This window comes from Strix uralensis, chromosome 18 (genome assembly GCF_047716275.1).
Source record: "Strix uralensis isolate ZFMK-TIS-50842 chromosome 18, bStrUra1, whole genome shotgun sequence".
NCBI classification, from domain to species: Eukaryota; Metazoa; Chordata; class Aves; order Strigiformes; family Strigidae; genus Strix; species Strix uralensis.
The window spans coordinates 7,510,891-7,582,979 of record NC_133989.1 but is presented as its reverse complement, the minus strand read 5'-3'; the positions used below and the strand labels follow the sequence as shown (position 1 = coordinate 7,582,979).

General features: G+C 40.8%; 1 protein-coding gene across 6 annotated transcripts; it reads left to right on the top strand.

Annotated features, from left to right (window-relative positions):
• Positions 1 to 22,882: 22,882 nt before the first annotated feature.
• On the top strand, positions 22,883 to 66,552 carry DOK5 (docking protein 5). 6 transcript variants are annotated; one of them, XM_074888054.1, is made up of 9 exons: positions 22,883 to 23,059; positions 43,592 to 43,699; positions 54,224 to 54,338; positions 54,439 to 54,558; positions 55,310 to 55,499; positions 56,834 to 56,969; positions 63,382 to 63,444; positions 63,653 to 63,773; positions 65,883 to 66,552. In XM_074888054.1, exons 1-9 carry the CDS (start codon positions 22,994 to 22,996, stop codon positions 65,948 to 65,950), a joined length of 987 nt encoding a protein of 328 aa, XP_074744155.1. In that variant the 5' UTR covers positions 22,883 to 22,993; the 3' UTR covers positions 65,951 to 66,552. The 6 variants fall into 6 exon arrangements, with proteins under 6 accessions (XP_074744155.1, XP_074744156.1, XP_074744154.1 ...); XM_074888055.1 differs by having other exon boundaries at positions 54,418 to 54,558; positions 65,935 to 66,552; XM_074888053.1 differs by having other exon boundaries at positions 54,418 to 54,558.
• Positions 66,553 to 72,089: the final 5,537 nt, after the last annotated feature.

Here is a 72,089-nt window from a genome sequence, read left to right as displayed (position 1 = left end):
ATTCTGCATGTATGATGTCCAACTGCAGTGAAATGGTGACTGTTTGATCACCACCTTTGTGCCTCTAGACAGAAGTGGCCAATTCAGGTTTTTTGTTTTCAGTGTCTTGTTCATGCTCCTGTCTTGCCAGTCAACAGCTGTGCCTTAGGCTACAAAACTACTTGTTTCTTGGTGTATGTCATTCACTACTGCATTCGTTATTTGTGCATTTCCCTCAGTGAAAAGAAATATTTTCTTTCCACGCATTCCATTAGCTGTAGATACTTGAGAGTTTCTTATTTACGTTTTAGAAGCCATGAAGTCCAACACCTAGCAGGTCAGCAAGCACTGTCTACTCACTTTGAAGAGTGTTTTCAGTGTTCACATGCTAGCTGGCCTTCACAAATGAATCTGTACAACCCCCCAAAGGCACATCTGAATAAAGACATTACAATACCATTTGAACGTGCAATCGTGACATGCACAACAAACCCAACACAGTTTCCCTATACAGATATAGTAAACATATTTGTGTTGATCTTTCAGCTGTCATTTACATTCATGTCTTCACTTGATAGTTTTGGAAATCAATATTCAGGTCTCAATTTGACAGTTTTAGAAATCAGTAGGCAAAAGTCTTTGCCTTGAGTTCAGTTTCCCTTTGAGCCAGACATTGCTCACATTTATGTAGGAGATACTGCTGCGTAGTTTTGATGACCGTATGAGTCTGACCTGGCACACTTGTAGCTGGAAGTAGCTAGACTAGAAAAGAAGAAAACTCCTTGTCCTCCCACTTCTCAGTGCACTGAGAAAAGCAAAACTGTCCATGGTTTTTCTCAGCCCTAATTCAAGTTTTCTGATAAGTTGTTGCTTTGTAATAGTTCATCATGACTACAACTATATCTTTATCAGTGTCAAATGTGAAAGGCTGTTAGAAAAAGCCGGTATTATCCAGCTAATGATACGAGCCATGTGGCATTGAGTAAGAAATGACAAATGGATGCCCTTAAGTTTGAATGTCTGCTATCTGCACAAATGGGGCTTGCTTGAATGAAATCCCTGTAATGAAAGAAAATGAAATGAGCTGTTTACTCTTAAGTGGATTTTCTTGCTATAGGAAAAACTGCTGGGATGTTTTCATGTAGTCTAGGAAATAGTATTAAAACTTTTTGCTTGAGAGGTGGTGGTGTTAGGCTTAATTTAAAGGAAATCTTAACTCTTGTTTCTATAAAGTATAGACATAGTCATCCTGAGTCTTATATTAATATAGTGATAGAGGAGGACAACATGCAAACCACCTTTACCTGTTTGACCTGCTTCAAAGTTCAGTGAGATCAAAGGAAGATGTCTCAGTGACTTCAGGCGAGGTTAAGCACTTAAAAACAAAGGCAGCCCTTGTGCAAGGTTTTAAATATTTCTAGCAGAAATTTCTAGGTAGGAATGTCAGAAGCTTAGCTTCATCTTTACCTTTTTTCTTATTCTTTTGTTTCCTATGATCACCAAAGCTCTGCAATCTCTTACACCCAGGTCAGATTCTGCATTGCATCTGCAAATATCACATCTGCTACTAAAAGATGCCAGCACTTCTAACCCACAGACAGACTGTCGCAAAACTTTTCTGTGCCCTAGTATTGTGACATTCTCATTTGAGTATGATGTTCTAGCTTCTTTGCTGTTTGTCTGGGATCTAGTTAAGTTCCCTGGTTTTCATTTTGTGTTGTATTTTTCTGGGCAAGTTTTCCAGACTGTAGGTCTCACACGTCTTAATGAGCAATCTATTGCCACTTTGTTGAGATGAATTTTGTAACCTGTTAATGTCATTGGGCAAGGTACCAGTCAGCTCAACCTGGAGTTTTTTTAGTACAAGACACATACAGTTCTTCCTCCCTGCGACATTTTATCTTAGTGCACCATCAGTCCAAGCATCAGTCCTTTCGGATGCAGAGATCATGTAAAAGTCTCTTGCTCTGTGGATCTTTATAATGATGACTCTGTGGATGCACTTTTTCTTACCTTCTTATTTGCATTTGATGCTGTAGCCCTGTTTTGGTGCTCTTAAGTGAACCTAAAGTTGTTACATAATAATTCTTTCTGCAAGTTCAGGGAAAAAAAATTATACCTAGTGAAGTAATGACAGAAGTAACAGATTGTCCTTCTTTAGAACTAAACAAATGTGATTATTTTCTTCATAACTGTATCTACTGTTGATGTAAGATGATTTTTTTTTTGAAAAGTGGAAAAAATACAAGCCCATTCTATACCAAGTTTTAAAACGTATCTGTCATCCATTGAATAAAAAAACGGAACAATAAACACCCGTATTTCTACGTTATACAGCTTCAGTAAGTTCATATAATGTATTACATAGAGCTTCTCTATGAATTGATCTCTGAAATTGTACATTAGTACATAGGTAAGCTGGAAGATAAAGCAAAATCATGCTTCATTGAAAGAAATTTAATTTGCATGCAGATTTATTGAAAGATGGATTCAAGAGGGAAAAAAAAATCTAGATATGAGACAAAAAGAATTTATACCTGGTGTTAATAATGTACAGTGTCCCCTAATGTTAGAGCAGAGAACAGGTGCACTTCCTCTCTATATGGATGAACTATTTTAATAATAATAATGATTTCATACAAGTGAAAACTGTAATTGATCTAATTTACATTAGCAAGTAAATTATTCATTAGTGAACTCCATAGAATAAAATTAGACTAGCCAGTGAAAAGACTTATTATTTATCTCTGTGTGTTTCTGCCCTCAGTGTGTGATATTTGCTGTACAGCTGGCAAATTCTTAAATGATATATAATTTCAGCAAAGAACATCTATGCAGATGAAACACATGAAAACAACTATCCAAAATGTCAGTAGACACTTTTAAAATATACTTTATAGTTTAAAAAGAGATATAACCAAAGTTTTTTGCTTTTAGTTTTCTTATACTTTATTTTTATTTCATGCTTTTTCTAATTCCTATACAGAAACTTGAATTTAATCCCTCTTTAAACCTATTACCCCTCATATGCCTTTCACTTAACAAACATTTAATTTTGCTCTTTTTCCAATGGAATGGCAGTGAGACTGGATTCATATTTAGGTATTAGTCATTTGTCCTCTCAGAAGAAGCCATGTTTGCCACACCATCTTTCTAACTTGTTCTCAGGAAGGGACATAGAGGCAGTCTGGGTACATGTATGACTAACACTCCATTTCTTATATTCCTTTATTTATTTCACTAATGATTCTGTCCCATGGGAAGATCGTCTGTTCAAATCAGTGACAACTGAATGTCATTAGCAGGCCTTCAGTGATAGTTTGCATCCATTTGGATCAGCCCTTCTGCTCACCAGGGAAGGTGTATGGACTCCCAGGGCTGTATTTGTCCCCTGTGATCCTTTGGCAGAGATTTGGGGCAGTGAAAACCAGCAGGGTACCTCTGGGTCATAGCTCCTAAGGGATATTATCAAAAGAGACATTTTTAAAAATGATGTTTTCTCCAGAGACCTTCATACTGCATCCAACTTGCTGACATGTTAGAAAACAAACAATAACACAGTGCTTTTCTACTGAGTTTTTCTTCAGAAATCTCAAAGGGTTTTGCATAACATTCGTATGCACTAAAAGCCTACCGAGATAATTTCTTCTATCGCTAAGTACAGCTAACTGAGGAGTGGGCTGCAACAACTCTTTCATAGTGACAAGATTACCGAATGGCTTTGGGAAGAGAATGCAGAAGAATATCATATCCAACTGAAATTGTGAGGGTACTTACCCTGAATGTAATTATGTGTGATACAGTTTGCCCAGAGCACCAAGAGTAACTACAGATGCCTCCTGAAACCCATCATCACTACAAGAAGTGATGCTGTGAGGCTGCAGCTGCAGTGGGGTATGTTTTATGGAGGATTCAGTTCAATGACCAAACAAAAGCTTAACACACTGTCTGCGAGGAAAGCTATCAAAACAGGGATTAGAGAGACTAAGTGGGCCTTGTGCACAAGTCCGTGAATGTCAGAAGTGTTCTAAATTAATCGCATTAAATTTTTATAAATGGGCATTTTTTCCAGGAAAGCTAATGAAATTAAATAGATTTAGGTGGTGTCTCATGGGATTCAAGAGTGTCAGACTGTACTAATGAGAAAACATCTTGGTTTACACTTCTGATTTTTACAGAAGTGTGTCAGTAAACTTGATCAAGTTTTAACTGGAAAATCCCACTGGCTAAACTTTCAACTTAAGTCTTAATGTGTCTTGGGAAGGGCATCCATAAACTAACAGGAAGGATATGTGGGTGTTGCTTTTTAGGTGATATTAACTAAAACTCTACAACGAGAGATAAAAAATCCAGCAGATAACACGTGGGGATGTGTGATGAAACAGAAAAGAGCTACTTGCAGTCAATGCTGAAAATAACCATCAAATTCAGTACGGTCATTTCAGCTACAGTTATAAATAATAGGATGGAATTTCCTTCCTCTTTATTCCAGAAATGACTTGTAGAGTGCGAAGTGAACTATTACGATTTTTCTGAATGCTGTTGTGCTTCCTTTCATTGAGGAAATCTTGGAAAGAAGAGTGGCTGCACATATGTTAAAGCCACACACTTTAGGGAGATTTACTGCGTGTACAGTGTAAAGTACTTGTGAGTACCAGGCAGCCTGCTTGGAGTTACTGGAGCCTCCAAATCTCTATTGGGTAGAAAAAGGTTCTTGACAGAAGAGGAGGATCTAGGGAAACCTTTGTGTCAAATATCCCCAAAGACCGTTTGTCCTTCAGCTCTTTGAGCAAGTTCCCAGCCACCTCTGTCACCCATGGTTTCTTCAGAAGTTTGGAGCTGAACTTCTGCTTCAGCGTGCTCTGCCAAGCGCCTCCAGTTGTGCTTGCTCAGAGTGTCCCTGGCCAGTTCAGCCAATAGCATTTTCTGATCAAAACCTTGAACTTCTTCTGTGGTTTGGGATTTTTTTTTTGCATTCAGGACAATTTACTACAGGTAGACTGAGCGACTGGGCTCAGTTTACTCTTAGCCTCTTCTCCAGTTGTTCCAAGCAGCGTAGAATGAAACATAAATTCAAATATAAAATTATTTCCATTCCGTTGCTACTTTGGTAAATTGTCTGTCATTTAAATTCAGAATTTGCAGTGGGCCAAATACCGTTGCAGTAATGCAGTGCAACTGCACCAAACAGTGCAACTGTTCCTACAATAACTTTTCTGGTCTTGTAAAGCAACCAAGAGCAGAGTTTGATCCAGTTTCCCTGTTGTTAATCACCATAATGGTAAACAAAACCTAATGTTATGAATGCATTAAAAGTAAATGAAAAACAGCATTGCAAAGTAAAGTGGTGGGTAGACGCATTTGCACATTATATACTAAATAACCCAAGTGGTTAACGCCTTGGCTGGCTAATTGCTTTGCTTTCTATTTTAGACCAGACAAAGTCATATTTGAATATAAATTGGGGTGCCATGTTTGTCATGTACCATTTTTTACGACTAATTAACTTTCTTTTGCATTTAAACCACTAAAGCAAATTGAACTTCAGACTCACAAGCACCATTCTCTCCATTTGGGAACACAGTTAAAATTCCAGCAAGGGATCGCGGACGATCTGAAATTCATCACTGGCTGTTACACCAATACTTCAGATCACTAGAAGAACGAAGTGCTACTGCAAAGATTATTTGTTGTGCAATCAGTTTCAGAGCTCTCTGAGATTTGCAGAGAAACCTAATGAAATATGGACATGTTTACGAATGATTGTTCATGAGAGATCATTTCAAGCACTCTAGCTAAATCTTTCTATTTGGTACATTAATTTCTCTTTTACAATAACAGTGGGGGTTGTAAAATAATAGTTTTGTTATTGAAGATTCATGTTCAGATTGGAGGGATTTTTTACTTTTTTTTTTTCCCCTGTAAATATCCATGAAGGTAAGTTGAATTACTGCAGATGGTTTAGCCTGGGGGAAAGTATGTATTTTTAACAAATTGTAATTGCAAAACACATTTCCATGACAGAGAGCTCTTGCACCGTTCATCTCTTGAACATACTTTCTTATTTAATATTTTGATAATTATCTTTTGCAGCTATAAATGCATAACGTTGAAAATACTTTCAAATATGATAATAGCAAATTCTCTCCCACACGTGATGCCTGAGTTTTGTCACTAGTGAGTTTTATTAACTGAATGGAGAATTTTTGCACAAGGAGGGTCTCCCTCTCCAGCAGCAGTGGTGTCTGGGGGTCAGCAGAGTCATCTGGGGGTCAGCAGCTGGTCTGGCACAGGTTCCTTTTATTATTGAGCAAATCAGTCTCTCTGCTCCAAGTCACTATCTGATAAATAATAAGGAAAGCTGAGGTGCCTTGTGTGTGCTCTGTGTTTGCACTTATTTAAAACCCAGAATATAGGCCAGTGTAGCGTTTTCTGAACTGGCCTGCCAGTTTTATTTTTTCTGGCTCTCCTTGGGAAATGGGGGACATGGTGGGAAAAGCAAACTTCTTTTGTTCTGGCTAGTTCAGTCGTAGCTAAATTCCAAGATAATTCCTGCTAGATATTTCCAGAGAATCTGGATCCTCATGCAGGACTCACCAACCTGTCTTGGTGTGCAGATGTTACGGTGACTGCATGCCAACTTACTGAAATGTTTTCTTTCTCGGACTGGGTTTCTAAGACAACAGCTCCACTCGATTCTTCAAAGCAAATTCATTATTTGAATGAACATAACAAGTCCTTCTGCCACTCCTTGCATTTCTCCAGTCATTTTTAGCTCTCACATTGCCTCAGGGTAGTTGCAGGGTGCTGACTTGTTAATTATACAGTCTTTCTATTCTCTGAAACTCCTAAGAATATGATGGCAGATGCTGCTGTACTAGTTCTCATTTAGAACTGGTATAGGATGCTGGTGTAGGACAACTGCATGATGATCATCTTTGGCCCAAAAGGCAAGTGCTGGGTTTCTGGTACATATTCATGTACAAATTCATCAAAAGAATGTAGCAGCGTATTGTGGTTTCAAACCATTGTGATTCAATTCATTGCAGCATGCCGATCCTTGTAACATGCACTGGACTGAGAATCAAACAATGGGATGAGAAGAAATAGATTTGTCTTGAGAAATATTTATTTGTGTCCTAAAAAAATATACATTAATGGTCCTTGAGTAATCTAAGAATGTAGATCAGATGCAGCATTACAGAAATTGAGCATTACTACAATGTTGTCAGTGGTCTGTGCGATGTATCAGAGGTGTGGCATGGATTGATTTAAAATTAGTACTTCAACACTTCTAAGACTGAGCAGTGAAATAATTTTGTTGTCTTTATTCCTTAATTTGAGGCACTTTTCAAAAAAAGTGCTGAACATTAACTTCCTAGAGATTTGACTATTGCTATAAATTTTGCATTGAGGGTGCTCCAGTATAATGAAGATGGTTGGTGGTAGAAAACCTGAAGACAGGGAGAGAGGTTAGATGAAGAAAATGTCCTAATCACATAAATCATTACTCCAGGGAAAAAATGTAATGAGCATTTTTTAAAACATGAGCTGTCTTCACTGTGACATCCATTTAACATCGTACCATCATGCCACACCAATAATTTGTTAACTTTAATGAAATCCTCCTCCCCCTTCACATCAGCCATGCTTTTGATTAGTCTGAAGGTATCACAACAACGCTCAGTATTGATTTCCCTATAAGGATGGCTTCTTGGTCCCCATGGATAAATGTGGGAGCAAGTGACACTTGTGACCGTGTGGATTTCAAATTAATGGGCTACTCTAGTATGACTAAAAGAAATGATAGGTACCTTGAGGTATTAATCATTTTGTGACCGTCCGTCCTAATTGCACCATTTTTAAACCTCTATAGAAAATTCAGCTTTCAGGGTTAAATCATCTTATTGCATATCATCCATCCTCAGTGACGTCCATGTTTTCAGTACAAAATGTTGAATAAAATTGGTGTAGAAGAGCAGATGCTATGCTGAGGCATTTCCAGGGTTTGTATCACCTTTGACTTCTCAGCAGACATAAACAAGCTCCCATACAGAACGTGGTGATAGAAATGTCTTTGCAGTCACAGGTGAAAATCTGGAGCAAAACTAAAGAAACATTTTTATTCAGTAATGGCTTAATTTGAAAGAATGATTGCAAGAGAGGGATCCATCTGAGAGGCCATATTTATCCACTTGATGCATATGTGTGTTTACTTACATTTACATAGGAAAAAAAGTCTGACACGTTCAGCTTTTACTTCCCCATAGGGGAAATGCAAATAACCATTTAGCTAAATAAAATATGGCCATCTTTGTGATTGCTAACATCTTTTCCTCCTGCTCTCTCATTTATAATGCGCTCTTCAATACCAGGGATGTTGATCACTGGAATCTTGTTAATTCCCCTGTGGGAAATGGGGCTTTTACTGACTTCCAGCCTTATCAGCAAGGAGACAAATGAAGCACTTTGTCTTATTGTTTTCTCTTTTATTCAACGAATTACAGGTTTGATGCAAATCCCATTAAACTCTCAGTGTGTGTTGGATCATTTTCCTATTGCAAAGCTGCTCTACTTTTTCCTTCTGTTAGCTGTTAGGAAGAGGTGAGAGCCTCCACCAGCTGCTGTCTGGGCTTGGTGTCACGCTCCTAATGCTCCTTGCCTGCTAGCCAACGACATTTGCAGAACTGTGATAATGCCAACATAGTGAAATTGTACTAAAAAAGTGACTTAACACTTTGCCTGCATTTCAGTTCCTGTAAATTGGAAAAAAACAACAAACAAAAATCACAAACCCCAAGCACCCCACAATCCAAAACTCCAGCAATGTACCTACATGGCAGAGGTATTATGGGGCTTCACAGAATGGTGCAAAGGATATGATAACTGCTGTGCAGATACGTATGTACACATGTACACAGGCAGGCATTTCCCAGTACAAATGGTGCTTTTAACTGTCTTGTACTCTTTATCTGGCAATGATTCATGCAAGATGTTTCTTGTAATCAAACATGCTCTGAAGCATAAAATAGACATGTTTCCCTCATGAGACATTACCATCGGGACCTCACAGCGTGCTGGAGGAAGGAAGGGCACATTCTTTTTCCCCTGTGCAAACTCTGAATCACCAATAAGCTTGTTTGCACTGTGGCTATGTGGTGGCAGATCCCATATGTTACCTTTCTTTCTGGCTCTTGCTTTCAAACTAGGTGCTGCACTGAAACCAGAAGAGGCTTTTTTAGACCACAAAAGCGCCACATCATTTTTGCTGGAATTTGTACCAGTTTTAACATGGTGAGGCAGGACAAGAACCCAGATTCCACAGCTTAATGATAAAAAAAATAATGCTATTAGGGTGACTCTGTTTAAAGGAAAGATGGTGGGCTTTATCTATCAAGAAATGAAGTGGAGACAGAGACAGTTCAGCTCCTGAAAATCCTATTAAGTTTTCTCTGGAATACTGGAGATGGTGGTGGGTCTTCTCACAGCTCTTCTAACCCCACACACACTTAGGAGGAGCTGGCAGTGTAGCTGTGGGACTGTGAGAATGCTGCTACCAGCCATAACCTCCTCAGCAGCTCAGATATTGCCTACAGGGGCAAAAGGGGCCTTCCTGGAATCAGGGTAAGAAGAATGGTTGGCATTCAAAACCAGCAAGTCCCTACACTGGCAGAGCAGGTGGGGGAAGTCTGGACACACGTCATGGATGGGGAGAGCAGTTGTGTGTCCCCATGCTCCCCACCACAAACTGGGTGACAGTGGTGGATGTGAATGGCAGAGCTGGGGGAGGGTGCTTGTGCTCACTGCTACGGGGTGTCGATGGGAAACCAATAAAGCAAAGTGGCCTTACGTGATAGCTGCCGATTTGCTCCTGCCACAGACTGAGTCAGTCTCATTAGCATGCCACTTCATTAAGTTTTTTTTTTTTAATTGCTTCATTGGGTTAAGCTTCAGTAAGCATCTAAGAATATTTTTCCATTCAGCAATAGAGAAAGAAGATGTACAATATGTGAGGTTGTTTATGGGTTGTCACTGGCATAGAGATGGGAACATTTTTACTTTCGCACAGCAGATTCTGGTATTTTTCTTCCTATTTATAATTAAAAGAGCAAACATCGGTCGCAGGCGTGACAATGAATGAGAGTTACAGCGGATGAATGTGAAGCACAAATATGATTTTTTTACTTTTTTTAAATTCTTAATTTTACCAAAGGCCATGAAGAGTGATCAGATCCATAATGCCAGGGGATCTAACTGTTCCATTGAAACTGCAGTGGCTGTGGCTACATCTTCAAAAAATACTACTTTTGTCTAATATTTTTTAAAAAAAGTAATTTCTGACTGATTTGAAAACTCTTGTAATTGAGAGACTTAGGAGATGTAAGCAGTAGTGTAATATTTTCTCTAATCTGCCTGTCATATACATTCTCATGTGCTTTGAGTTAATTTGTCACATATTTTGTAATTACCATTAACCATATGAAATCTCTAAATGAAATGCACTGCCGACATGGTCATTTGCAGTTATTCAGTTTCAATTAAGCAGATCTTTTTAATAAACCTGAAACACCCCTTTGATCTTATTAGTAGTTTCAGGAGCTGCCTTCTAGCTTCATCATACTAGATTTTGGGTTCTAGTTCATTAGTTTTGAGCAACCTTTCTGCCCAAATATCCTTAGAAATATTGCAAAGTTCACATGGGTCAATTTAATTTATATTTTTTGTATGTGTTAGATGACATTCTTGAACTATTACTTTTTCCCTCTCCTTTCCTATATTTATGAGTAAAAGTATTTCCCAACTCAATTCATTCTTTACACCAAGTTACAAGGAACTATTTAGTTTCCATATGTGCATGCACACACAAGGTATAGTATGACATTCTTGCATGGAAGTTGGTTGTGTTGGACGAAGAGCTTTTTATGTGTAGTGTGGCTGTTCACATGTAGATACCTTTGGGAAATGCAAGGCAGCAGGTTTTCCTGGCTTTATGGATTTCTTTTATCTGTACACAAGACTGTTGCAATGGCTTTTCACCATCCTAAGCAGGTAAAAATTACTGTCCTTGTAGCTGAGGTCTCAGACAGTATTGCCCCTGTCCTGCCCCTCTGTTCATATGACAGAGGAGGCAGAGAAGGGGATGGATGTCTGGACTGCTAGTCCCAGTGAGAGCTCTCAAAGCACCATTTCCTTCTTTCTGTCCTGGACCATGTCTCATTTCTGTTCATTGTCAAGTTAAGCTTGTTGCATTGACTGTTTGTGCTGGTGTCTGGTCTGTGAAGGCAAGCCTGGGTAGGGGGTACCTCCCAGGGCCTGCACTGGAGAGGAGCTGGATATTTGAGTCACATCAGCCTCAGGAATGGCTCTGTGTGCTCCTGGTTCTTTCAAAATACTTTATTTCTGATAAACTTTCTCAGAGACAAATTATATTTTGTTTAATATTGATTTTTTTAATGCAGATGCAGTTTCCATGCAACTGTATGGTTTGTGCTTCCTTAAAGGCTGGACTGTATTTTACACCAGCTCAGTTATTAAAGGCTAAAAAAGTGCACACAGAGTTTAGTGCTGTGCCTTCCAATTATGAAGTACAATTGTTTATAGTTTGGAACATTTGGGAAATCTTTCACTGGCAGATAAGGTAACATCGAAGTCTTCATAGTTTATTTTACTAATAGTGTATAAATTTTTTTACTAATCATTTATATATTTTGGAGTCTTTCTAATCTTCTTACATGATTGCTTATCTTCTCCACTGCAACTTGTTGAATGAAAGGATAATCTTCCTTTTGGGTTAGTTTAGGAATTTTAGACCAGAAAGTCCACAGTGTTTTATATATGAGAGTATTTTATTGTTACTCATGGTGCTTCTGCTGAAGTTCAATGTTACTAAGTACACACTAGACCAGTTTTTCATTCTGCTTAGCTGGTAGCATTAACTGAGAGTCCTTTAAAAGAGTCAGTAAGTGAAATTAACATAAATATATATAATAAATTCTCTGCCTTTCTTATAGAAATCAATGTATGAGCAAAAAATGTCCAGAAATTACAGTGAATCAGTTGCATAATGTTTTCTGGGATTACTGAGATTGTCTGGGCTGAGATATCCATTAAGAAATGTGTAGAACTGTGTGAAAACCTAAATCAAAACTCCAATTATACATATTCTGACTACAGTAACTAAAAGATGGTTCAAACCAAGCTGTTATTCAGGGTCATGTTATTACTCTGAAATTAAAATGTCTAGAAATGTAATTAAAAAAAACTGAAACCAAACCAAAAAACCAAACAACCCCCCCCCCAAACCTAGTAGTGATATTAAACAAGGGGCTGGGGCTTTAAAAACCTTAAAAATTTCACATTTGCAGTCCTGTCTTCAGAGGTGGCAACAATACCTGAACATATCTAAAATGGATTTGCAGATTCCACTAGGTATATATTTTATTCTACCAGTGTTTTCAAGGAACTGCTAACAATGCACTGTAGTCAAGTTCCTTAATTTAAGATGGATACATACAGAAAAAAAGCTCATGGGGAAAAGCCACTAAAGAATTCTATTCAACAAAATCACCAATTGCTTATACTTTTAAAGCTAGAAATCTCACAACTGGACCTTTAAAACTCATAATTGTAGGTATGTGTTTTGCTCATGAAAATAACCAATTGGCAAGCACATTCATAAAGACAATATGTGCAATTAGATTCGCAATTATACATTTTGTTTATTGGCAAACATTCCTTCTCCAGTTTGAAACAAAGAAGAAAATGTGATGAGTAGCTTTCAGATGACACTAAATATTACACATAAATGCTTTTTAGCAAATCTACCCCAAGCAAGTCTAATAGAAACCACTGATTTTCATAAAGGGAAATAACATTTGGTTAAAGTTTAATGTTAAGGAAATGAACTGTCACAAAGTATAAGGCTTGAACAGACTGAGAAGGGATGACAGCAACGCCTGTTTCAGACCCAAATGCTGCTAAAATGCCATGGTAACACTCATGCATTATTTATTTCCATGACTAAATATAAGCACTACTTTTGCTATCCCGAACTGAACCACAGCTGGGAATTAGTTTTCTTTCAATAAAGCTCATCAGTCTTACCAATCTATCAGTCTTACCAGGCAGGCTTTTCAATTAACAAAGTGGTTGTTCGATCCACTCACACCAGCACAGCCACGCCAGGCCGCGTGATGTGGGATACAAACTGCCCCCAGGAGCTCGCACCAGCCACACACTGATCCACAGCTTACATGGGATAAATCGCCCATATTTTCATCAAGTGACAAAGGCACTATTGGCCTATGTGTAGCTGCAGGACGTTCAGAAAAGAGGGACCAAGCTGCCAGGAAAATATATTAGTTGGTGACGCATATCCAGATCTAAGGGATTGCTCGACAGGAAAGCTGGCAGAAAATATGTTGATGGCCACATGAATTGCCGTGTAATTATTGGTGCCCCCACCTTCTGTATTAAAATTTTAGACCTTATGTGAACTCCTGCAGTAAATGATTAATTGTGGACAATTATTTGACATCTGCAGTTTGCAGAAGGTGTTGGGATTGGAGACCGCGAGGAATGCTCCCAAGGCAAAAGATAAAGACCGACGGGTCTGCTAGTGCAAACTGGCAACATTCAGCTGAAGGGAATGAAATTCTGCTAGTTTAGATTTACTGAGACTCCAACTAAAAGCTCATAATAAAGTTACAATGAGCAGACACCAGTTTCTCCAGAAAAAAACCCTCAAAACTGATGTTATTGATAGAGAGTGAAACAGAGGCCTCAGAATTACTCATCTGTCATTCAAGGAATGAGGCCCTGGAACAGCCATTGCCAGAGTACATCACAAACGTTATTACATGAGTAAGACCATTAATTTATAACGTCACTATGGAACTGCTTTAGATTAGGTTCACAGTTAAGGCTCTTGATGAGTCAGGGCTGTAGCATTTTAGTGCTCATGGTCAAAAATTACTGAGAAGAGATTTGCAGGAGAGAAATGAACCCTTCCCCACATCTAACCCAAGTGAAGGCCAAACTCCCCAGAGGGAGGCAGGGAAAAGGTGAGGGGACGGCGGCACCTACTTTAAGGACAATTAAGCTTCCTGGTAGGCGTGTGCCTTCACTACTGCCAGGAGCCCCAGAGATGTACACATCTCTGGAGCAGGTTTGCTTCTTGCCCTGTTGATTGCGCCTTATGGCCCTGCCTAAAACCTCCCAAGTCCAGAGTGGAATGGGAAAATTTTGAATGCTCCTCATGTACGTTGCAAAAGCCTCCTTCAAAATGCAATAAACAGGCTCTCAGAGGAACCTGACAGACGTAGGCATCCAAACCCCACTGAAAATTCATTAAGAGTTGGGCTTCCTTAAGCTCTTCTGAAAAGCCCAATGCACACAAGTGATTTCTGAAGCATGAAAGTGGTGCCCAGAAGTTCTGCAGTAGGGCCAAGAGAAGGGCATACTGCCAGTTTTTCACTCCTGCTTCAAGCACTGGCAATCAAAAAGGGACAGGTAATATTGTTACAGCGAGATTAGTTACAATTTTAAAAATACTTTCCCCCCATTCTTTTGGCCATAGTTTGTTTTGAAAGAGAAGGCTCTTTGAGCTTGAGTGTATAAATTCATGAAGACTCACCCCAAGTGACCACAATTTGAATTTCAGTACTTCAGGACTTCAGTTTGTTCATAAATTGTACATGGAGTCCTTCTATCCAATTTCCTGTTGTTTGCTAAAATGCATGGGAAAAGATCAATGCAAAGCTGAGTAGATAATTATCAGGATGGCTGGTCACTGGCTGAGGCACAAAATAGCAGGGAACTGCATGCACCCAAACGACCCGTGCTGTATAGCAATTCACATTAGTTAATCTTTCAAAGAAAAAATCTGTATAACCTATTTAAAGGAAAATTGTGGTTTGGATTTGTACATATGTCAAAGAATGATCAAAACTAAAAAAGTAGCATGAAGTGCACAGACGACATACTCATATTCAGATACTTACTGTGCGAAGGAACTGGGCTGGATGCGCCTTGGGCTGCTGTTCCTCACCATCTCGCCACCAAAGGTTTCTGTTCTGGCACGTGAGAGCTGGAGGGGTCGTGACACTGCGTGGTAGTGTGTTTTGAAGGGTCATCTGAGTTAGCTTAAGTAACACATAAGAGTCCCATATATAAAGATATTATAAAGTTTTAATACAACGATGGAAGTTTCAGCAAAAGGTTTGTTAGGGGCTATAGAGTACACGGGTTGTGCATTGTGTTAGTAATTCTTCAGCACTACGTTTTATAACTTATACCTTTTTAGCTTAGTGCTTTTTACCACCCAAATTCACATATTATTAATATTCATTTAACATTTTAAATGTGTTGTAAACTACGTATTGAAAGAATGTTAACATAAAGTGAGATAGATGTGTCTGGCCACAAATAATGACAAAGTTAAATTTGAATTAATCTAACATTTAAATATCAGTAAGGAAACAAAGGCACTGCTGACAAGACTTGTTAATGTTGGGCAGTGCATGTTTCTCAAGTTGTCTGTTGGTTTTGTTTATGAATGAGTGCTCTTTGTATATTTATGCTTGTGCTTTTCTCCCCCTCTCTGTTCCTGCTAATCAGTGTGTGTATCCACCATTTAGGACAACTGATGAGTCCCCAGAGCCAGCTGAGCCTTGGCAAGCAAAGTCACCTGTGTTAATGAATACTCATTTGAAATAATTTACATGAGAGATGCAATTTACAATATTTTCTGTGTAAATTGCATGAAAATCAAGGATAATTGGGCATTAAGTCATTCTTCTCAGTTCCTCAGGGAAGTAGCTGCATGAGAAAGGTCTGTAAATTCCACCCAATACAGCCAGATGTTCAGTTGTTAGAAAACTTGTCAAACTTTGGGTAATAGTAAACAAACATTTTTACTGATACATTCTGCAGTCAAAAACCCTGACTCTTTTGGCATTGCTTTTGAGGGACCTGACATGAAATTGAACTGGGCAAACTTTTCCTGCTTTAGACAATCTAGGCCTGTGCAGGAATCTGTATCTCAAAATATTGAACAACAGCAATATTTACAGCCCTTGGGAGGTGTAAACACGTGGAATGAATTCTCATGCTATTTCTGACCATGACTCTGGGAAATCTGAGAAATCATTTAGCCTTCGAGAGTCCTTTCCCATTGGTATACCAGACTTGCTGATTAGCAAGAGACTAGGAAGCACTGTGGCTGAACCCAAACAAGTCCCCTTAAATCTTCCGTAAGACTTCATTGTCAATGCAAATACGATTAATAAATGGTGTCTCACAAAGAAAGGTCACAAGTGACTCAATTTAAGGTACCTGCAGTTTCTGGGCAGTTAGCAGAAGTTTACAAAATTTATATTCTACAGAGCTTTTTGCTACATGTTGTTATGGCGTCATGCAACTAGTTCTGATCACTTCTTGAGCAGAGTGCTTACCTCTCTGAAAGTGTTCCAAATATTTTTAGTTCAATGCTGAAATACAAATTCCAGATTTGTTTGCATGCCATAAAGAGAATGACTTGCTGTCCTGGTGTCTGCCTTATTTGAGTCAGTCTTTGTTTTATAATGGCTGTTTTGAATTTTCACCTTCAAAGTTAGCAAAGAACATCTGTAAATTTGGGCTGCCTTTTCAAAAAAGTGACATGCAGGTTTTCACACAGGAACCAAATGTTTCCAATTGCACGTGCAGGGGGGTGATTGATGCAGTCTTTTGTTTCAGCTCTAGCTAAGGAGAGTCAGAAAGTACATCTTTTCAGTTAGCTATCTTTTCTGAGAGTTTGGAGTGAACATACTATGATTCAGTCATCATTCTTTCCTAGTAATTTGTCTTGCTTCTAAAGGAAAATAACTTGCTTTAGCCTTTTAGTTGCATTACAAAGCACAACTCTTTGTGCACCACCTCCATACAAAGGGATTGATATGTTGGGAGAGTGACATGGAGAGCAAAATCCACCCTTCGTGCCTTCCCTGTTCAATAGCTCCAGGGTGCAGGGCGTTGTGAGAGCTTCTGCTTTTCCTCTGCAAGTCATGCTGCTATGGGGAATGGTGTTCGTTTTCATATTCATTCGTTTTATTCAGCTGCCCAGTTCTGGTAAATGCTCATGCAAATTTAACCTTGCAACTGCACAATGAAATGTTAAAATCCAGGCCCCAAATCTACTGATTATATAAGGCAGCACATAATACCAAACTCTGCATTGTAAACTGACACTATTTGATATCTTTTCCAAATGCCATTTGCAAATACTATAATTAAAATACATACTTTTTTCTAACTCATTTAACAGCAACAAAAAGATCAAAAAACTTTCAGGCGTAAATTTTCAGTAGACATGCAGCAATAAATGCTTAAATATGCACTGAGTCAAGATAAGAATTTGCCTTGTAGACACATTGTTAACACAGACATCAAATTAGCTTGACAGTGCCCCAGTAATGAGTATTTAGGGCAAAACAGCAGAAAATAAATTTCACTGGAATCAATCAGTATTGGAATATTTATAAATATATGCATTGAAGTCTAATCTAGAAACAACTTCTTATGTTTTAAATTGTGATGTAATGTAAAGAAGCTTCTATCTGAATTTTCAAGTGAAACCCTTAATATTTGGGTTTCAATTGAAACTTAGCTGATGCTTTTTTGCAGCGTAATAATAGTAAAATATTTATTTAAACACATTGTAATAGCAACCAGCATCCTGTTACAGCAGTGATGAGGCATAGTGCAGCCTGAATGCTAGTAGTAACCCCAAACCCTCTTCCTAGACAACGTTACCAGAGACAAAGTTTCTGTTCTTACAGAATGTCCTTCTTAAAAAATTCAGATACAATTAAATATAGGCCCTGGCTTAAATATTTCCCTGGGTATCATTAATATTTTCCCAGTCAAGTTCCTTTGTGAGCATACAATAGGCAAAACATCCATTTATGGTATGAGTCCTACAACTTTGTCTGCTAAATCTCACAGCTCGATGTTGACAATTCGAGTCTCCAGATACCCTTTAGCAGGCTTGTCTTCACTGCCTTGGAGAATGCTGCCTTATCCTGGAAGATACTGATTTTATCATCAGTGGTGGTAGGTCCTGGTTTGAAGGATATCTTGGAGGAATTATTCAGTGTGCTGGAGGGTTTAGCTGGGCCAGACCCAGTGACAACCACGTATGTGGTGCAGTGAAATCCACCTATGCAAGCAGCACAGTTAAGTCCAAGCATGCAGACAAATGTGAATGAGTCTCTCATATGCACACGGCGTAATCCAAATTCAACTGTTGCTGCGATCTGAGTCTTTGGCACTGCTGCATTGCCTACTCACGGCTTGATAAAGACTACAGTCACATATTTTGGGACCTACTCTGGGATTAATGTTCTTGTGCTCTCTCAGACGGGAAATATCAAACAGGCTGTCAGGGAGGCTGCAATTGCACAGGCTATATCACTTCAGCTCTGCCATAGCCAAAGATCAGAGCGAGCTGCCGGTCTCAGAGCTGCACTTTGATACACTGCAGACTCTGATAAATTACCTATAGGAAAAGGGAGGATGGATGGTGACCTTGTGACCCACCACTCAGTCCTGCTTAATCCCTCCAGCCATGTTCTGCGGATGCAGAAAGGTCCCTTGATGTATGTCTTCAGGAGAGCGAGGATGAAAAAGTTGCTTAAATGCTTGTAACTGTCACAGAAATACAAAGCAAGCAAAACGAATGTTGAGTTTTTCAATAGCTAATGTTACCCTGGATTCACTTTGCTTGCAGATTCAGTCAGCATATATTTATTTCTATCTTAACATCCACTGTGTTGACAGTAATTTTGTTAGGGACAAAATATTACAATCAGAACCAGAGTTTCCAGTAAAAAGATGCATTTCATTTGCTCCTTCTCCCCCCTCCACTATCTTCTCTGCCTCTCACCACCTTTGTCTACATGGAGCAAAAGTATTTGAATGAATCGTGCAGTGGCAAGGTAATTTCAGTGCCTGATATTGCAATATTACTCTGCAAAACGACATGTTAGCCTGGTTAATAGATTATTTATTTTCATTAAATATTGATTACCAGTGGCTTATGCTGGCAGGCACTTTCCTGTTTACTGTGCAAGTAGCTATATGCCTACATTCTGTTATGGTAGGGTTTTTTTTTTAAGTTAACTGTTCAGTCTCATGAATTTTCATGTTTTGGCACTGACTGCCATCTGCATAGTAATTCTGCCAATAAGTTATGTGTGCATTTCACTAATGCAGCTTTATACCTAATGTATTCAAAAATCCCTGGAGCAAATGAGGATGTTTTAATCAAGGGTCCTGCCCTCACTTCACCAGGAAAGCTACCTCAAAAGGCCAGCCCAAATTTTATGAAGGTTTTCTAAATTCTGTGACCCAGCACACTACTCCTCTGCCTGAAGCTTGGCAGTGATAGCCATTGCACAGGCAGTCTTCCTGGCATATTAGAAACAAAGACACAGAAGAAGATTTAACAGCAGAGAAAAGTATCTGAGAAATCTTAATTTCTGCAGAATTCATTCATTCAAAATCAGTTAGCACAATGATACATAAATGGTGAAGGAAGAGAATTTCTGAGTGGTTTTGTACTGTGGATCCAGTGTATGGTTTTGCATTAGCACCAGTGGTAGAACAAGTCACAATTATAAGGCAAAACTAGACAAATCTCTGCATTGTGAAAGAAGTAAGTTCAGAATAAACTACTTCTTTTTCCAAAATTAAATATGGCTGGCCTAATGATCCAAGGCAGCACTACAAGTTTGGCTTTGCAAAAGGAGAATAAGGGATTTCAAGGTTTGTAACAGCATAGGAAAAAACACCACTTTTTTTAGGAATGACACTCTTTTATTTGCTCATTATCTGTTGCATTTCCTTGCAGCTAGAGCTAGTCCAAATTCAGAATTTCTATTGCAAAAATCAGAATGAAATGTCAAAAATTTATCTCACACCAAAAGAAAATTAGGCGTAGGAATGCCAAAAAGCTTTTCATGGAGATACTGTGTTTGAAATATTGCATTCCAGTAACCTCAAAGTACTTGGTAAGGTCAGAACACTTCGTTGTGACATTAACATTTCCAAGCTACTCTGAAAAATCAAAACAGTAGTGGAAAAATGTTGGTATCTTGAACTTATGGAGACAAAATGTTATGGGAGCTTTTCATAAAAAAATATTGATGCATGTTATACATTTCCAGAAAATCATTTCAGGGTGATCAAATGAGAAACTTTTTTGTCAGGAAATGCTTGACTAGTACCAGCTCCATCTGTTCAAGGAAATAACTTCCACAGAAAATATTGCTTCCTTAAAATGGCCTCCACAGTGTTCTTATTCTTTAACTTGGTAAGTCTCAGAGATGTTTGTCAAATTTCACCTGTAGTTTGTGATGAAATAATATCATGGACACAGGGGATGACATGCTGCAAGTACAAGGTGAATGTAACTTCTTTTTAAAATGTCAGTATGGCATTTTAAAAAAACCTGATACCTTCATTTTCAGTTAAAATGCATAACAGTGATTTCTGTTTCCAGAGCCCTAAAAGCAAATGAGCTCATTGTAGGGCAATACAATGGTAGTTATTATGAGATTAGAATATAACAATAATCCACTTAAATTATTAACAGCAGGCTAGTACTTCAAAGTGACCCTTGACTCTTATCTTCATAAGAAATAATAGCAATAACATTGTCATTAAAAGGAAAAGAATTTGAGTTTCAATGAAAGCTTATTAAAAAGGTTTCGTACAGTTTTGAATATAGATAAACATGTGCAGCATTTCCTTATAGGAGTGCAAATGGTCAATAGACCCCTAGGGAAAGGAAAGAAGGACTCCTGTCAAAACAATGAGAGCACACATTTGCATCAGTATTGAGCACCTGGTAAACAAGTTTTTTTCTAGTGATAGTATTGGGCTGAAAACCTGAACAATGAGATTTTCTGGCACATTCTTGGAACATATTGCACACATGGGAATTAAAATGCATTTTCTCTTTGAACCATAGCAAGTGTAAGGGATTTATGTTGTTCAAAGTCAAAATGTAAGTGGACGCTAATATCCTAATTCATCAAAGAATAAGCACAGGCTTAAATCCACCTTTACTTAGCAAAGCTCTTAGGAATGTGTTTACCTGCAAGAATATGCTGGTGGGTAATGAAATCAGCAGTATGTGTTTACAGATACTGGAAGGGATTAGAAGAAACGTCTAAACTTGTTGAAAAGACATCTAAAGTGGCTCTGTAATTTGTTTCCTGCTACAAATGTCTTTGAAACCAAAATAAGCGCGCTCTGTTTTTTTTTCTGGGTTTAGAATATACTTGATGCTTCCAGCATTAGTATTTTTATGGTGCTTGAGATTGTGAAATATGTTTCTGTGCTGAATGCACACTTCTATACAAGATGAAGCAGGCTGGGTGTCTTAACTTTTCTAGATTTCGACCAGCAATGAAATCTAACAAATGGTACTATGGAACTGGTGTTAACAGTGTTGTCGGGCCTCTACAATATATTTAACAAAAACACCTTACTTGGCAATTTTGCAGAGGAACCAATGCTTTGTAATATGCACCTTCTGTGTTGATTTAGGGTCATATTATCCCAGTGGATGGACTTGTCTCAGAATATTTGTCTTATTTCTGGGGTATTCTGGTGCATGAGTGTGGAAGATTTTGTTGTTTCTAGCTGAAGCTGTTCTATTTTATGTATTCTGTAAAATAGCTCATTGAAAAGGAGAGGGAAGTGTAAAATAATAAAGTAGAATCTGAGGCAAGGGCTGCAGACTTGTCTCCTTCATCCTAAGTGAATTAGCCCTTCAGCTAGAGAGTCTTACACTCTATCTCTGTAATCCACTCCATCAATTAATATTTTGTAAAGCCTTGCAAAGCATAATCACCTCTTCAAGCAGGAACTGAAAGCACCACGCTGTTACCACAGCAGAGAAACCAGCATCATTTCTGGCTGCTCCTAAAATGATGGAGCTACATATTTAAACCAGAAAGGGGTCAGTTTTTGTCATAGGTGAGCTTCTGCAGTCATTGAATAACTAAATAAAGATGGGCATCACTTCCACATCGCCCTGCGCTCGGCACAGCTGCCAGGCGCTCTCCCTTTCATGCTCCTTGGTGATTCGCTGTTCTGCCTTCCTCCTTGCTGCCCCGTTTGTAATTTCCATGGCGTGATAATTCTCAAAGTCAAAGTCATCTATCTGGCTGACGTCCTCAGACTGCCTGTATTTCTAATGCTATTAAAAGATGTTATGAAGAGATGAACAGTCCCCCTTTCCAGGACACGGTATTTATAGCGTCCCACTCACAGGTAACCCGTGTAGAGCAAGCGGAGTGGCTGGAGCCCCTCTCCTGGGCTCGCTGGCGTGCTTGGCACCGCTTGCACGCTCTTGGAAAGGGAGAACTCAGGGGATGCAGAAGGCAACCCCGGGGCCCAGCGCCAGGCAAAGTCTTTCCTTGCTGCAACCGTACATTGCCTAGAAAATGCAGCATATGCTCGTGTGACATTTCCACGACACGAAGTGCACCGGAGGACAACAGCTCAGGTTACCAGCCTTTAGAAGGAGGTGCTGGAGCTGCGCCACTTGGCAGGCGTTCAGGCATCTGAAAGACTTTCTGGGAAACCCACTTTCCTGGGGAAAACCACAGGTCTGAGCCACGTCGCCTCAGCACGAGGGCGCAGAGCTGATTATTTATTCCCTGCCGACCCACCTGCGGCTGGGGCAGGCGGGGCGCAGCGCGGGGTGCGCAGCCGTGCCGGGGGGGGCTGGGGGCACCTCGCAGCGTTTGACGCCTCACAACTGACTTTGGGGAGCGAGGGCCGCAACCGCCCGGGGGGTGCGAGGGGGCGGGCGCTGCCGCAGCCCTTCCCCCGGCCCGGCCCGCCGCGGGGCCCGGGCGCTGCGCGGGGCGGTGCGGAGCGGGGCGCGGCTGCCGAGGCTGCTGCGCGCCATGCGGGCGGGCTGAGCGGCGCCGGCCGCCGCCAACTTTCCCGGGGAAGGATGGCCTCCAATTTCAACGACATCGTGAAGCAGGGCTACGTGCGCATCCGGAGCAGGCGGCTGGGGGTGAGTGCTGAGCCCCTCCCGGGCTCCCCGAGGGGCACCTGCCTCTGGGCTTTTTATGGTTTTATTTATTATTTTTTTTTCCTTCCACTCCTTTGTCTTCCTCTTTTTGCAAACTGAGCTCAGTGGGTGTCTCCGCTGGGGAGACACGAAACAAAAAAATTGGGAGGAGGGGGAGAAGAAGAATAAAGGCACCCAAATGCGCATATATCTATTCATTACATATATACATATATATATAGAAACCTCTTTTCTCTCTCCGGGGGGGAGATGGGGATGCTGCCTGCCCGGAAGGCTGCGCTGCCTCCCCCTCCGGCTCTGCCCTTCCTGCTGAGCTCCGGGAGCGCCCGGGGCCGGGCAGCCGCCGCCAACTTTGGGCCGGAGCTACCGCGGAAGGGAGCGCGGGGGGCGCTGGCTACCGGCGAGGAGGACGGGAGCTGGGGGTGCCTGTGCCCCCGGGACTGAGGGTCGGGGGGTGCGGGGGAGCTCCGGGCAGCGGGGAGGGCTGAGAGCGGTCGGCAGCTGCTGAAGACCTGGGGTTCCTGGGAGGGGGCTGCTTCAAATCAGGGCTTTAAGGTCTTGTGTGGGACAGGTGAAGACCTTGTGATATCTTTAGGGCTTTTAAGTTCATGGAGTTGCACAAAATGACAATCCAAGAAGCCCCCTTTAGCTCCTTACTTAATTTTAAACTTATTTTAAGGCTGTTCTTTTACTACCATGGCGTGTGCCTAGTTTCGGTTGTAGGTACTAGATAGGCAGTGGTGGCAGGCCAGTTCCCCACTGTACCTGGTTTGGCATATTCTCCCTTAAATCATGGTCTGTTCCTGCGGTTCAGGGGCTGCTGGTGCTGCTCCCCTGAGCAAGCTACAGAGCCGCTCCAGGGATGGGACCCGTGTGCTCCACAGCTCCTGCCTCCCTTGGGCAGCCAGCGTGGCTTAAGGGGGATGCAAACTGGAGGGAGGCTTCGGGTATATAAAATGTTTTAATTGATACATCTGCCTCTCAGGACAGGAAAGGAACTCATTTCTGGTGTTTACTGAAAACTGATGGGTTGGCAATTCTGAATTGTTCATAGCGTGAGTTTTGCATCAAGATTTATTATGGGGGTGTATGTGCAGTCATCTGAAAGCTTTTGCTGTCTCATTACAATTACAGTTTCATTCTCTTGCTGTATCCATGTTCAATGGCTTCTCTACAGTTTTGGTGACTCGCATCTCCCTGAGTTGTTTGGAACCTGGAAAGCATTTTAAACTATTCCAGCAGGCTATTTTTCTTGTACCTGGACTTGCAGGCATAGTTCATTCTTGAAGAACCGCATGATTCTGTGACAGATGGAGATAACGTCATTATGAGAGAACTTGTAGTAAATTTGGCAGAATTAGTGTATCATAATTATCCTTTCATTACTGGATGTGTATTAGTATTCAGTTTGCTCCAGCATAAATGAAGAGTAGGATTAAACTTTGACACATCTTTTCATACTGTAACAGTGAAACCCAATGGGCACGTTAATAAAGGCGCATCTAACTCTGAGATAGATGTAAATTCTGTTAATGCCTCTGCCTTGCCTTTATTAAGGCTTTCCAAAACACTTTGAGGGTGGTGGTGGGGAGGAAGTGTTCAGTGCCCTCTCAGTAGAAGTGCCTTTGACAGCTTCATGCAGAAACAGAGGGAGAAATGGAGAACGACACTGAGTCCATGGAAATGGAACAAATGTTATTTGATCTCATTCTTTCTAATTCCAAAGATTTGTATCCTTATCAACAGCTGAAAGTGTGAAAGGGGTGATGGACAGTGCTTTTCTGAATAAGTCCAAGCAAAGTCCCAGAGGGTTCCCATGGCCATAGATTTGTTAAAATGAAGAGCCCCAAGTTTGTTGCCCTAAGCTGCCCTTGGCTCTGGGCGTGCTGTCCCGACGGCTTTCCCGTGCTGCGGAGGACGTTAGGAGGGAAGGTAGTAGCTGCTGTGATCTGGCTGTCACTGCTCTAGGTCTGGTGGCGGAGGCCTGTGCTATGAGGGAGAGGCGACCTATTCAAATCTTGATGCTCCATTCGTTTGGAAATAAGTAGTTTCATCAGCAGTAATGCTTTTCCCTCCTTCTAGTTTTCAGTTTAGAGTATTGGCCCACGACTTAAAAACAGACGGTTGAATCATGACTGCAGATTTCTTCCCGTAACTGGCATTTTCTATAAGCTGCTTAAAAGCCCAGTGCCCGGATTCACAACACCCAAGTAGAAATGGATAATTATGATTAACCCGGGTTCTTTAAATGCAGGACAAGCTTGTGTGGCTTGCGATAGCAGGGCAACTGTCAGCACCCACTTCTCAGCATGCAGCCCTTGCTGAAACGTGTCCTTTCTCCTTTGTGCATTTTCCTCCTTGCTGCAGGTGTGTAAGTGCACGGCTGGTACTGAAGCTGGCTGAGCACCTGGGGCTGCTGCCTGGCTTTAACAAGAGCTTGAATCCAGTCTTACTCGGTGGCTAATATGAGCTTGGCTTCTTCAGAGGGGAAGGAATGATGCAAACAGCTTGTTTTCAGGTAGCTGTGTTGGAGAGGGCTGTTGGACACACAGGAGCTGGAGGTGGGAAGGGAAAAAAATACTTTAGACCTTAAAATAACTAACTTTCAAAGAACTTTCCCATACTGTGAAAACATTAGGAAGGACAAGCCTACTCCAGCCCCATGTAGGACTCCTGTTTAATTGAGAAGGATTTCAGTACTCTGTGTGTGCTGAGATGTTAGTGGGAGTTATTAAAATACATTCCAATATTATGGTGGCACAGCTGTAATCAGTGCATTGTCTTTTTAGACTGAATTCAGCTCCTGGGTTTTTCTCTGTACTGCTATGGTAATTCCATCACCAAGGGAACTAGGAGCAGAGCTTGTATCTACAAATTATCTCAAGGAATTACTTTTCTGAATAACTGGGGTGCAGGTGCTACATTTGGAAAGAAAGGGGTGCAGAGAAGCACCTTGCTCAAAACCAACCTCTTTTTTTAAAAAAAAGACAATTCTGGTAGGCCCTAGTTTGTAATTTCAAGATTGAATTTAGGCTAATTAGTTTTGTACCTGGACTGTTTTTGCGCACTTTAAGTATGTAAATTTAATTTAATATTATTTAATAGAATAGTTTCCATAGCAACATTTGTATCACATGTGTCTTCCGCAGAGCCAAATATATTCAGAAGAAAGCGTACTCTTCCCGATTCTTTCCATCCTTATAGGGAGAAAAATAATTCCCTCAGCCAATGGTCTCCCTCTGTTATGTCATTAGCAGTGACACGGAGGAGGTTGTGTGTAGAAAACTGCTGACAGTGTAAAAGCACAACCTCCCAGAGTGCCTTAAAACAAAAAAAATCAGCTTTGCTCTGTGAGCAATGCTTCCATCAGTGACCACTAGTGACCACTGGACCTGTGTTTTGGGAAAGAAGATACTCTGTTGCACTGAGTGCTTTCACTTGCAGTCACCTTTCATCTGTTTGTTTTATATCTATGTATGAAACTGGGGAGTTGTTTTATGGCCTCTGTACCTAAAAAGGGGACTTTGTGCTTATGATTTTCAAGTGATGTCTTGTTCTGTGATGCAGTTGTGGCCTTTCTGAGTGGGAATGTATTAGGGAGATGTTTCCTCTCCTTAATGAAAAGGCTGGTTCTTGAGTTTTTATTTTAAGGATGGGTGGATGTGCACTGCTTGTGAACATGCTTGAGCTTTCATTTTAGGTTGGACTGGTTCAACTGAGTGTTCAAATAACAAAAATCAAAACAGGAACAAATCTTTGAAATAGAGGGCCTCTGTTATGCTGTGGTGAGCCTGAAGAGCTTTAAAAGGAAAGGGACACTTGATCGTCTTCTTTAAGGTGCAGCCAGCCCACCTCTCCTTGTGGAGTGGGACGCTCCCAGCAGTATGTGTTGGTTGCAGACTAACACTTTTATTGAACTCCCTGCTGTGACGGCTTAGCTTACCCTTCCTGTGTTCACACCTAACCTCAGGTTTGCTGGAAGCCACGTTTCAATTTGAGCAAGGATTATGGAGCACAGAAGCTGCTCTAAGGATACCCTCTACTGCCATTGTCAAGGTGGAGGCAGAAGTAAGTGCTGGAGGCTCAAGGTGAAGGCAGGTGATGTTCCTGTACCCCCAGGGGTACAGGCAGCAGTGCTGGGAGTGTTCCTGTACACCCAGGGGTACAGGCAGCAGTCTTGGGAGCGCTGATGGTGTGGCACCGGGAGGGTGCTGGCTGCCCTCCTGCGCGCAGGGCTTTGGGGGTGATGCTGTTGCCCTCGGAATACCCTCAGAATACCCTGTAGAGTTTGCAGGCATCTGGTCTGTCCCTGCCTCTTGATGTATGGGAGACTGCTGGAGCAAGATGCCATGGGGTTAGCTGTCAGCCCCTAGTTTCTGGTATGCCAGTAACACGTTTGGAGTGTCTTGTTGCATTAAGTGATGAAGTACTGTTAGTGTCAGAGGGAAACAATCTCTTCGATGAACAGCAACTGCCTTGAGCTGTCTGCAGCTAAAAGCGAAATAGTGCTGATCAAACAGAAGTGCCTCAAAGGACCAGCTGAGATGTGCTGGTGGTGAGCAGAGATGTCTCTGTTAAGGAGTTGTACATATTCATAGCTATGCAAAGCCTCGTAGAGTCTGGTTTGGCTCTGCGCAATACTTGATTGACTAGAAAATACTGGCTTCCAAAAACATTCTCTCTGGCTTGGTTGGAAACGAGGTGTCTTCTTGCTGATAAGAGGGTTTGGCTGGGGTGGCTCACATGTTACTGCTTCCCAGGAGGGGTCGAATACTTTTCTGAGCATACTTTGAGATGATACAAATACGACTGTACTCTTTCTCCCAAGCTTTGTCTACTGTGAACACAGAATCACAGAATCATCTGGGTTGGAAAAGACCTTGAAGATCATCTAGTCCAACCATTAAAAACTTCTGGCTTGTGTGCAGGTATTTCCATTGTATCCCCATTTCTCAGATAGGATTGCTTTTAAACTCATTAATTGATATCACAGGTCTATCAAAATGTGAGCTTCCTTCTGTGTACTGTGATGCTTGACCTGCTGTGGTACAAGGTGGATCAAAGCTCTGCCTACGCAATGTGAGGAGACTGTGTTACTGAACAATCTTCCAGGAAAAATCCAACAGCAAGGATGGACAGCATCTTTTAAATTTTTAAGGCTTAAAAATAGATGTGGAGCCATCTACAGTAGTTTGTGCTCTCATGTGCTCTTCCCTCTTCTCGCCAGCTTTCCAGTACTGAAGCAGTCTTTATCTAGCTTGCTAATAAAACTCTTAAAGTGCCTTTATTCTGAAGACTTTTATTATGAGGTCTATGCCATAGTCCAATATAAATAAATATGGAATTAATTATGGCTAAAAAATTGAATGTACAGTTGTTCGCATAGTTTTGTCTTTCATTATGAAGCAAAAAAAAGTGTTAAAAAAAAAGGATTCTGGAAAACACTAAAGATCAGATATATCTAAAAGCAGAATCGGAAGTGCTGAAATAATTTGTATATGAAAATTAAGGTGACCTGTATTCTAGAAGAGGATGAAGTTTTTTCTTTTATAAAAGGCAGGGTTATTAAAATCAGAAAAGTGTGGGACAGCATATGCTGCTGAATTAATATACACAGATCACTGCTTCTGCATGACAGAAGTACTTAAAACAAATAGTCCTGGCAGTTTGTTGTTAGAAAAGCCTTACAAAGTATTTATCTTTCTAGAGCGTATACTATTGCTAACTAGATACAGTGGATGTTTACAACCCAGAAAAACAATCTGAACACTAAAAATAATGTGCAGAACTCTCAAAATTGGACATTATTAACAGGCAGCCTGATTTATTTTATTATTGCCATGATTTTATGAAGGTATTTCCTGCATGTGGAGGTCTGGGACTCTGCTCCACAAGTTTGTATTACTATCAAATTATTACAGGCTATTAAAAACACTCATTTGGGAGGATCCATTGACTTTAATGGAGCTGTGCTAACAGCTAAGTGTCTGTTCCTAAAAATGCAGGTCTCTTCAGAGAGTTCTATATCTGTTTGCCAGATAATAAACCTCACGGAGAGGAGGAGAGGGGTAAAGTGGAATTTTTTTACCTAGCAATCTGTTTCTTGTACCTCTGTCTGGCAAAGGAAACGCTGCTAACAGATTTTTGCAGAATCCTGTCTCATGAGGTATCTTCCACTTTGCACTTATGAGGCGAGGCACAGAACCGTTCTTGCAGTCGTATCTGTTTAACAACACTTCTAATTAAATCCGCAGTCTGCACAGCCTGCTCTTGGGGTTGTCTGTAACCCCATCTGTTGGAGGCACCTCCTTGTTATGCAAGGAATGATCAGCCTCATCTGTCTATTAGAGTGGGTCCTCCACGGAAATTTGGGCTGCATCCAAGGAGAAGATTTGAGCACCCAATGTGAGGGCTAGTGGGGTTTTAGCAGCTGAAGCCCAAAAGTGCAATTCTTATACCACTTGTGTCTGCCCATGGGAGTTTCCTAAGGACACAGAGATCAGCAGTTGTCCTCCAGGGTTTCAGACATGGCCAAGCACTGGGTTGTCCAGCATCTGGCATGTCCCTGCCGTCCTGCCTGGGGGGTTTCTGTTCTTATCTTCTGATGGGGCCAGATCTTCTGGGATCAAATATGTAGAATGGAGTTTTACATTATGGCTTTCACCACCTGTCTTAAAGATGGAGAAACATCTGCCCATACGTCTAGTAACCAGGTTATTCAAAGAGCTACAGATAAACTAAGCTTAGCCCGGACCTCTTCCTTCCAACTCCAACTGCTCCTTTTGCAGGGCATTTCCCTGGCTGTGCTGGGGGCAGTGTGGGTTGGGATTCAACCTTTTCTCCTCTGTGTCCTTGCCCTCACTGATGAGGCAGTATAATTTGGGTTTTTTTTTTTTGCAGATTCCCAAATCAACTTGGGCATGATTGAGTAATTTCTCATTACAAGGGTGGCCTTATGCAAGTGCTGAATGTTACTGGAACATAGGGCCTGACTTCTTGGAGTGGAGGGAAGGAGAAAAATCAGAAGTTGTACTTCTGAAAGCCGCTGCATTGATGCCATCAATCTCACTGGCATACAGTAGAAGAGGTTTGTGTGGGTGCTGCTGTTCTGAACACTGTTTAACACTGATTTGAACCAGGTTAACCAAATTTGGTGAAGTCCTGATCACAGTGAAGTTGGGGAAGTAAAAATTAATAGGTAACAGTAACTGGGTCTCTTCTGAAAGATGTGACTGCTGAAACTACAACAGTAGACTTGTTGTTCCCTCTTTAGTATTAACCTTGTTGAGGACAGAAATTAGATCTGTGCGTGTCAATTTGCTTTGCTTGATGGGTCTGACTAGCCCAGAAACTCTTAAACACATCAGCGTGAAAGAATGTGTGTAAGTGGTGTCCTCCAGCGCAGAACTAGGGCTCTCCTGGCCAACCTTTTAGTAGGAATTTGTGATAGTTTAGTCTTCAGTTTGTGGGAGAGGAGGGAGCTGACTTCTTCACAGCTTTGTAACTGGTTGCATGTTTCTAGGAAATGCTTGCTTAAGTGGAGTAATGTGAACATTACTCAAATATTTCTGGATTTAAAAACTCAATGAAAAAATCATTCTTAGGTTTCTGGAGTGCCTGCTTCTTACTTTGATTAATGCTTTACCATAATATTAAACATTCACCTAAAATTAGGAGGATGTTAATCTCTTGTGTATTTGAGTATTGCCTGAGAATTTACATGTTGGACAGTGGCCATCTGCTAGGTTTAAGTGGGAAAATACAACAGTTTTGTTCTATAGCCTGTTCCTCAGTATGGCATTAACACTGCATACACTTGTTTTAAGACTGGATGGGAAAACTTCTGATTCATGCTTAGAAGTTTGGAAAAACTTTGTATAAAGTTTTGGACTTGTCTACTTCAGCTTTTTTTTTTTTTTTTTAAACCTTGGGAAATTTTTGATTGTCAAAAGCTGAAAAGAAATGAACCTTTCAGGGTTTTCTGTTCTTGATTTTAATTAAACTGACTCCTGTAGAAACTTCATTGAGAAGATTGGTGTTGAACATTTAAAATGACATGTACTTTTACAAGTTTTGCATAGCACTGTTTCTGTGAAACCCTGTGGGAGGAGAGGTAAAATGGGGGAGAGACAATCTGCAGGACTAGAACCATATGGTTAAAGAGATTGGTGCTTGAATAAGCGTGCCAGAAAGTTAATATGGGGATTTTAGAGTATGAGCTGTGAAAACTGGAAACAAGAATGATGTAATGGTGGGGGGGAGGGAGAGGAGAAGGAAAAGTTGTCTGCTTATATCTAAATTTGAAGCAGCTTTATTAATAAAACTCTTGTGTTCACCTATACAGCTCCTTTCAGTCTGGAAGCATTGAGACAGAAAAACTGAACAGATTTCTTATGTACCAACTTCAACCTGCAAGATAATAAGTCCATTGGATATTCATATTTTTAGAAAACTGTTAGATAACATGTTGGAACATATTCACAGATATTAAGATTTCTTACTGCTTGGAACTTGTCAGTGGCAGCAGGGATAGGATCCAGGACATTGCTTAGAAAGTTTGAGCTTTTATCCTGGAGCTGATAAGGGGAGGAATACCAGCACATGTTGTTCAAGACCTAACACGGCTCCATCTGGCTGCTGGCGTTGGGTCTATCGGCCCAGGAGCAAGTCCCCTTTGGATTTCCTCTGGCACAAAGTTAATGGGATTTGAGGCCAAGTCAGCAGGTGTCTTGATGGGGTTACCTCTGGAATTGAAGCAAAGATCCTCGAAGCAAAGGAGTTGGAGGGAAGTGAGCAGTGCTTGTCACTCCGGAGCTGCTCACTTCTAGTGGTCTATGTGTTAGAGCACCAGGGTGCTTAGCACTTTATTCAAGAGTTAAAAGGAGGTTTTGCAACTCACATGGTGGAATTACATTTTGTTTCTTCTCTTAAGGTATCTTAATTTTTGCCTTGTGAAAACAGGATGGAGGAGCAAAGGTCTGATATCTTTCCTTTGTTCCCCCAGTTTTCATCACACTGGTTTTCCTATCTGAGTTTCGTTTTGTGGCAGCATCTCAGTTTGTTTTGGGTATCACTCATAGCCCAAACTATGATTCTAAACTGAGCTGGGAAATCTGGAGGTTTGTGTATCTTAAAAATAAGCAAACCACACCTTTAGGATTGTGTGCAGAGAAACAAAAGAGAGCCTAATTTGGTTCCAAAAACCCCCACCAAAATCCCTCAAAACAAGCCTAAGAACTGTTTCAGTTTTTATTCAAGAGATAGAAGATGGGAGATTATGCAGATTGTGATTTGGAGTATGAAATTCCTGTTTTGATGGTGGCCCTTTTTATGAGCAGGAACAGCTTTTCTTGTGCTTTCCAGCATATGTTTTCTGGTAAATTACCTTCCACATTCTTTGGAAGATGGGCTTAGTTTGTGAAGCAAAACAATGAGATTCCAAATTTGCCTTTTTTCATAAACTGGGTTAACTAGTAAACAAGTGGTTCTTACCCATTTGATATCTTGTTCTGAAAACTGAGTTTTCATTTTAACAAGTATAATGCAAACCTGACCAGAACACCCTTTTTCTTCTGCTTTTATCTCAGACACTTCCCTCATCTTCTGCCAGTTGTGGTCCCAGTTCTGCATTTTCACTATTAGCTCTTCCATTGTTAGACAAAGGTCTGTGTGGTTTCTGGAGGCGCCTTCACTAGCTGCTCTGCATATGAAAGGGTATGCCAGAAATGATTGTAAAGGCAGTGAAAGGAAAAGAAAACCCAATTATGAACAGGTGAAATTTAGTCTTTTGTGATTTTGATGCCTTTTCATCATCAGTTCGTTACACAGTGTGAAGGTAATTCTCCTGCTGGTGTATATGGGCATTGCCCTGCAGTTAGATCAGTGATAAATTAACATTTTTCAGTGTTTGTGGAAACACTTGAAAGAAAATAACAGTCTGCACCTGAGACTGACATCTTAATTTGATGTTTGTGTAGTTTTAGGTATACCATGGAAGTTGATGGACTGTTCCTATTATCTTCTTGTCTGACTTCATCAAGTGCTGTCGGAAATACCAGTGAAAGTTCAAGCTATTGGAATGAATAGTGGCTTGTTTTTTTTCTCCTTTGCTGAAAATAACGTAACTTGTTTCAATTCAGAATATCAATACAGTAAAACCAGTGGTATTTCTCCCCAGTAACGTTAATGTAGGAGATTAAATTGTCCCTTTACTTACTAAGTAATATTTATCTGGGGAACTATCAATGCCCTATGGTCAGCAAAGGAAAAATTCCTCTTAATGCTCTCACTAACATCTCCATACCAGTGAGGATGGATGTAAGCTGATTGTACTGAATTAACTGCATACTATTGAGTGGCATTCTCTTGGCACAGTGCTTATGGTAAAATACAAGTGGCTATTCTCTGTTAAATGAAGTGGTGCAAATTAAGACAGTATTCAGCTAAGATTTCAGAGACATTTTTTATGCAGCAGTCATACTTTCTTGAGGATGGAGTCTACCTAAATGTGAATGAACTCTTGAACTATTTCTTTAATTAGTACTACACAGCTGGGACATGAGAAATTAACAGAAGCTGAGTTTGTCCATTTGAACTAACATGTACATTAGCCCGAGCAAATGCAAGAGGACTGCAGCAGTGGAAAGCTGAAGTCTACTAGGAAAATATTGGCTTTGAAATCCTCATTTTAATCTGTGTTTCTTTAAGTCAGTATTAGTCCATCCCCCCCAACCCAAAACAAAAGAAAAAAAACCACCAATAAACAAACAAAACCTTCCCCCCAGCCTCAGTTACACCTTTACTAAAAAAATAACCAAATGAATTTTGTTTTTAAAATATTGGACAAACTGGTGACATGTTTCATCTGTTCAGTAGCTTTAAAAATTCTGGCAGAGCAACAGAGCTCTTGCGTGCAGGAAGATCAGTTTATACCGAGGATGGAGCCCATCTACTGATCACAGGCCCCATGGGCTCTCTGCTCTGACTTGGATGCTTTTGTGCACATGCCTTCGGTAATTCAGGATACACGGCGGGTTATCACTCTGAAGCCAGTGCACCAAAGTGCTTGGGAAGGGAAATGCATTTTGACTGCTGTGGACTTCTCCCTGCAGCAGCTTTGAACAGAGCATCAGTCCATCTAGCAATCTAGGCAAATGACTTCAGTTATTTGCTGCAATCCTGTAAGGCCATGCTGAAGTGCTTGTTACTATGATTTAATGGGCTGTAATTCTGTCACTCTTAACTAAGCACTGTATTTTGGTGAAGTCCAGCTCGCAGTGACTCACTTGGTAGCATTATTTGTTCTTTCATGCAGATTCACTTTGATTTTAAAACTGATCCAAGCCCCAGACAGACTAGGAGAATGACTTACAACTGCATAACTTTGATGTCAGGATTGAAAGAAAAATGTGGAAGGAATAAGAAAAGTTTACCTTGTGTTGGGACAGTATAATGAACTAAGAGACTTACTTGAGGTGTCTGTAGGGTATCTGTAGGGATGGGAGATAATGTACTTGTTACAGGAAACCTGTGATGCTTTCTGAAGCTTGTGGTTAAATTAATTGGTGAATGTCAAAGAATGACAGCAGGCCAGAAATGGGCAGTTATACCCATCTGCTAGTTATGGGCTTGCAGGGCATTTGTCATCCTTGGCTCTCCAAGCAGCACATAACAAGCATCATTAACTGAATTTAACAGGTGGGCAAGTGACTACAGGTACCGCTGAATTGTTCAAGTCATAGACTGAAGACTGAGAAAGCCCTTCTCCCATGTCTGGCTTTAGATGCTGGCAGCTTACTGCTGAAGAATTTCCTGAGATAAAGGCCTAATTCATGTGCACTTTCTGCCCTTTTTTTTTGTCTCATTATATGTAGTCTTAAAATTACAAGTTCAACTCTGAAATACAACTCTTAGAAATGGTTGTATGTTTGGCGGGGCTGAAACAAAGCCTGTTGCTGGAAGTTTGTGAGCAAGTACAGTTCATCTCCAAACGTGGAGCAAGTCCCATCTGTGCCTTCTGACGGCTGAGTTCAGAAGAGCATTGCCATGCTTTAGCAGGTGAGCTTGTGTTCTTGTTGGAGCCGGGAGCGACTGTTTCCCAGGGTTAGTTCATGTGTGCTCTGCAGTCTCTTTGCATCTGATGTACTAATTAGTGAGCTCTGTGAACTGTTAATGAGCTGTATCAATGCCATTTTCCCCCTATAGCCCATGTAATTAAAGTAACCAAATCAGATACTTAGTGACAAAAAAGAATAATTTCAAATCATAATTCATCACAGTCATTTTAAATTATTCAGCAGTTATGTGAATCTAACACAGTACTAAATTGTGTTAATTCAGTGGACCGCACTAATGGCCTGACCCAGCAGGACAGCACATCCAACTGCACTCTGTAGAGCTCAGCCAGCATGAGCTGGCTGCACAGAGTCAGTTTTTAGTGGGCATTGAAGCCTTTACTATTTTTTCTTTCAGTAGTTAGAGTCCTAGGCTGATTTTCTCCTATCCAGTTTCATGCCTAGAATTAACTGTGCCCATATATAAAGCTTAGCAGATGTTCAAAGAACCAAATCAGATACTTAGCTCCAGTCTGATTTTTTTTTTTTTTTTTTAAACTGTCACTAGCAAGGGAGGGTTTCTGCTCTAAATGCTTCTTGGCACTTGGAGGCACTCTCCTCTAATGGCCTTACGCAGCCCAGAATTATAAATTTATCTGTGTGTGATTTTAAGAAACGCCAACAAACCAGCAACCCTGTGCTTTGAAGGATGTGAGTCCATAAAGAAGAGCCTGAAAGTGGGAGGCTGTTTCTGGTAATGCTCTCTTTCTAATGATACTGCATCCAACTCGTCATTTTTGTAGGGAGAGTAGACTGGAGGTTGAAGTCTTGTTTTTAATGTCTTTTAGGTCCTGAAATTCTAAACAGTCATTAGAGAAACTAAAAAATGGAGTCAAGTTCTGTATTGCCCTCTATTCCATCAAACAGCATGACTGCTTATCCCTTACATCTCCTGTGTAGTTTATTACACAACAGAATTTATTTACACATTAGTTCATCCAACAAGTCTCCTGTGAGTTGCATGTAAGGAGCACCTGCCAACGCAAGTTCAAGGCACCATGCACTGACTAGGGAAGGGGCAGGAATGACTCCTTTGCAGAACATTTGTGGTACTCATGTGGGATAAGCAAGTCCTAAATCCCAGCCTGGTCGTCTTAATGAGATTTGGCATTAGGAGCTGTCACTGTTCTGTTCCAGGTGCCAACCTCCTGGGTGTCCTGCCTTCCTGGAGCCCTTTCCCTCCCCCTTGAGGTCCAGAATTCAGTTTTAGGTGTCACCCCAAGTCTGGTGGCTTCTCTGCCCTATCTGGACTGAACCATAGTGTCCTTCCAAAGCCATCAAAATATTGTTTGTCAGAGAGATTTCACTGGTAATGTGCTTCATCATATGGCCAGGAACTGTAATTAAGATACCTCTGAACTTTAGACTTCCAGCTGCTGAGTGCATCAAGAATTTGAAGGGGTACATTGCTTCTAAACTACTTTATTGATGGTTGCAGTGATTTACTGTAAAGGGCTCTGATAAGCTCCTGGATGTCCCTTTAAAAAAAAAAAAAAAAAATCTACCAGGTTGGAATGTATCAACAAATCCCTTTTTGTCTTTCAATGAGCCCATTCCATCCTGAAATCTGCCAGAGGTGACCTGTGCCAGCAGCATTTTTGTTGAACATTTTTATTTCTTTGCCTGAACCAATGACTAATATATACCAGTTACAAGCAAAACCTGTAAAATGCTGTGTTTCCCTGTCAATGTCCATTGTCACAGAGCATAGTATAGACATGAAATAAAACAAAGGCTCCATTACTAAATTGTTAGGTAATCTTGGGTGAGCCATTTTACTGTCTGTGCTTAGACTATTTTCCTCACCACCCTTCCATGATCAGACAGTGTGCCCTAGGTCACAGCAAGCAGACTTTCAGTTGCTGAGGATGTTTGGGCAGTAAGTAAATCTTGTCTGTGGAATGAATCCTATGTAATCATGAAGGACCAAACGAAAATATAATATTTAGAACAAAGTTGCCTTTTACCTAGTGTGCCAAGTAGAAATGCATCTGTAGGCTCCAGCTGTTTGGTGTTTTAAACTAAGGATGGAGGAATGGCTTTGAGTTCTGAGCCTGAAGCATTAACAAAAATCCCACTTCTGGTTGATGCAATTCCAGTTGGGAGGGAAGGGGTAGAAAGAAAAGAGTTTTTGAAGAGGAAAGACTAATTAAAATGCCTCGTATTTTAGAGCAGTAGGCATCTGTTGTGACTTGCATTGGTAAGTGTAAGAGTAAAAGAAGGTGTATAGATTCGTAAGGATCTGCTGAGCATCTTTTTGTGCACTGGTCTTATAGCAAGTTGTGGCCAGTGCCAAAGCTGGATTTTGTAACTTGATGAAAAAACTTTGCAATACTGAGCAATATTGTGCATTCTGAACAGACACAGAGACAAGATTACAGATTCATTCCCTATTAGCAGCTGTGGATGACTTCTTAGTGTAAAATATTGTTTCTGAAGATGTATACGGAATGAGAGGAAGGAGCGAGGTTTATCTCTCCACAAATGTGTTTCTCAGGGGAAGGAGAAATCTAGATTATTTTCTTTAGTCCCCCAGAGAAGAAGATCGCTTGATGTAAACCAACTTTGATTTATGTAGTCATTATAACCTCATCACAATGAATAATGCAATATCGCTTACTCATAACACACTCACATTAAATGGGTATTCTGGGAAAGTGAAATTGTCTTGTTGCCAAGTGCAGCGATATCTGTACAGACAATGTGTGGACAACTTTGCTGCTTATTTTACAAAGCCAGTGAACCAGTCTACATTTCTATGCACCATTTAAGTCATGCTCAACACATTTCAGTGCAAGTTAGATATATTTACAGCTATGTTGTTCTTTCTAGTAATCCATCTATTTGTAATTGTTTTATACTTAGATTGTGTTTTTTCAGAATGAAATAAGAGCTGAACACAGTTGCCAGTATGAGGGTGAAGGGACAAGGGGCAAAGCTGGGCTGGAAAAGTAGAGGCAAGTCATAACCTTATGAAAGAAATATGTTCAAACTAAGTACCTCCATTTTGTGGAGTCACAGAACGATTGTGGGGTCTTCACTAGAGTCACACAGTTCCATTCAACATGATACATAAGGCATCATCATACCTGCTGATACCCAGACCTCTTTACTAGAAAGCAGTTCTCCAGTTTTTCATGAAGAAACAGCTACAGAATGGAGATCTACTGCTTCAGACATGTCTGAGAAGTGAATATAATTAAATGAATGGGCTGCAGTCTGCCTTTGGCAATATTTCATTTTTCTAGATGCAAAGCAAAATTCTAGATCAGTCTCCTCACAAATTCCCTTCAGGCTAAGAATTCCATTTCAGGGGTCTTAACCACCTTTTGAATCAGAAGTGACTTATTAAGGCATTTTTTAAAACAGAAGAATTAAGATACAAACACTGAGCACTAGATGGTTAATTCCCTGTGTGAACAACTCCCCGTTGGAAGGGACCCTGTACCGGGAACTCCAGTCCACTGGAGACTCCCTGGCAAAGTTCAGCAAAAATGCTGAAATAATTTTCCATATGCAACTGAGGTGCTTCAGCGAGTGGGCTATCTACCAGCCTTGGATAAAGTGGCAGCATTTTATTCCTACCAAAAAAAAGTTCAGAACATACTGTGAAAAATTTCTTGTGGTATTGTGCTGCGCCTTTACTAGATTATCTGGTTCTAGAGGCTATCACAGTCACAAAGGGCAAGTTCCCAGAAACAGCTCAGGCTTTCTGGTAATCATCCCAAGCTGCATGATAGTACTTTCAGCTACTGCTTTTAAAAAAGCAAAGTTTGTGTTTATTTGACAGCGAGTTCAGTGTCCCTGTAAATACAGCTCATTGGAATCTTTGTTTTAGGGCAGAGAGCAGAAAAACACAACACAGGAATAAAATAGGATGGCTTTCCCTGAAGGTGCACTTGTTCACAAAGGAGAAATTTGCCAGATGAGACTTTGTGCTACTGTCTCTGACCTCTATATCCCTCTTAAATAACAAACAAATAAGGGGTGGGGTTGTTGGGTCCTGAAGTATAATAGGCTTTCTTTGCCATAGCGTAGTGGAAGCCACATATCTTTAAAAAATAGCCAGTTTTAAACCTCCTGCCCCGAGAAATGAAAAATAGCCTTCCCCCTCCAATTTCTAAATATGTCTATTTCTGGATGGTTTTTTAGATCAGTTGCTGAACAAAAGTATTGAGGGGTGGGGTAAACTTGCTTTGGACTGAAATGCAAATTTTAGTTTCTAAATTCAAATGTTTGTTTCTTGTGTGGCATAGTTTGTGCTTCGTGTATAAAGAATGACATTTTAGGCACTCGGAAATCTAGCTCTTAGTTATCTTGCTTTTCTGATCAGTTGGGAGGTGGTGAAGACTGACAGGTCTCCCTCCCCACACCCCTTTCCAGGACAGTCCATGCGTTTGGGTCATCACGTAGGACAGCAAGCCTCTGGTTTCAGTTTCCCTCTCTGCATGAGAGTATTCTAAACCACAACTGAACCATGAAACTCAGGAAAGTCAAAAGAAATTTTTCCACTTTACTCAGGCAGATGCTGTCCAGTTCCAGCTGAGGTTAATAGCTCCTTTGCCTCAGAGTGTATTTCCATCATCAGAAGGAGCATGGGGATGGCTGAGCAATCCTGCCAGGTTCCTAAAACACAGCACTGGGAACAGGAATCCCAAATACTCAGATTGCATCATTCCTTTGAAGTCGCTCCTTCTTTGACTTCAGTTGTGGTAATGATTTATATCAGCTGATCTTTAGAGCCAAAAATAGAACTGTTTTGACGTGACCTTGGATGTGCATATTGAATCACCTATCTGGGTTTCGGATGATCCACATCATAAACAGTCACATTATTTCCCTTGAGTTTTACGTTGTTACCTGCTGGATGGGCTGTTAGAAGCTGAAATCTTCAGGAGAGACCATAGGAAGTAGATGCTAATGTTTGATACTCAAATTTTGAGTTAGGCTTTCTCGGAAGATCTCAGAGAGAGAGCTTTGTAAGTTTTAGGTGTTATGCAAATGACAGCTATTACTGTTCTCTCAGCACATCAGATCCTGATTTGCTGTTTGGATTATCTAATCACTGTCAGCCCAAGTGTTTGGAGTGGAAGTAATTACAGCAGTACTTTCAACTAATTCCTATTCATGGAGTAGTAGTGAAAATGTTGATCTGAGGGATAAGTGAGCTAAGTATTCATGATGGAATAGGCACCTAAGAGCATCTGGGGCTGGTTCTTGTTGCTGCTGCCAAAACAGCTGTAACAGTGTAAACAGTTCACGTGCCATCTTCAACTTGAAGAAATACTGACAAGTCTCAGACACATACTAGATCATACTTTGATGACATCAAAGACCTGATTACTTGCACTGGATTGTAGCTCATAACAGGGTCTATGATTAATTAGCTCTCTGTCTTGGGCACTTCATCTCTTCTGTTCATTGGCTGCACTAAAGGTCTTTCAGTGCTCCTAGACAGATGCTGCCAGATTGGTTGTTCATAGAATGATTTGGGTTGGAAGGGATCTTTAAAGGCCATCTAGTCCAACCCCTTTTTTTTTTTATTGCTTTGTTACTAGAGGTTTAGGGTATCATGTAGTTTATGCTCTGTTAATGTGGGGCTGGATGTTCACCTGGGAGATATGTGTGTCATGGGACCATAGAAATGGGACTGTACCTATTCTTGATGGCTCCATTATCTCATTGTTGAAGGCGCTAAGCAGGTTTCAAGTGAGGGGACGTATCTTCTTTTTGAGTTTTTTCATATAAACTCAGCAGAGAGGAGTTAACCATCAGATCACTAACATTAATGGGATTCTGATCTGTATATTCAGGCAAAAAATTGTTCATTGTCTCTAATCAAAACAAAATACTTTATTCTACTTTAAACTACTATTGCAGGAGAATCGCTCTGTCTAGAGATTCCATAAGAGGAGAGAGCTGACTAGCTCATACAGAAGGAGGAAGTTCAGGGGAGGGACCTTAATGAACTAACTTTCCTTCAGTTTGCTCAAGTTAGCATCATGAATGCCGTTTATTCTTTATAGGTGTAGTTACTTGGGTCATAATGATGTTGTCCTGAGGCACTGGCATAACGTATTCCAACCCTGGGACTATTTTGTTAAAGATTTGTAGTGTGGGAGTGGAACCAAAACTCAGAGATCAGTATTTATATTGTAGGTTGGTTTGACTTTGTCATCCTTGGAGGTACTTAGATATAACAGGGTTTTTTGTTTTGCTTTGTTTTGGTTTTTGGTTTGGGGTTTTTTGTTGTTTTGTTTTGTTGTTTTTTTTTTTTAATCCCCTAGCTGTGCCCAGATTCGAATCTAAATCCGAGAATTAGTCTTGGATTAGTCATTGTTGATGACTAATAAATTCCAGTAGCACCAATTTATAGCCATCTACCATACTTGACTGGAGTTGACTGTTAATAGTACTTACGCTCCTAGTAGCATTTGGAAGGGCAATAACTGTCCTGGATCTGTGCCTTGCTGGAGGTAGAACAAAACTATTTCCTTATTTGTATTGAAATGGTTATATCTCCTGTTCTGTCCCTAATTCTGCATGCTGCTGAGCTCACTATGGCAGCTACAGCTTTGAGAGGCTTACTGACCCAGAGGGGTGCTTCTGAGTGCAGATGGTCTGAGTAGGACATCATCATGTTGTAGTTGTTGTCCTCGTGTGTGTTGTACAATGGCAAATGCATTACTGAAGGATTCTGGTCTCTTCTATGGGCTTCTAATTGCTAAGTTAAAACTATAGGCTTTTGAAAAACAAAAGGACTAAATACTCAAACTTTTGACAATCTCTTTTAGGTGGGATTTTGAAGAGTTTTTCTTGTCAGGTGTGATGAGGTTATCTGGGCCCAGCAAACAAGATTCTCAGAAGGGAAATGTAGGGTCTCTTCCAGTATAAGTGGGTGCATATCTGTATTGCTTTTTTGGTGGTAAGCTCTCATTTTGGTCAGTGTCTGGTAATTCTTGAACAATTCAATTCAAGCCCTTGCATTAAACAGAACAGGTTGAGTGGCCAATAAGCTGGAAAATTGGAAGAAAATCTTGATGGGTTCAGCTGGTACCTGGCATCAGAGCAGCCTGTCCATATGCTAAATGCTTCTGCAGCCAAGTGGACCAGGAGTATGAGTGCCCACATGTGAGGCAGAATAATAAAGCTGGGAGGGGGGGGGAATAAAATGGTTCCCTGAACATCTTTATAGAAACAGCTGAAGCTGGTGAAAGAAGCACAGCTAGTCAGCTAACAATCATTTTTGGGCGCAGAAATAAAGTTATAGCTGCTTTCCGTGGACATGATTGTTTTGTGCTGAATATATTTAGAAACCCATCAAGGGTTCAAAGGATGGAGTTACCTTGTCGGCTGGTTACCTGTTGGGTGCTGTCTTAGCTGGAGGCAGTGAGATGTTTTGATGGGTATCATCAGTGATCACTACAGTGAATTTGTGCTGCACGGGAGCTCTGCCAGAGCTGTGAACTACTTGATAATGGCTGATCAGATTTTTTTTCTTTGAAATCACACTAATTTTAGTGGAGGTTTTGTTTTATTCCTAATTTACCAGGTGTTACTTTGGAATTACTGATTAAATGTTGTGAACAGTTGGCAAGGCTTATAATTCTTTCATTCTATATGGCCAGTATGTTATCTAAGCCGAGAGCTGTGGTTTTGAATGTAAGAGGATGGTAGAAAGTGCACCACAGTTTAAAAAATAGGTGGGAAGATTGCAAGAAATGGGTGCAGAAGTTTGAGAGATGAAGTGGCTTAATGCTGCAGATGGAAAGGTGTTCTTTCAACCCCTCTGCACAGACAGAGTCTGCTTTGAGTAACTTGAATTTAAATTCAACTGGACCTTGAAAGCAAAACAGCAGTTGTCAGAGTGGTCCTGGGTTCTACAGTTAAATGATGTCTTTTCCATCACCCAGTAATTCAGTTCCTTCTCCCTTATGTATCCTCATTTACCTTTACACACAGAATATACACTTGCAGTTTTAGCTCTTACTTGTGTGATAGAATTTCCATTTCTACCTGTCTGCTCAAGGTTTCTTCATGTCTGTCTTAAGCATGCAAGACTGGAACCAGTAACAAATCCACATGGAAAAGCATGTCACTTTATTTTTAAAAAATGTGTTTCCCAGAAAGCCCTACATTTGCAAGCATAATGACAGCTCTTTCTTCCTAGCACCTTTCATGCAAGCATGCACTGTCTTCATAAGAGTTTCTGATTGCATCGTAATTCAAAAGAAATAGGATGTAACTATCCATTAACTTGATTTTTATTTTTTGTCTAAGCTACTGAGAGCCATTACTTGTAGCTCCAGAGCAACAGCTGATTTATGAGTTTAACTTCTATGTAAATATTAGTGATATTCAGGTCATTGGAGATGCCAAATTTATTCTCTTGTGTTTCCAGATTTACCAGAGATGCTGGTTAGTATTCAAAAAAGCTTCAAGCAAAGGGCCAAAGAGGCTGGAGAAATTCTCAGATGAACGAGCTGCTTACTTTAGATGCTATCACAAGGTAAGACTTGGTAATATGGTTGTTTCTCAAACTTGTTCCTACATAGAGTCAAGAATAAAATCTGAAGTTGTCATGTATTAATTGGCCTGAAAATTGGAACTTTTTTTACTATTGAGGTCCTAAACCCACTTGTATGTTCCTTCATTCGGTAGAGACAGAGCAAGTGTTCTATTTTCTGCTTTGTAGCAAACATTTTGCTAAGCTAATAGAAAATTACTTTATTTTTAGAGAAGATACCCTTTTCTTTCCTTAGCCCGTTAAAATCAGAGCTGAAATACTTTGCAGTGACTACTACTTTGTAATTACAGTAGCAAATATCCGAGGTAATGTGTGAATTCAAAAATCTGTGTACTTGGAGGTTCCCATTTCACTAGGATTTTGCATTTGTGGAGGACAGTAGACAGCTACAGATATGAAGGGCAACATGCAAATTTTTTGTGCAATGATGATGTGGAAACATCTGCTAAATTCACCAGTATAAAAGAATGAAGTTTTTCCCTCTAATCCCTTCTCTGGAGTTATGTGCACATTTCATACTTGTCTGAGATTTTACATGTGTAATTCTCCTGGGCATGGAGATGAAAATAAGAAACCCTTTAATTTATAATAATTGTTGGCAAAATCTTAATATATTAGAAGATTAGGAATTATGTGCATAAATTCCTAGGAGTGGGCGAGCACAGCTCAGCTTGAGGCTGATCTGCACTTACTCACTTTGACGTACATTTGGGAGGAAATCTTGAGGGAATACTGAATCTGAATTCAGACTTGTCTGTCTACATGCTGTGTAATTTGTAATTCACTGGTCATAAAACCTGTGGCTATTTGTAATAAGTCATGCCCAGAAATAGTTCTTTCAAATTGATATTAAGCAACTTTCAAAAGTAATGAGAAGTGGATTTTTTGTTTCATTTGATGTGTGTGAGGGTTGCGCGGTGTGTACAAGACAATTTCCAGCTTTGTGTGAAATGTTACATTTATATTAGTATGGCTCTGTCAATTATTCATGCAAATCTGTATTTCTTCCATTGTGTTATTATGTTATATCAGCAACACATGCTGACTTGAAGTTCAGATTAGGTAACGGATATGAAATCCGTTATGAGGCTGGATTTTTTTCTCTCTTTTTCAAGAAAATCTGTAGGTTAACACTTACTTATATGTAACCTAACAGCAGTTTCCTACAGGAAACACCCTACAGGATCTGCAGACTAAAGCACCATAGAAAGTCCCACTAGCTTTGAGGGATTTTTAGGTTTAAGTCAAGCTTAGTCTATAGTCAACAGTTACTTAATGTTAAACTATTGCTTCTTCTATAACTTTAGTATCTGGATTTCTCAGGTAGCTAATTTGACAAGAATAAACAATGGTCAAACTCCACAATCGGTCACTTTTGGAGGAGTAAAACAGACTGGAATGCAGGACACTTGGATGTAGTGTGCACTCCTGAAAGCACTGATTCTGGCTGGAGTGAGCTGACAGATTACATCCTAAGTCTCCTTTCCAGGAACTGGAGGGTGGTGTCTTGGGGTCTGAGTCTTACACTGAGTGTACTTGAGACGATCAGTCTGAGCTTCTGTGGGTTTTGGGGTTTTCTTGGTGTCTTGGACCTGCTGAGCTAGACTGCCAGCTCCAGTACTCTGAGCCCTTCCCCTAAACGTCTGTATGCTTCAGGTCCCAGATATGTAGACCCAAATTATGGGATGTAGTGCTGAGCTTTCTGCCAGAAAGCCTGTAGTCCTGTATAAAATGGAGAGAGATCTCTTCCCAGCACTGTGCCAGCCTGGACACTGTGGACAAGCTTTCTACAGTGGGGTGCAGACAGGCTGGACGACTGGGCAGTGATCTCCCTGCCATTTGTGGGAGCAACTCTGGGAAAATTGCCATCAGCATTTGTTCTCCACGTTTATCACTCCTCTTTGCCTCTGTAAATGAAGCTGTGCTAACCAAGTAGAGCAGTTTAAATGTGATTGCCCAGGACAGTGGCTTGGCACTTACACAGTGTTGCTATTTGGCAGTAGGGCTCTGCAGTGTCCCCATTTTTTCACTGTGATGGTAAATGAGGCTGTCTTCTAGTTCTAGAACATATACGTCAGCTATACTAGCTGATGGGCCCTGTTTATTTTTAACGAACCTTTCTGAAAGGAAACTAATGAATATTAAATAGCATTTTCTGGCTAAAATGTGTTAACTTACAAAGAGCACAGGTGGATAAAAATGAGTTTCTTTTTTAAATAAGCTTTGAAATGTGAGAAATTCTAAGGTGGTGAATGATGCAGCTTCTAACAGTATTAAATATGAGGTGTTGAAAAAGGAGAACATGTCACTGCTGCTCTATACCACTCTATAGTTGAACTGATTCTTATAAAAAGCATAGCTAGTTATTGATAAAAAAACCCAAACCCAAACAGTATGGCAGAGTCTTCACTAACACTCCTTATCGCCTGGTTTTGGCATATAATATTAATGGGACTTTGGTACTCCAGACATCATCCAGAGGTCTAGGATAGTCATTGCTGTTGTCTTGATACACATTTGGTCAGCGAGAGCAGCTGTTGTAATAACAGTTTGATGGTGTGTAGAGGCTTTTCTGTGACTATTCTAATTCTGTCCTGGGCAGAAGGCTGCTTCTCGCTGTCTCTGACAATAAAGCTAATCCTACAAATGAGAAACCGAGCCAGTCCTGCGAACATGTCAAGTGTCACTGTGTCATAAGCTTGTGGTAATGAATCTAAGGACAAATGCAGTTCAGTCTGATAGATAGATGATACTGTAAGAGGAAAAAACCTCACTTACAGATTACCAGCATTTCAGAAATATGGTCGTTAACTTCCTACCTGGGTTCTGAAGTGATTCTCAAATGCTGCTGAAAGCAGCATCAGATCTAGAAAACTGAGGAGCCCCCGCTCACCCCATCAATCTCAGGAAAGGTTTAATTCATCATAAAACTGTAAAGGGTAGAAAAAGAAAAATGATGAATGGAGCTAATTTTTCAATAGCACCTGCCTCTTTCACTGAAGTGTTAAATTGTTGCATTTTGCTACTTTTTTTTTTTTTTTTCTGTGATGAATTAAAGTGCAAATGTTACTTCAATTTATTAGTGGAAAGAGGTTGTCCAGAGCATTTGTTCTGTTGGCACCATGGTGGTACCAGTCACCGGAGCTGAGTTGCTGTGGTCTGAGACCATAAATACCTCCTTGGTGCCTTTATCCAGTCAAGGTCTCTCCTTTATCTATCTGAAGTCTGGGTCACAGCAGTGTTTCTGAGGTGTCTCAGTGGTGTTTCTGTTATAATGGGGGGGTCCAATTTATTCATGTTTGAATGCATCATGTATGTGTCCTCTTCTGCAGCCCTGCACCAGGGGCTGAATTTTGACATTCTTGCCACTGGAAGTTTAAAACAACAAAAAAAAGCGTACTTTTTTTGTATAATATTGACCTTTAAATACTTTCTAATCTTGTTCTATTTTTTTATGAGTGGAAAAGTTAAAGTGTCCTAAAGTACAGGTCATCTGTAGCTTATGAAGTGAACTGGAAATTTGCATACACAAAGCAAATTGCCCACTTAATTCATTTGGTCCCACAAGGGAGAGAAAATAATTAGGATCCAGGCTACACAATCTACACAGAGTTGCCTTTCAGGTAGCTGTCTAGTTTTCACTTGTTAAATGTAAATAATCAACCACAAATTACCATATACTTTAACAAAATAGTATTGGAGGAAGGAAGAAATTCTTATTTCTCCAAGTGACTTTTGACTTTGGAGTGTGCCAGAAGAATTCTTAATATTCCAGTGCAAAACCAGCTAATTGCATATTGCTGACAGGAATATACTGTTTCCTTGAGGGGATCTAAGTTTTAATCCGATTGTATTAATCTCGCCTTGAAACAGCAGAAGTAATTTAAACAGTCTTTCAGTCTAGTTATGGAATAATCCATTTGGAAAATTGAATTGTGTAATTTGTAATTGTTTTCCAGGGTTGCTAATGCAAAACTGTATCGGTAGCAAATTAAATGTTTAAAGTATGACCACTCTGCTAATAACTGGCTGTTAAACATTTATTTTAATGAATACTATCACTTACTATGAATGAAATGTCTGGTTTGCAGCTTTAAAAGAATTAAAGTAACTTGTCAGGATATTTTGGTATCTTCACTATAATGCCCTACAGCGAGGCTCATTGCAAGTCTGTGAGGCAGGTACATGTCCTTCCGTATGAAAGGACATACCTTGTGCATGGGTCCACCGATGCTGTGAGTGAAGGAGCAGCCTCTGAGAGTGATGGTAAAAACTGAATCTCTAAATCTCATTGTTTTTCCTGGCTTTATTTTCTTTGAATAAACCAGTGTTGGACTACAGCGGGGCTATGGATGGCCAGTGCGTGCAGTTCTGTATGTGAGCAAGTGAAAACCAGCAGCTGCTGATTTTTCCCACTGAAGAAAGGGAGATAAAGGCATGGCTGTAGAATTTATTTGTGTATATGTTTTAAAAACTATATAAAATTTAATACGTTATGTATACTTAGTAAGTTAGATATGTACAGGCAATCTTATAAGCAGGACTAGGCTGGAATTGCAGCAGTGGCAGCAGCATTTTCCATTAAGCGTTCCCCTGTCATATCCTGGGAAGTGTTCTACCTGTATTCATCATGGGGGGAGTTTTCAGGAAGCCAGGACAGAACCATGAAGTCCTTAATTAAGATTAAAACACAAGATAGTTGAAAACCATTGAATGTAGCAGTTGTGTAGGCAATAAATATACTCTCCTGTGTTGTGCTCTGAAAGGCTACCCATATTTGAGAATTATGTACTAATTCAAACAATAGTTTGAATGCTAAAGACCATTTTTAATAAACTGTGTGTTTGACATGTTTTTGAAGGGAGTGGGAGAAATGGAAAAATTTTTGCCTGAGTGATCTGGACAGGGTGAAGCTCTGTCTGCTTGTACTGTTGGTTGAGAAATGAATGATTAATCCCTGTTCTTGGTTCAGAACTCTCTTACCACACAGCTCTGCAAGTATTTTAGATTTTAATCTAAAGAAAGGTGTTTCAGTTATATGGGTTGGCATCTTAGCATAAAGGAGGCTTGAAACTAAAGGGGAGGGAGAAGTGTGCAAAGGGAGGTCTTTAACCCCTAACAGAATATTCTTCTTGTGATTTCTCTGTTAATACTGTGTTAGGTCTGAGATCTGTGGTTTATCCACCTTTTTAGAATTAAGTTTATACATGTACTTTACTTACTAATCTTGGATAAATAAAACACATGAATTAAACTAACCATGAAAACACTGTTTTTCAAGAGCCTGGCAGAAGGAGAGTTATTTAAAAAATGCAAAAAAAGAAAACTTCAGCCTCAAATATGTGCAGGTGTTTGGTGTCTGCTCCTGACTCCTTTCCAAAAGCGCGGTAGAGGGGATGTTAGCAGCCTGCCACTTCTTGAGTGTGAATTTGGTGCATATGTGCCAGACAATTTGAACCATCTGTTGCACAAGGGTGAGCAACAGGAAGGCTATTTAGACACCTGGGATAATGATGGCATTTTGAAGCACCTTGCTGGGTGACACAGCAGGTCAAATACCAAGTGATCTTCACACGATTTCTCCCTCAGGAGTGCAGGTACACTGTTGAGCCTTGGCAGCAGGAATAGCTTCCTGGCTGAAGCTGGATCTTGCCCAAAGGGACAATTACCATATTGAAATACCTCTGAACCTCTGAAAGGTGAAAGTTCAGCCCCAAAAGGAAGAGAGGGCAGCTGCTTGTTGAGTATATTTTTGCCAGACATAAAAATCAAGTGCGGCAAGGTTTTGTCCAGGACAAAAGTCATGCATGAGCTGAAAGACTGAATTCAGGCGACTCTTCTGCATGCGATCGCTTGTGCCACTGACTTCAGAGAGTCCCAGAGTGCCAGATTTTGTCCGTCTGTTAATCTCCCTGTGTCTGATAGGTCTGGTACTGAAGAAAAACTTAGTCTGAAACTGTCTGGGAAGAGGCTAGAGTGTGTGCATATTACTGTAGACATTTGGACCTGGGTCAGAGGTCAGAATTGGGGGCTACCTGTCTGTCACACTTCAAAGTGAGATGCTTTGGCGTCAGCTTGTGCAGCTCAAAAGAAGCAAATGCCATCAGGAAATCTTCAGATGCATGTGAGGACTTTCAGACCGTGCTCTGTGAAATACCATTATACGAGAGCTCTCAAGCAGTCAGTACAGCACAAAATAATCCAGGAGCTGCCAAATGTTATAGCTAGCATTTCTCCGAATACAAATACCCTTTTTTTTTTTCCCAGTTTAGAGCAAAAACGTGAGTTACAAAGGATTTGATGATCAGTGAAATTAATGACACAATACTGTTGATTTCAGTATTTTTTCAAGCTATCACCCAAGAAATGATATCACCTGCAGTTCTGTTTGACCATGCTGTAAGCCAGGTCTCTTGGAGTGTGTTTTTGGTACATGACTGCTGCGCTTTGCAGTGCAGTGAGTCTGCAATCAGTCGAGGTGCAAGGCGTTTCCTAGAAGCACCTGACTTAACGCACACTGCTGCAGGGTGTAGACTTACGCTGGGTGTCTGTTCTGTCCCTTCTCCCAGGATACAGCACTCAGAGGTAGGGTGAGGTGATGAGGAAGGGACTTAGCCTAGGCCTTTATAAGCACATTAAAAAAAATAATCCTCCTTTTAATTAAGTTGTTCATGTTCACCTCGTCTCTGTAACCCTTTTTCCTTCCTCCCTTCTGTACACCCACCCTGCAGACCCAGGGAAAAGCCCTTCCGTCTGAGTTGCCCTTGCATTAACACTCAGGTCAGTGGCATACTCGTGTGCTCTCTATCTTCATCCTCTGCTCTTATGTTGACTTAGGGAGAGTTTTCACTTAGAAAGATGAGTTAAGGGCCGGTTGATACCCCAGCAAAGCAGAATAGACCACTGCGAGTACTGCGAAGGCGATAGATAAGAGAATAAATAATGGCTTGGTTAACCTGCATTGTCTTCTTCATAACACTGTATGCTTAGAGGGAGTACAGTAATAAAAAGCAAATGGAGATGAAGGCATATTCAAATGAAAACAAATTTTTCTGTTCAGAAGGATGAACTTTGGGATTTCAAGCATGAGTTGTTTCTTGCTAAATGTCTATTGGAATATATAACCCTGCATTTGAGATTACAAAGAAGTACTTTACTGCAGTAACTAACTGGCTTTTGAGAGGAATTTATGATAAGAAGGAAAAAATTATTGCTATTCTCAGCTCCAAAACAATGATGCCATTATTTTCATGCTTTTTTTTTGTATTTAGTTGTTTCAAAAGGGAAATGCAGGAGTTGCAAGTTATGCTGTCATGAGGTCAAGTCACCCAGCCACCATACTTCTGGACACCTTGAATTTTGCACAACTCCCTAATGGTCCACTGAAGTGACTGTAGCAAAAGTGGCTGCCCTCACTCGGGAGGAGAAGTGAGATTGCTACGCTGGGCCACAGGGTGGAGGAAGAGCTGCTGTGGTGTAACTTTTGGTGGAACTTCTCTTGACTGGGAGACCTAAAGAAGGAAAATTCTTGGTTGCAAGGCATGTCTGTGGCTTCCATCATACTCTTGTGTGCTGGGTAGATCTTGTTGGAATGACCAGTTGCTTCTGGTGTGAAGCCCTACACTGGAGGGAGACCACAGGTATCCAAGATATTGGCAGGAGTAAATCTCACCCCCCATGACTGGGTTCAGAGGTGATGGCAGTCCTAGAGTCTGCTTCAATGTGGTTATGACACGTAAGCAACAGTGCAAGGCTGGAAGCATTTGGGTGGGTAGGGGTGAGCTGGAGATTGGAGTGTGGAGACTGGAAAGTACAGGATGGCTCTGGTAGTACAGAAATTAGAGGAAATGGGTGATGGATACTCTGTGCCAGGGATGCGGAGACTCCAGGAGCTCATGTAGGGAGATTGGCCAGTAGTTGCAGTTTGCAGCCCTAATGCGGATAAAACATGGCAACCTGGGGGGTAAAGCGTGGATGCTGGGAGCGGTGAAGGTAAGATGTACAAGGTTTGAGTCATAGTAAAAGAAACAGCAATCAAAAATGTCTCTCCTTTACTGTAGGCAAAGAAAATGTTTTAATCTTGTCCTTCTCACGTTCCCAACAGTGTTATGCTCCCATCTGGCCTGGAGGTGCATGACTTGGTCTGAACGCAGGGTCATTAGTGAAACTGTTTGGGTTGGTTGGTTGTTTTTTCTTTCCCAGCCCTGTGCTGTAGTTAGCAGCCTCCCTCTTGGTCAAGTGTCCTTGGCCTCCCTCGCTGGGATGTAGGGTGTCTCCCTGCCCAGGGCTGAGGCAGCATGTGCTACAGTCACCAGGGGCTGGCGGGGGGCATGGCCAGCAGCCAACCAGTGGGTACTTCTGAGCCTCCTAACTGCTGAAGGGGCTTGTGGCTCCTGAGTCAGCAAGGAGAGGCGGTGTGCTGTTCCCTGACTAGTATAAACCTTTCATGATCTCACTAAGCCCTGTCACAGCATCCTCAGGATTCATCACGCTAGAGACAATGACTGGGATATCCAGCAGTAGGAGTGTGACACGCCTGATTTTAAGAAATTAGCTTTCCATTAGGACAAATCCTAGATAGCTAAATGATTCATTACCAAAATGTATGGCTGTGTTCTGCTTCTGCTAACTTTTGTACTCATAGGTACAAAACTTCATTAGTACATTCACTTGCAGAAAATGTAAATGTGCTCAGTATAAATGTCAAGGTAGTTGCTGTCCTGAATGAAAAAGTCTAGCTCTTTTTTTCTTGCATTTGAGTTTTTTCTTGGCGTTTGAGAAAAATATATGAGAGTTGAACTTGGCATCTGGCAATTTGTGCTTGACCTGTCATGTTCTGGGCACGATGGGAATAGGTTATGACAGATTTGTCATATTTAACAATGAGTTTGTCAGTGCCTTGTTAGCACTGGGGGATGTGCTTCCATCACAGGATTTCCTGGAAAAGTAAAAAATGCTCATGCAAAATTAAGCACAATTAGGAAGTCTCAGTTTTGACACTTCTCAAAATCTCGAACCTGGAGGCTATAAAAACCTGAGTTCTAAATTTGACAGCTGTGCAGAAGGTTGGGTGTGTTCCCCATGGGATGTTCCTTCCATTATTTCCTTCTGCTACTGCCCATAAAATGAGTTTCCAGACATTGTATCTGTTATTTATTTTTATTTTGGGGAGACGTTGCCCACAAACTGCTCTTTGTTCCTTGAATTCACAGTAAGATTACTTTTTCGGGGGTCTTGCTTGAAAATTTGATTTTTGGCTGTGTGTTCTCCCATGTTGGAAGAGAATGGGCAATAAATTGACTCCAAGAAGAAAGTGATTTAGGATGAAAGGCCAGAGATGCAGCGGGTGTGCTGGTGAACCCAAGATGCTGTAGAGGAGCAGTTTCTGTTGCTGGACCCTACAACACTGATACTTTTATACACTTTATACTTCCTGAGTCTTGTCTATAAGACAGTTGCTGCATTTCTTTGTTTAGAGTTGACACAGTTTGATATGAGACTATTCCACAGAACTAATGACACCAAAGTAGTGAAGTTGTTAGGTTGTACAGCTTTGGGAACATTTCTGTTAAATTCCCTCTCTTTCTCTCTCCCTTCAAGCCCTACCATGTAAAAAAAATCAGTGAAATGTTGTCTGATAATGAATATTTAAATATAAATTCTTGATTTCCTGCCTGGGTGTTAGCTTTTATATTACAAGGAATTTAAATAACGAAAAGTTCCTCCTCAGTCAAATTTAGGAGTGTTACTTATCATTGTGAGGGTGAAAAGTGGATGTTAGAAATATGAAGCAACTGTGGTCTGTATTTACTAAATCTGTATACAAGGTAACAGATACATATTTATTTTTTTGGTGTGAAAGCTGTTTTTCCAATCAATTTTTGGCAACCAAGTAACAGAAATCTGTGTTTACAAGTCTGTGAAGCTTTAAAAAGCTTTCTAATAACTAAAACTGTGGTTTTATTTTTTTTTAAGTGGACCATTCTAACAAATCCTCAACTTTCCAACAAAAAATAGTTTACAGAGCAGCTTTTCACCAGTCTTAGAGTTTTGTCCTCCATGATGAAAACTGTACTGGAACTGGACTTGCTCCTCCAAATGGGTGAATGCTTTAGCTTTTTATCTTCACCTCTCTTTGCTTCTGCTACATCAGGTTGATCTTTCTCATGTCCTTCATGTAAATATTTGTCAAAATGGAGTGAGTTTTGATTCTACCTGCCTCTTGGCTAAAATGCTATTCAGATGATGTTGCACTGAAGCTCACCTGCACACAAGAGAGAACTGAAGGTTGTGGCTGCTTCATCATCCAGGGTCTTCAAGTTGCTTGTCTAAGGTGATTCGTGTCAAGGCTCCATTTCTTTAAGAGCAATCATAGGCATGTTCATGCTCTCTCCACTTTTCTCCGTCTTTTTCAAGATGATATAATTCTTTTATCTCCTTCTCAGTCAATAATGGATATATAGTTTTTCAAGCTCATAATTAAAACGACAAATTGTGCTTTTTCAGGTCACAGAACTCAATAATGTGAAGAATATATTACGAATGCCAAAAAGCACAAAGAAGCATGCAGTTGGGATTTATTTTAATGATGACACATCAAAAACCTTTGCTTGTGAGTCAGGTGGGTAAAATGGCAACGCACATTAGAAAACACAAGAGCATTAATTGTAAAATTATAAATGTATTATACCTACACACAGACTTTCTGGGCATTTATACAGAACTTGAGGCCGATGAGTGGTGCAAGGTGCTGCAGATGGAGTGTCTTGGAACACGAATTAATGACATTAGCCTTGGAGAGCCTGACTTGTTGGCATCTGGAGTAGAGAGGGAGCAGAGTGGTAGGTACATAAATACTGACCTTTTAAATCTCTAATTGCATTATTTTGAAGTCTTTTGGACTGTGCATTTGAACATCGGAAATAAGTTGGAGCAAAATTGTTTTTCCAAGCTCTCCTTCCTGTTTTGTGGGGATTGTTTTTGTTTGTTTGGGATTTTTTTGGCTTTTGGGTTTTTTAATTGCTACCAAAGATAGTAAGTCAGGTAACTAGAATTATTTTGGAGTAGCACTTTTCTTTCTCAGACAAGTTAGTTGCTCTTGGAGATGGGGACTATCTTTTGTTGTGTGTTTCCTTGTATGATGCCGGTACAACAGTTTCAGTCTGTGACTGAGGCTGTTTGGCAGCATTGTAAAGCAAATAATAAATAATAGTAATTGCATGCAGAACCTGAGCCCATGGCTACTTCACTTTCCTATGCAAATTAACTAATTACATGCACAAATGCAATTGCAATGTATTTATTCATGAACACAACTTTGTTAATTGTTTGCAAATATCAGGATTATGATGGTGCAGTTCTCTTCAGTCTGTGAATGCACACACAAATATTTGATGCCCTTTGAGTGCAGCATTCTGACTGCCCCAAACATGGAGTTTATTGAGTTACTGGAAGGAATAGTCTCTGTTTTTGAATTAATTGTCCTAAGTGGAAATAAGATCTTAAATTAGAGATGGAAAATAGGAAATTCCTTTAATGACTTGCACATTTAATGGGCAGGGATTTTAGACTAACCTTTTGTTTTTCTCCCAGAGAGATTCAATGTGTATTTGATGCCATCCCCTAATTTAGATGTGCATGGGGAATGTACCTTGCAGATAACATTTGAGAATATCTGTCTTTGGGACATCCAGAATCCCAGAGTAAAACTCATCTCTTGGCCATTAAGCGCCCTCCGACGCTACGGGCGGGACCCATCTTGGTTCACATTTGAAGCAGGGAGGTAGGTGTGTGTTTGCTATATTGTGTTGCTTTCCTTGGTGGTGCTGGGTGGTGCTCTGGGCCACTTCCAAAGGTTGTTGAAGGACACGAGAGCTTATCTACAGAGGGTCTGTAGCCTCTCATAAAAGAAAATATTCTTAAAAATATTGAAACAAATACAAAACCAAATAAAAAACCCTCCTAATCCCAGGTTGCAGCTTGAATGGAAGCAGTTATCAAAAGTGCCTGAGGATGGGGGTGGGAGACCTGAAGTATCCCAGGGTATTGCAGGGTGGAGGCTGACAACATTGTATATTACTGTATAGGGTTGTTCTTAAATAAAGCTATATATGAGCCACAGAATTGGATGGACAGATCTGGGGAGAAAGGGTGAACATCATTCCAGAATCTGTACAATGTGGGCCTTTGGCGTTCTGTACTAGGAGAAGTGAATTTTGAAGTTGAGAGCAGCAAGTGCCAAGATGTTTCCCAAAAGCAAACTAAAGTAATGGAGAAGGGACTCCTGTTTTCCAGTGATTATATTCCTGTTTTCCATCTTTTTGACAAATGGATTTATAAGAAATTTGAATGCAATTCCTTACTTTAGAGATGTTGTTCTGTATTGCTTCCTGCAGCTCAGTCTTAATGAGCTGAGTCTTTGGCTGAAGTTGGAACACTTGTTTACTGAACTAAACTATCAAATCCTTTCTAAGGGATATGGATGCATTATTTTAGATAAGCATATTAAAGAATTACAATAGTAAAAGAGAAACAGATCATACAATTACCTTATCTGGAAAGGAAAGAGGCGTTTAAATGTCCGTCCTCCACATTGCTGCAGAATTTGGTCCTCTTTGGGGCGGGAAGGATACATTTTTATTTAGCTGATCATGTGTAAGCCATGATAGGATCATGCAATTGGGATGCTGAGGATATGTATTTATTGTTTCAAGTGGAAGACAAAACTCTGCAAAACTCATTACAGGCAGTGTTAAAAGTCTGAAAGGGGAAGACAAATTAATCCTACCTGGCACAGATTCTAGATAGGGTCTAAATATTTAAAATCTGGTTCTTGTGCACGAACTCTCTAGAGCTCAAGCATTTGTGATAGATCAGTGGTACTTAGCTGAGTCCCTGTTCGGCAAGAGCAATGCAAACGTCAGCTAAAATAGTAAGATTGGACCAGGCCTGCTAAGACCTATATGCGAAGACTTTTACATAACTTCATTCCAACCTTTTTTTTGTTACTGCTTGTGCAATAGCACTTCTAGAGCTGCATGGTAAAGTTTTGCTTGTTCATGGTGACCTGTAAACTTAAATCTCACACGTGGATCTCATCTGTCCTTGCTTTGGCAGGATGTGTGACACAGGAGAAGGACTATTCATCTTTCAGACCAGAGATGGGGAAGCAATCTATCAGAAGGTTCACTCGGCTGCTTTGGCCATAGCAGAACAACACGAGCGTTTGTTGCAGAGTGTGAAAAATTCAATGGTACGGCTGCTTGTTATGCTTGTTATTTTGCCCGGGGCACCAGTGAACAATATGTTTCTTCAATGTGATTTCAAGTTTTGATTCACAGATAGTAAGCAGTCTGATTATTGCTCTTATTAAGTTCTGCTTGATTATAATATTTAGGGTAATACACATGACTGGGGATGCTTTTCAAGAATCAAAACAACAGGGAAACTTATAGTCCTTGATTTTTGCATTTGCAAAGCTATCAATAAGTGTGAATTAATACAAAGATGACAACCTCCTGTCAGTGCGCATTCATATTAGGTTCCTTTGATTAATCAGCATCATGAGTTTGTCTGGAAGCATTTCTCTTCAATCTATTTGCAAAATGTTGTGGCTCATGCTCAGTTTTTCATTTGCTAATTGATGTCTGCACTCCAAGGATGTTTTGGAAAGAGTCATATGGTTCAGATTAGACTATGGGGGAGGACTAGATGTTTGTCTGATCTCTCAGTGGATGTCTGTTTTCCACAAGTGCTTTTTGTATCTAAAAGTTGTTTTATGACACACGTGACTGGTAGGTAACATACAGATTGAGAAAAGGTAGCGTGGGATCTTCAAAAGCATTATGTCTGAGGAAGGCAGTTTTATGTCACTTGCATCTAATGTGTTTCAGGATCTTATTAACTTCTAATTTTTTTTTTTGGTCATGAAGCCTGTAGAGTGAAAAGGAATGTTCTGTTTATCCCATATCACAGTTGGTCTCTACGCTCCAGGACTCACAGGGTGACCCTGGCTGCAAAGTTAGTATCCTGAAGATAACAGGCTTTCTGGAATATATAAAATACCTGGAGTGGACAACTGTGGAAGAACTTGGCTATAAACAACATCTCTATTCCAGGCAGTAGTAATTGGTTTATGTAATCTGCAACAAGACTTACATCCTTCTCTTATTGTAAACATAAGTGCTGCTGTTACCCACATCCATGTCTAATCCTTTCAGTAATTCTACTAACATCTTGTTTTCAGGGATAAGTTGTAGTGATGAATTATCCCAGTATTAACTGGATGACCCAGCTGGGATGAAACAGAAAATGCCATTACTACTCATGGAAAGTTAAGAAAAGATGAGAGTGGATGTTGAGGGAATGGGGAAGGGAACAAATTGCCTTAAGTACTTGTATTTCTTTTTGTTCTTCCACTTTCTTGGACTTGAGACAGAATGCAAACCAAATGCATGATAGGAAAGTTATTTTTCTTAGTAACAGTCCAATGAGGAGGAGCAAATGAGGAGAGGAGGAGCAACAGGAAACTTCCCAAGTGTCCTGACCAATGTTGTGGCCTGGATAACTGATTGCTTCAGCTGAGCACACAGGCAAATGGGTAATTCTGTTGTTTGTAGAGCAAGTGGGATAACTGAAATGGGAAGGTGAGGAAAATTCAGGTCTGTTTTTATGTGGGTCATGCAATGTCTTTACTTTGAACAGGAAAGGGACTAGTTAGTGTTTTACATACATATATATATATGTATATATTTCACACTATAAATAGTGTGATATACCAGTGTTCAGTTGATGCTACTCTGTTAACTTCTGGCTGGTGTCATTACAGTGTGGTCACTCTGTAAAGCCCGTATCTGTGAGGTTGAAGTACTAACTCAGAGCCTTTCTTGTGACAGCCTTTGCCCTGGGTCCATTTAGAACATGCTTTTCCCAGCACCTCCAGGTTCACTAGGAAGAGCTTGACACTTTACTTGCTTGCTTTCAAAAACTTTAGAACTAGCAAGTGAACTCTGCAGCCAGCAGCACTAGTATTTTTCCCTTTCCCAGCAAAGGGAATCATCTAACACCATCTTCGCTGGTTTTGACTTTTGTTTAAAACCAAGAGCCTTTTAGTTTTAGTTAATTAAGGGAGTTCTTGTTCAAAGATATCCAAAATTATCTAAGATGAGACAGATGGGTAGATGATACAAGTATTCAACAGTAACTAAATTAAGCAGATTAAAATTAATCTAGGCTAACTCAGCATAACTAGCTAACATTTGTAGCCCACCGGGATCAAAAGTGATTGAGTAACCCGAGTTCTGTAACCACAGTGAATAAGCTTACAGGCAATTTCGTATTTGTTGGTTTTACATTTATGGAAGAACATCTTTAATAGATGATGTCTGATGCTGTACTGTAAAATTTCCGTCTTACAAGTGCCATTAGCAACAGATGCACAGTTGCTATAGATTTCAATAGAGAGCAGCTGCACAACCTCTAAAAGTTTTTTCATGAACACTGTGTCCAACCACAACCCCTAAATCTAATTTTATAGACCCTAGAGTGCTAAGTGGGGGATAAGAACATATTCCTGGTGAACTGAAAGTCCTGTAATTTAGTAGCAGAATATAATTATTTCAGATGATTCCATATGCCTCTGAATATGACTTTCCCAAGTCTGTCATAGAAACGTTATCTGGTTCTGAAATACACGGTGAGACTCTGGGGTTCAAGGATAGTCCGATTTAGAAGTTTAGGCAGAGGATCGTTATATCAGTGTAGAACTTGGGTGGCTTATTTTGCTGATTACAGAATATTTGTAAAGGACATATTTGTTCAGATTGATTGATTTACCCTGTATTTTTCTTCTGCTTTTGAACGTCTCAACAAGGAGTTCACTTTAGATGCTTGCACTTCATGCTTGGCTGTCTATATTGTTTCTATCTCCAAGAATTATTTATCCTGGGTGAGTTTTTGTATTAGTGAAGCTTGAGCTATTATCTACAGAAAGGGTATTTAAAAGAAGGCATTAGGAGATATGGTTGGTGAGAAATGAAGTCCTGACCACTGCTACATCAGTGACGTGATTATCCAAGACTGATGTGAAGATGGTATTAAGCTACCTGAGGGCTCCTGGAGCCTGCGTAAAAAAAAAAAAAAAGGAGTTGAATGTCCCATGCTGATAGAGCGAAATAAAGCTGCCAAGTACTGTTGAGAATGTGGGCTATAATGTGTCTGTCACCTCCCTAGCAGTCGCTCTCTTTATATTACAGTATGTTGGTTCAGTTCGTGACTATAACTGGCTCTGGCTCCTGAAATGCCTGTGGAAAATTGATGCGATAGTGGTTCCTCAGCTGGGAACCTCACCCTGACACTTTCTGTTAATGTGCAGTTGCTTTCCTCTGAGGTCTGAGCATGTGTTGACCAGAGTCTGTGACACTTTCACAAGTGGGTTTCATTTATTTTCCTTTTCAGTGAATTCAAAGATCCCTTCCTTTTCTCTTTTAAAGGGAAGAAAGAGCTGGCTTTGCTAGTGATGCATGAAGGCTTTCTGGTCGTTTGGTAACTCTTCTCATCCAGCTGTCTCTTTCCTTTCGCTTTTGCATTGTCAGACAATAGAAAGAAAATATCTATTCAAGTTATATTTTCATGAGTATTTGGTTGCCATGAAAACTGACAGGAGCAGTGCTGTGACTTGACTACCGTCATTTACGCCTGGTCTCAGTTCACACTGCTTTAAAAAAGACATTACAACTTGACATCTCACTAAGAACTAATAACAGTGAACTTCCCACTTTTGGCAGCTAAAGCTCAGTACTTCATACAAAGATATTATCAGCCAGTTTACCAACAGCCTTCCCTGACTCTTCAGGTGTGCACTTTGCACTTGATCCATCTGACGTGCCTCCGCCCAGGCTGGAGCCTGCTATGAAGTCTGTGCATTTCCATGGAGATTCATAATTAAGAGTGGAAATGGTTCTCACTAACTTTTGAAATAAGAGGAGAATATTGAGTATTAGTGTGAGATGAATAGTAGTCAAAATGGCAGGAATAAGATAGTGCACTTTAATTTCTGAAGTTGTTTCTATTAGTTTACCATTCTATAGTTTTGCTGTAATGAATTTAGCAAATGTTTCTTAAACAATTATCCTTCTAATTGATTTTGATTGATTATATGAATTTGCTTCACTGGGAAGAAAATCCCCTCAAAAACACAGTGAGTGCAATCTTCTCCAGCTGGGGATCTCAAGAAGGTTTACCTTGTGCAAGTTGTTCTGCAAAATCTTTGAAAATTGGATGGTCCAGCCTGAGAAAACCAACGAAACCTAACAAATCTTAAATCATCTTCCTTTTTGAGCCATGTTCACAGCTAATTTGAGAAGAATGTTGGAGTGTGTGTGTGGCTTCTATGTTTTTTGGGGGGGAGTGTGGAAGTTTTTTTTTTCTGCTTGCTTGTTTATTTGTGTTAGTGGGTTTTTTTTTTTTTTTAGCACTACTTTTAAATGTCTTTAATTTATAATGCAATTTGGCCAACTTGTTAAGGTGGGGTCCAAGAAAGAAAATACTTAATCTTTCTTCCCTGAGCCCTCAGGACTTCTGGGAACCAGCTGCACCCTGTGTTTGACCCAGAGCTGTGCGTTAGCCCAGCAAACTGCCTTCGTATAGCTCTGCACATCTCTCATCCGGGTGACAAGAAGTGACAAGAGGTGGCACAGCGGCTCCCCAGCTGCTCTCGGCACTGGCTGCCGATGGCTGCGAGCACTGCTTCTCCGTCCCCTTCCTCTGTGGACCTCTCATAGCCACCGAGGCTGCAGGGTGGCTTTGTGTTGTCCCTCACCACTTCTCACATCTTTGTTGCTTCTTTGGTTGAAGCCTGATGTACATAATTTGATTCCTGCCACGTGTGCGGGGAGCTGCGTTTGAACTGCTCTGGGGATCCTGATCTCCTGTCAGGTTGGAGCATTCTCTTTCTCCCCTAGGCAGAAGAGGGTGAGAGGCTATGGATTAGGTGCCCTCCAGTTAACAAATTATTTGTTGTATTAATGATATGTGGAGTCGCACGTCCCACCTGGCGCTCTGCTCGCAGCCTTTGCTCATGCGTGTTCCAGCATATCAATTCTGACTGTTTTCAACTTGCTACGGTGCCGGGTGCTTCTGCGGCATAAAGCCAGGTCATTATCAAGTTATTCCTACTCTTTCTGTTGCCACAGAGATATACAGTAGGTTAATTGTGAGAATGAAATCAATCATCATTAAAGCTGCCTTTGCTCGCAGTCCAAGGTGTTTTGATGAAACACTGTGTATTCAGGACATAACATACTAATTCCTATCTCCAGCTGTGGGTGTTTTAATTTTTTCCCCTGCTGATTGAGTTCAGGAGGGGCCCCTTCTGGCCCTTTTCTGTGTCTTTAGCTAATCTTTCTCTAGCTGTGTCTCTATTTTTTTTCTCCCAAGATAGCCTGTTGGTTTTTTTGCACTCATCCGGACAAATGAACTGTTGCTCAAACTGCTTTAGCTTGCTGCCCAACTCACCAATAAATGGGACCACCAAAAAAGGTATCTACAGCCCAGAAATGCCATCCACACAATACTCTGCTGATTTTTATTCCCAGTAAAAGATTCATTGTTGTTTGTTTCCATGGTGCTGAGGTGTGTGTGTGGTGACGCTGCAAACGGTGTCTGGGCTTTAGTGAAGGAGCTGTAATAAATGTGCTGTACGATGTAGGTGAAACCTTGTATGGTGCAGTGATTCACATCCAGCTGACATGGAGGTGGGTGTTTTAAGAGCAGGAGTTGATCTGGGTTTTGTTTTGTTTTACCTTCATATCACAGCCACAGTGTTCACCGTACTGAGAAGAGCTTGAAGGTAGATGCACCTCTAAATAACTTGGAAATGGGTCTCTTCAGATACAGCCAGCCTTCACCTCTTTTCTGTGCTTGCTTCATTTGTTTGTTTTTGCTCAAAAATATACTGATCTTCTTGTAAAAGGTTCTTTCACCTCGGGTTTCGTGAAACGAAAACTTACTCTTTTGTAAAAAGCTAACTTTATAAATTAGAAAAGCCAAGTGCAGTCTTGGTATGTTTGAACTGGTGTTTTTCTGGACTTTGGGAGGATAATTTTAGCTGTATTGTGAAACTTATGATAAAATCTAAATATTTTTATCCGCTTGCACATACAACTTACTGAATTCATGGAAAAAAAATGCCTTAAAGTAGTCAGTTCTCACAGTTTTTTGTGTTAAATACAGTATAAATAACAAGGGGCTGTGATTATGTGAGAAAATGTAGCTGAAGGCCCTGTATGGAGGGGGAAGCATGAGATGGCGCTTCCAGTAATGCACTGCAGCCCACGTGTGCTCCTCTCAGCATACCCGGACCTGCTGTTCATTCAAGGAATCCAGCTGAAGGATGCAGTTATCTCCTGTTGAACTCCTGTGCTATCCAGCTGGCGTGTGCCTCAGCTGTAGGAGAGGGGAGATGGATAGAAAATGCTACAAAACTAACAACAACTTGTCCTCACCCGTGTGAAACATCTCCAGTCAGGTTCTCGATATGCTGAGGTTGTATTGAGCTTTGGGGTGTTACTTGTGTAGCTGGGAAGACCCTCTGATGGCTTTGCTGCTAAAGGGGTGAGCATACCAGCCCTCTCCTATCTACTGCTGATCCCCCATTTCTGTTTCAGCTGCTTGAATTAAAACTCCCCTCAGGGGAAGCGGTGCTAGCCCAGGACCAGGGGAGCACCAAGGTGAGCTTTGGTGTGCAACAGCAGCGTAGCCTCCTAACCCGAGTGGCGTGTGCCCGCAGAGACTAACCCCTGAGTTAGTCATTGCTGCTTGGGTAGGGTGGGCTTGTGGAGGGAGGGAGAGGCTGTGCTGGCTCTTTCATTAGGTCTTGCAGCCAGTGGTCGTGCTGTTCTCAGACTGTCTCCTTCACATCAGTTTTCTGCTTTGCAGCTTCAGATGAAAATGAGCGAGCGAGCCGTGTCCCTCAGCACCATGGTGCCCTTGCCCCGCAGTGCCTACTGGCAGCACATCACACGGCAGCACAGCACTGGCCAGCTCTACGGTCTGCAAGGTGAGGGGCTGGGGTGGAAAGAGTCAATGCACAAATCGGATCACGGCATTGCTGAATCATTTCAGTATCTGTCCATCTCACTGAAAGCTGGTGTTCGGTCTAAGCCAGTTGCCACTGCTGCCTGGCTGATGGAGAGAAGGGCACATCCTGCCTTAAGAGGGACAACTTGGCAGAGGGGTTGTCATCAGGAGGTGCTTTTCTTACTTCCCCTCTTACTTAGAGAGGGATCTTTCATTTCACAAGTTTTCCGAATGTTTTTACAGGATGGCCAGTTACCAAGGTTGCCCAATTTTTTCTGCTGACAGAATGGCACCTGATTTTTTGCCAGCCTTACAACCATTTGGCTCCCCTCTCATTTGGATGGCTGCCTCATACTAAGAATGATGGAGTCTTCATTATTTATTTTGTGTACTTGCTAACATTCAACCAAAACAACTGCATCCTCGAAAACGGCCAAATTGGGGAAAGTAAAAGGAAATGGCCTTGATAAGTAGTTCTAGAAAACTGTTGCTTGAACAGTGGCAATGCTGCCACCGTGCATTGCAGTGTGGCCTGAAGATGGGCAGATGTCGTCTTCAAATCCCTCCCTTGCTGTCAGCCCAAGGGGCAGCACAGGTCAATCCCCTCATGCCTGAAAACCTCCCCAGGCTGCAGAGAGGGAGGAATCGATCCCAGGGAGGTCTCTGCACCCGGTTGTCCCTCCGTAGTCACCAAGGGACATCTAGTGGTTAGTGAGCGCTGGAGGGGGGTGCGGGGGGGCCGTGGAAGGGTGGATCTACCATTTACCAACACCAGGCATTCAAAAATCACTAGACAGATGTTTTAAAACATCCTGGTTTGGAAAACGTTTAGAATATCTTCGTTTTGTTTCTTTTTTTTCCTCCTCTCTGATAAACTAGGAGTTTCTCAAGGAATAATGAATGATAGATATTTATTTTACTTTTTAAAATAAAGCCGGAGATTGTTAAGGTTAGCACCTCCAGAAAATGTAATATCACAAGGTGTGATTAAAAATTACATGTGCTGGCAGCCCTGACATAATTCCATTCTGGTCCTCTGATTTTCAGCAAATCATAAAAGCTACTATTTTTCCCTTTTCCTTTTTTCAACACTAGAGGGGGCAGGCAGCACATAAAAAGCCCCAGCTAAAGCCGGCAAATGTTCCAGAGGAGGGATGAGTGATAAAAGCAGTGCTTATATGCCTGTTCAAATTTGTTCAATAAATTAGGGCATGGGAAGATGACCTGCTGGTGGCAGCCTGTGGCACACAAGAACAAGGCTGCTTGCAGCACTCTGACACAATCAGTGGATTGGTCTTACTGTGCCTTACTATAGAGTCCTTTATTAAAACAATAATTCACCATTGAGTTGACACAAGATAAATAGACTGTAGGGGTACAAACCAATTCTTTTATATTTAGAAAAATAGCTTGCCTGTTAAACTGAAAAAAAAGGATCCTAGGAGATTGTCATCATGAGAATGGGGTAAAAGTCTTTGTAAAACAAGCAAGCCGTGCAGCCAGCGTTGTAATTAGGAAAGACACTGAAGTCCTTGTCTTGATCAGCAGTCAGGGCTACTACTTCTGTGGTACCCCGAGCACCTCTAATTAGATTAGGTTGCCAAAATCTTGAAATGCTTCCATTATTACTGGAAAAAGAAATATGAAATAATTGTTATACCGAGTTATATAATTCCATATGTATGAAGCAGCACTTCTCTCACTCAGTGGTAGAGGCACCTGAAGCTTTGTATGCAAAAACTTTCTTCCATCAAAGTTGGAATTTATGATTTCTGAATTGGCTCTTGTTCTCTTTTCTAGTGTACAGAAAAGAACTGATGCTAATATTGTGAGCTAAAGTGCATTTTTCATTTAAAATGCAAAATCAGAACTTTAAAAAAATTAATTTGCTTCATACAGCTTTCTGTTCTTAAGGAACTGGAAAAGAAAATCTGCGTGGAGATGTTTCTGAGATGGAGCAGCAGATTAAGCAGCGATAGGTTTAATTAAAAAGCTGTAATGTGTAGTTCACATAGTCCTTTATAAAATGCTGAATAAGGTGCCTGTGTCTTACTGAGTGTTTTGGTTTTTTGCATCTGTCTTGGTGAAGGTGCTTCTAGCCCAGTGAAGCTTCATCGCACGGACACTTTTCCAACCTACAGGTCAGACCATCGATAAAAGACTGTAAAGAACTTTACAAACTCTTTGTCTTCTGACAAACTGCCCCAGTGGATGACAGTGATGATGATAAGCAAGGATGGAAACATGGAAAAGTTCAGGTTGGATGAAAAATTCTTGCAATACAAAGGTTTTTTTAAACTTTGCCAAAAGCTAAAACTATTCTGTAGATATTGGGGAAGGGAAGAAAACCAACAGACCCTCCAGTGTATCTTTTATATCTTACAGCTGAATAGAGAAGAAATCACTCCTTAAATATTTCCAAATGTTTTTGTATGATAGGTATGTTGTAAATATATGAGACTTTCCTGTTGTAGTGTGGTTCCATTTTGTCTATTACAGCTGTGTGTTCACTGATGTCAGCTGTGTCATCCTTGTTTGTTGTAATGCTTATCTTTAGTTATTTACATAATTGTTCAGCCTAATCCTTGACCTTTGAAATGGTGGCCAGTTTTAAGCAGCTATTGGATACAATTTTTCCTGTTTGAAGCCTGATGAAGACTTTATTGATTTCTTTTAAAAGCACCCTCTCTATCTTCTATTGCCTGTATTTATTTCCATCTCTGTAAATGTTTAAAATAAAAAAAAAATGTCCCACTTAATTGGTGGTACAGTGCTTTTTGTCATCACTGCCAGCATCATGAGCAGAGCTATTGCGGAGCCATTAGGGCACTAGAAGGGAGGATGGAGGGGGATAGTGGTTTGCTACATGTCCCCCCTCCACACCTAAAGCCACACAACCACTTGTCGGGTGTCCTAGTGAAACAGAGTAGTAGATTCAATGGGAATCTCTCAATGCTACAAACCATTTTGTGTCAGAAAGCTGATTTTTCTGGTTTGTGACAGTATCCATGTTAGGCACTACTGTCATAAATTGGCACCGGCATCTTATTTTAACAGCAAACAGACTTTTCAAAACCAGCATGGTTGACTACTGTGTGCTATGCCAAATGGTCAGTACGTAAAACAGCTGTAGATAGAAAGCTGTGATTACCCTGAATGCCAGTGAAGCACTGCGCTTAGCTGGGTGTAGTTAAATCATACTGTTAACAAACTCTGAGTAAGAATGCCGTGTCAGGTTACAAGTCAGACTGATCATCTCTAACCATCTCATTCCTGCTTGCCTTACAAGCTTAAGGACTGGATCTTATTTTGATTGCACCAGTGGGGAATATGGTCTCTCCATATTTTTAATTGAAAAAAATATGGGATGCGAATCTAATGATAATTGCATTTATCTAAGCATGTATAATGTTAGCAGCTAATTTTTCAACAGGTACCCTGGAAGAAAAGTAAAAGAATGCAATGGCCAGAGTAGGTGTGTAGAGAATGAGCCTCACTTGTTCATGTTTGTGGAGAATGAGTTAGCACAGGCTAATTTTCTCATATAACAGAGGTAATGGTCTTACGATTTGAGTAAAAATAGCAAATATCTTGGCTTTTAATTCTGAATATGAAGTTTCAAAGCAGACTGGGAGGATGTGATGTTGATCATGACCCACATGATGACTAAAAGTAGATTTCAAAGCTATACTCATCGTTACAGTGAGCAGCACTCAGAGATGCTGTCAGTGTTCAGCGCTGGATCTCCAGAGTGGTGTGTGGTTCTGGGTCTGCTTCCAGTCCTGGTTAATCACTTGGACAGACCAGTAGGGACTGTGCTTATTGAAAATGCAGATCTATAAGATGTGAAGGAAGGACACAGGAATACAAGATTAGAATACAAAATGATCTGGACAGATTGGAGAAATTCAATAGGGACAAGTGCATCTAAGCAAGGCTAATTGACTACACAAATACATAATGGGGAGAGAAGCAAGGCAGCAGCCCTTCAGAAAGGGATGTAAGGTTTATAGGAGATTGCAAGTGAAACATGAGGCAACAAGACCATGTTGCTGCAAAACAACTAAATGTCATAAGGGAATGCAAAAGCATTTAGCTTTCAAGATAGCTGAAGTAATTCTTCTGCTGTGCTTAAGGCTGGCAGGGTCTCAGCCGGAGTCCTGTGCGGTGGCCCATCCCAGGCTAACGTGCTCAGCTACTACACCTACCTGTGTCCTATTACAGTGCTGACACGCTGGGATGGTTCAGCTCTTGAATTGCACTGTGTGCTGTATAATGTCTTTACCTTCCTTTATTAAACAGACTTTCTCTCCAGGAATAAAGAAGGAGCAGATATTTCAAAGTCATTTCACCCTTACTGTTTGGTACAGTGCCCTGAAGTAACCAGTCACTCCAGTAAGATCTTTTTTAACTGGTTTGGCCTTAGGGTCTGTATATCAGTTCAATAAACATATTCTGAATTGTGCAGTAAAACATTGGGAAAATGCAAGATGTTGGGTTTCTACATCCAGAAAGGTTATAGTAACAGAACTGGAGGGGAGAGAGGCATTCAGGGAAGCAAACCAATGAGTGGGGAAGGTAAATGTGTTTCTGAAGGCAAAAAATCAATATGCCATCATTGTTTAAGATACACCATAGCACAAAGATAAGCTTAATTTATTGTAAATAAGGATTATGTTCACTTTATTTCAAAGCTGAACTGCTAACATAAATAAGCAATTGAAAGGCATGTTATGACTAATAGGTCTTTATCTTTCAGGTTTACTTCTGCTAATGTATTCCCTTCAGAGCTGACAGCATCTGTTGTTTTATCATGGATATGACAGTTCAGTAAATGCTTTTATTCACCTTTCAGTCATGCAATGACTGATATAGTAAGACTATCTGTGGTTGAACAGTCCAATTACAAAGAAGACAAAAAAAGCACTCTAACCTTGGCCTTTAAATGAAGGGTCATTAAATCAAGTGGCTCTGATATGATTCTTTCTAGTGAAACTGTCTGCAAAGGATGGAAAAAAGGCCTAGAAGTAACTTTGCTTTGAATTACTGTGTGTGTATGACACAATATGGAGAAGTTGCTTTGTTTTAATTTGTGATACCAACAGATTAAGTCACTTAATCTTTGCATCATTGCTGACTTGCTTAGTTAGCAAGGTCATTAGCTGAAGGAAGTGAGAGGGTTTGCTTCTCCTGTAGTTACTGGTTTTATGGTGAAGGAAAGGTCTTCGCTGTGTTTGGAGCTGGGGTGTTTAGACTGTACAGCAGACTGCATGTGTGCAACACTGATATGATGATGCCATCGTGTGTCAGCTGGGTGTCCATGGTACCTGATACGTCGGTGAAGGCAGATGCGGAATTGGAGTGGAAATCCTTCAGGTACCTGAGCTACAGTCTCTCTGAAAAGATGTACTTCAGAAAATGTGCTGCAAATCCATTTGTAGAGCTATGGGGCTCAGGGTTACCATGGCATTCAAGGATCAGTGTGTGACAAATCCTTGAGAACTACTTTTCTCCAGTCTCTGCCCTTCACACAGGCCCTCCACATTAACAGGACTTCACAAGGCTGGTTTTGAGCTTGTCCTGTATGTAAAAAGGAGGATAACAATTTTATGGACCAGTTTCAATTGCTCCGCCAAATTCCAGCACGGTCTTTTTATATCCTTCAACCTTCTTCTTTCTCGAATGTCCACAGATCTTCCTATGTAACCTTTTCAAAGGCACAAAAGTGTTCTGCAAAGTCATCCAGATGACCAGATCTTTGGCTCTGTGTAACCTCTTCCATTCATAGGGCTCTAAGGAACGCTGTGTGATTTCTCAGGCAGCTGCTCCTCAAAGACCGGACAGAAACGCCGTACCCCCTGGTCCCTTTCATCCCACAAAAGAACAGTGGCCAACCTGCAAGTCATGATTGTGGAGATGGAAGAGTATGCTTTAGGGGCTAAAGAAGAAGGGATCGGAAGAGAAAGCGTAGAGCTGCTTACCTCACTTTTCAAATCCATGCTAAGAAAAGTTACTTTATCTTTTGAGCAGGAATGAACCAGCATACTGGTAATAGCACAGTGGGGATGGAGACGGTCCAAACTGCAGCAGAACTCGGCAGGTAATGATCTTAAAAGGCTAATCTTGGAATCAAGTACATTAGGGAAAAAAAAATAATATCAAGACTTCAAATTACATTTCTTTTTCTTAGATGTTCTTATTACAGGTAACAGAATGCAAATGCCATTATCTAAAATAACATAGAGGGTAACGTAACTGCCATAAATCATTGTGCTGCTGAGAGAAATGGGATGGCTGACGTCTCTCCATTTCCATTTTATAGAGGGAGATGGAGTCAAACAAGGACTTGCCAGAAGTTGCTCAAGACCTCAAAGTATTTCCATCATGCTTCAAAACTTTTCTTTTTTTTTTTAAATAAAGGAGATCTTACACTTTTTACTTGACCAAGATTTAACAAACCAATTTTTGCTTCCATGAGGTAGGGAGGGTAGTGGTTTAAGTGGTTTCAGCATTTGTCTGAGTGAAACAGCTTTATTTTTCATGCTTGTACTGTTGTTAATATTTATTCTTAAAATTGTTAGCAGTTAGTTTTGTTTTCCCTTCTTACACCTTACAGCAGAAAAGCATCATTAATATTTAAGCAGATGAACATCTCTTGAAGTTTGTGACTTGCAGCCAGAATGTCATTAATTTAAATAATCACACAGATAAAATTAATGCAATAAGAGTTGTATCTGAGTCCTGTTGCTGAGCAATTCTGGCGAGCGCATAATAATACTGCTGCCTCAGGCATTGAGATCAGGGGTCATGATGTGATATTTCTGTGTATTCATTAACTTTCACAAGGGCAGATTGATCTTCTGTTTCCATGAACACTAATGAACCATTTTCTTATTTTCAGGGAATATTCTATCACTACTACTAGCCACGTAGTGTTTAAAGAAAAGCTGTTTTCAAACAGAAGGCTCTAATTAGAACTTGGGCCTCAGCTCTATTGATTGCACTACACTTTCTCAGTGGATTTACAAATGCCAGCAAATAAACTTGCCAGGAAAAAGTTTATTGTAGCGATTTTCTCTTTAGTATTTAGCCTATGTGTTCTATTTCTTGACAAGCTGAAAAAAGGGGATCAGGTGCCGAGGCATTCAGGATGGTTGGTTGTGTAGGGGTATTTTTGCAGCTATCTGGCTCTTCAATATGCTGGAAATCTCGGAACTAAAAGGTCTGAGGTGTTCACCTTACTCTAAAACATCTTAAAAAAGTTACAGTCTCTTGGGTGAAATTAATTCCCGGTCTTCCCACATAGGAATGAGAAAATACGGGGAGACGTAACGCGAGGCAGCCGGGAGCGCGCCTGGCCCTGCCCGGCGGGGCGCGCAGCGGGGCGCGCAGCGGGGCGCGCAGCGGCGGCGGGGCGATGCGCGGCGCTGCCGGCGGGGGCCAGCCTTGCCACGGCAACGGCAAGCTCCGAGCTCGCTGCCTGCCCGGCTCATCGCCCGCTAACCCGGGGTTAGAGCTAATAACGTCAGAATTTCTCCTACTTTTTCTTTATCTGTCTTGTGGCGCCTTCCACCATTTCCTCCGTATCGAGCCTGTACGCTCCATCTCTCCCCCTGCTTGCACAGCGGTAGAAACAGTGCAGCGTCTCGGGTATTCCAAAGGGGATCTCTGTGGCTAAACCTTCTAGAAACACAACAGACGTGTCTGTGTTCCGGAGTTCCCTTTGTACAAGCAATAAATGCGCAGGAAAACCCGCTTTCCTGTGCACTAACGGTGCCATTTTTGCACCGTGTGAGCGGGGTCGGGGGCGGCAGCCTGAGCCCACCGTTGGTTTGCTGCTGACCGAGTGGGTTTTGCAGAGGGAAAGGAGGGATGGTAGTTGTAGCGGGCGAACAACTGGATTTGCACAGATTTCTCCTGCCTCTGATGTCAATTTGAGAAACCAAAGCCTGTAAATGAGCCCTGACCCCCCGCTTTCAGTGCGGCGCAGCCGTGCAGCTGCTCTGTCCGGGTGATGGAGAGAGGCAGGCGCTGAGCCCTGCCTGAAGGAAGGTGGTTCATTTGTTTGCTTGGAGGTTTTTTTTTTTAAAGTTATTCCAGCTTCCAAATGTTAGGTCACAGTCACCCAACTGCAGTGGGTCATCTTTAAAGCTTCCAGAAAGGCGCTTCCTAGCAAAAGGAGCCGTGTACTTCTGAGCCAATTCATTGCAGCTGAGCAGAGAAAATGGGGGATGTGGGTGATTTATCCTGCCCTTGCATTGCTGCTTCAGGTCACAATCTAAGTGAAGAGTTTTAT

What these genes read in the sequence shown, in the direction of transcription:
- DOK5 (XM_074888053.1), top strand. Translation starts at nt 22,994, where the DNA reads ATGGCCTCCAATTTCAACGACATCGTGAAGCAGGGCTACGTGCGCATC. An exon ending in AGTAGAGAGGGAGCAGAGTG is followed by an intron (nt 54,559 to 55,309) that starts GTAGGTACATAA and finishes TTTTTCTCCCAG; the next exon opens with AGAGATTCAATGTGTATTTG. An exon ending in CCAGCTCTACGGTCTGCAAG is followed by an intron (nt 63,774 to 65,882) that starts GTGAGGGGCTGG and finishes GTCTTGGTGAAG; the next exon opens with GTGCTTCTAGCCCAGTGAAG.